The sequence below is a fragment of the Nicotiana sylvestris genome, chromosome 6, assembly GCF_000393655.2.
Source record: "Nicotiana sylvestris chromosome 6, ASM39365v2, whole genome shotgun sequence".
Taxonomy (NCBI): Eukaryota; Viridiplantae; Streptophyta; class Magnoliopsida; order Solanales; family Solanaceae; genus Nicotiana; species Nicotiana sylvestris.
The window spans coordinates 46,340,107-46,412,195 of NC_091062.1; the positions used below are offsets into that span (position 1 = coordinate 46,340,107).

Here is a 72,089-nt window from a genome sequence, read left to right on the forward strand (position 1 = left end):
TTAGGAGCAGGCCCCAGTCCCATCAGCTGAGCAGCAGGAGATCGGGAACCAGTCTGAGGTTCCCGTACATACAGAGGACTTGGGGACCACTGATGATCCCATGCAGACATACCAGGCCTAGGGAGATCCTATATCCTTTATTTTGTTTTGATATTTATTTGATAGTTGGCATTGAGGACAATGCCAGTTTTTATTCATGAGGGTGCGCCCTATTTTTTTCTGGATGACTGTATATATATAGATTCTTAGTTTATTTTTATTGATTTCGTGTTTTTTTTTTACTTTGGGTTGTATATAACTTTACATTTCTGTATATATTCATCCCCCGTTGTATATTCTACTCCCATATTGTACATATTCAATCTATTTTCTATTTTTGTAAAATTTTCATTTTTAGCTTTGTAGTTAGGCTCGTAGCCGCTTGTTTTGGTTTTGGCGTTTCCAATAAGCCCTTGGTTTTCTTAGTGCCACGGTTCTTTCCAAGTGTGGAGTATTGTGCGAACCGGGTGGCTCTTCCCAATGATAGATGGCGTGACAACCTTCTTAAGGGTTTGAGTCTGTTTCTTTGATTTTTCTTTTGTTTTTGATAGTGTAGTTAAAGGCACCTCAAGCAAAGCTTCACTTGGGCCTAGCACATTTGCCTTTGATCCCATGGTCAAAGACATAATGTTGTGAGGTGAAAGTCGTGGCTTTGAGACTCTTGCGTTGACCAAACGATCATCATGTGGTCTTTTTGGACCATTGTGTGTTTAAATCATAACTAAGGTCGTTGTGGGCCCTCGACTCGATGTCTTTAGCAAATCCCTAGCGTGTGTGGTGAGGAATTGATATTTGAGTCCAAGTCCCGAGCCAATGGTCTAGAACTTGCCCTGAATGTCTGTTGAGGCAAAATCTTAGGTGAAATTTGACTTGAGAAATGATTATAGGCTCTCCTTGATCCAAATGCTAAGTTGAACAATTTCATAGTCTTCCAATGAAATAATCCCTAGTTAACCCTTTTGAGCCTTAAACCTTTATCTTTCAAGAACCAATGCTACAAGCCTATACCCGTTCTAAACGATTACCCTCTCTCGGCACCCAAATCTTCCCTTGAGTAATGGCAAAAATCTAAGTTTGGGGGAGAGACAAGAAAGGAAGCAAAGCAGTAAGGTACAAAAGAAAGAAAAGAAGGCAATGAAAAAGCAAGAAAAGAAAAAAGACAAAAAGAAAGTCCCATGTGAACAAAAATAAAAAGGGATTCAAGGAAAACAAAAGTGAAAAAGGTGTGGAGAAAGTAGAAAAAGGAGAAATGTTTTGAATTGTATAAGAAAGAGTGACAATGTGTCTCTCTAACCCCTTGTGAAGAAATAAAATCCTCAAAAAGAGCCAAGAAAGTTGCGCCAAAATGAATCAAAAGAAGTGCTTAAGGGAAGATTGAACCCATGTGAATAAAAATATGTCCTACCCTTGCCTAAAAGCCTTCACAATGACTCCACAAAAGCCCTATTTGATCTCAAGTTGAAGGGAGTTTACATTAGTGGATACTTGCATAAGGGGAAAGCATATGGTACTTAGAGCCGGACTTGTGACCTTCCTTTTTGAGAGAGATGAGTGAAATTTCATTTGCTTCGATTTGTGTGTCAATATTTAAAAGGTGAGTTCGCTTAGGGAGAGTTGAGGATGTGAGAGTTTGGGTTCATCAATGACCAAAGTAAGTGAGAAAAGCTCTTTGATGAAATGTGTCAACTCTTGATGCTCTTGTGTCACACTTGATCCATAGTTTTCAAAAGTTTTAAATGTGTTAATGATGCATTCGTATTGAGGACAATTGTTAGTCCCAATTGATGCTTGTTGAGGCTATTTTAGGATAGCTGGAATTACTTGGATGTTCCTTTAAGGGGTGGGTCTTATTTTGTTTGCTTGAGGACAAGCAAAGGTTTAAGTTTGGGGGAGTTGATAAGTTAGGATTTTAAAGTGTTTATGTCCCTACTTGCTTATGCTTTGAGTATAAATTGATACAAAAACAGTCCCAAAATGCTCACAAGTTGTGCTTGATTGCAGGGTTGATTGACAAAGTGACGAAATATCAAAGATCTGCTAAAAAAGGAGTGAAACCTGCTCAAGTATCAAAGACCAAGAGAAGTGAAGAAAAAGGGGCCAAGTGCGGACCGCGTAACAATGACCGCGGCCGCACTAGGAGGTTCAGAGACTGGACATTTTCAAGCATAAGGTCACGCGGCCGCGGTAGGATTCACGCGGCCCACGGAGAAGCTTTGCAGCCGCACTCCTGCTCTGTGCGGTCCACATTCATAGGGTTCAGCAAAGGGCATTTGTCCTCACGCGGCCCGCTGTCACGTTTGCGCGGACCGCGCCAATTGCCTTCGCGGCCGCGGTACACTCCCACGCGGTCTGCATCCCCCAGTTCAAGTCATCAAACAACTGAAGCCCAAGAGCCAGTACGGCCGCGGTCCGTTTTGTGCGGCCCGCACTGACCCCACAGGGGTATTTTTATCCAATTTTTCCAGCCTAGTATAAATAGAACATTTTACTATTTTTTTGGAGAGGGCGGTCAGATCTAAGAACAGAAGAACAACTGCGCTTGGTGTTGTAGCCATTTTTGGCATATTTGCTTCCCATTAACAATAGATTATTGTAGTTTCTTCTTAGTAATTAATTAATATGTGTAGTTCTTCATTTATTTCTTCAGTTTCTTCTTTAATTATGTGTAGCTAAACCCATTAGCTAGGGTTGTGGCTCAACCCTAGTATGGGTAATTGATGGGTGTTGCCATCTAGGGTTAGATTGACTATGAGTGTTTGTTAATTGGGTTGATTTTATTATTTAATTTAGAATTAGTGGTTGCAAACACTGATTCAAGCTTTGTGGGTTTAACTCTTCTTGAGAAAGAGAGTCTATGACCTTAAAATTAACCCAACAAGGAATTGGGATGGACTCATGAGAAATGATAGTCCCAATTAACGGATTAAATCTCGAGAGAGTAATCACCCTACTTGAACCCTAGTTGCTTGGTCTAATTTTCCAACCTAATTGGTCTCGAGAGAGTCAATTGGGCAAAATCACTCTCTCTACCGAGAGGTGTGAGAGTGGATAAAATTGTGCAACGGTTATAGCATAAGCCCCAAATAAGTCAATCGAACCTATCTACCCGTCAATTAGCCACCAAGGTAATGCCACGACCCTAGTGCTTTTCCTTCCCATTAATTACAACTTAGCAATATTCTCCTAGCATAATCTAGCTTTAATCCGTAGTTTTATAATAGTAGTTATAAATACAAAAACTCAAAAGATGCTTGAAGTGACATTAGAAGCACAACCGCAACTCTAGGCTATACAGAAAATACAACTCCACTACTAGCTCCCTGTGGAAATTCGATCCCGGACCTCTATTCGGGTAAAAGCTATTGCGATCCGCTCTTCCTACCATAGTGTAGTGTCGAGTCGGAAGCGATCATTTGTCTACACTCCAAGCATTTTTCTACATTGTGTTTGGATGATGATATGGAAATACAGTCATTCGAGCCACTTAAGGAGTCAAGGAATAAGGAACAAGATGCCTACATTCTGAAATTCTTTTTGCCAGAAAGTCGGGATTACACATCTAATCAAAAGGCCAAGAAGTGCAGCATACTACATTGTTTTATTGGGCCAGTCAGATTCGTTCCACCACCCCAGAAGCATGATCATAGAGCAGAATCAAAACTTGGAGTCCAATTCATAAGTTCAAGTGGAGGCAAAAAGTGGCTAATGTCATATCGCGACGTTAAATCAAGTGCTTGTTGGGAGGCAACCCAACTTTACTGCTTTCTTTTATTTTTTTTATTTATTTTTTTTAATTGTATTATTTTTGTAGTGTAAATTTTTGATTTTCTAGGAGCATGAAAAGCAAAGCTATTGGAAGGATGCAACAGCAAACCAGATGGTTGGAACTAAGTGTAAGGTACCCGCACGAAAGACCAAGCATGGGAGAAGTCTGAGTACCCCATGAGCTGCTAGTGCTTTGGCCTTTGGCCTACCAGGGAGTTTCTTTTATCCTCTTATTAGTTATGATGTGCATTGGGAACAATGCACAATTTTAAGTGTGGGGTGAGGATATTGTCTGGGTGACTTTCTATGCTACTTTAGTTATGATAGTTTAATTGAATAATGTTTTGTTTTTAAAGGATTGAGCCTTTCCCGACGATGGATCTATCAGACAATTTTCTTGAGGGATTTAAGTCTAAAGAGAAAAAAAAGGATTTTCTTTGTAGGTAGTGTAGTAATTCCCCTTTGGTTTTTCTTTGTGTCGCGGTTCTTTTCCAAGGGTTTTGTTTGAACCGGGTATAGTTAGTTTTATTTTTTTAGGAGTAGGAGCTAGTGTGAGATGAATTGAATTACAGCGATATCTCTTAACTTTGTTATGCCTTGAGAATAGTTAGTACTTTGGTTGTGACACTTAGGTTCAATTTTTGACTCTTGTATAAGTACCTTAAATCGTATGATCTTATATTTGCTTAACTGCTTTGACTAGATTGTCTTGATAAAACCCAATCCTAAATGAGTTATGTGCCATGTGTGTGTAAGTTTTTGTGTTATTTTGTGCATTGCATTTGATGTCTAGAACTTGCCACATGTGTTTGCAAAGCGAAATAGTAGTTTCGTTCAGTCTTGGAAGTGATATAGACATTTTTTTTGTTGAGCCAGATATGTATATTTTACCCACCTAATTGTTATGTATCGTAGTTAACCCCTTTGAGCATGTAATCCTATTTCTTTGGCAATTACATTACAAGCCTTACCCAATTATTTGAATTAATCATCTATTTGAACTTTTTCACCTCTCATGAGCACTTGAATTGTTATGAACTTTGCAAAAGTTAAAGTGTATAGTAGTTGGTTTGGCTTTTGAGTGAAACCAATAAAATAAGGAGAAAGGCGCACTGTGTTGAAAAAAAAGTAAGAGCCACTTTAATTGTAAAAGAAAGAAAAGAAAAGAAAAATAGTTATATTGTTGTGAAGAATATTCCTTGTGGTGGTGCCTTTTGATGTAATTGTGCTTAAAGAAGTATGGAGTTAATATATATTGATGTGAAGGTGGAGTTATGGTTTGACATAAGTATGGGTTTGAATGTTAAAGTATATGTATTAAAGTGCTTAGGGAGGTGTAGTCACTTTTATATCCAAATGTATCCTACCCGACCCGTAGTCTACATTACAATCAAATAAAGTCCTACTTGATCCTACACTGAATGAGCTCGATTAGTAGAGTAGTATTACACTACGGGCAAGCCTATGGTGAATCATTTGTGGCATATGAATGTTGTTTCTAAGAGCGAGTGAATTCTTTCTATCTTGAGTTCCTAATTGTTCTTAAATTTTATTGTGCGTGGAACTACTCTCTTTTGTTGTGTGAGGGCACGTGATTCATGATGGAGAGGTAATGTCATTGACATCTATGTTAGATTAAGTTAGTGAGTGGTGAATAATGCATGGTACTTGCGAGTCAAATCTTGAGGTGGAGATGTTACACCCTTGTGCTTAGTCTATTTTAAAGATTCTTAGTGTGATGAGTTAGCCAGAATTGTTTAAAAAGGTCGTGTCTATAAGTGTAGTTTGATTTCTTGAGAACGAGCAATGTTTAATTGTGGGGTATTGATGTGTGTCTATAATTCCATAGTTTCGTACATTATGTGCCTTGCATTTTACATGCTTTAATGATAAATTACACTTTATTTGCGTATAATGGAGTCTATTTATGTGTAGGTGAATTGGAGATGAAAGTAGAGCAAAAAGGATATTTAAACGTTGAAAGTGTGCTCGAGAACCGTGAAAATGAGAGACCTGGCGAGGCCAGGAAAAGGCCAGCTTAACCAGGTGTTAGCCTAGCGAGGCTAGGCAAACTCCTGGTTACACCAGGCCTGGGGTGTGCACATTCCGAATTTTGAAGACTTATTTCGTCTCCTGGTTTGACTAGGACTTGGCCTACACGTTTAGGTCTTTTCCTACACATATAAATATACCTAAAAACGTCACTTTCAATTTTAGACCTAGGGAGATCACGGAGCCGCCGTGGAGATTGGACAGGGAGACTGATATTAGACCATAGATTCGACTTACGGAGGCAAGAACACACAAGGAGCAAGGCGGGAAATTCTTTTACGAGTTTTTCACTTCCTTCTTCCTATTTCCATTATTGGTTATGAATTCTGGTATTGTATTTATGCATACTATTTTGAATAGCTAATTTATTATCTACGGTTTTGATGAACCTCTTGAAGGATGATTTTCCTATTACGTTAATATAGATTTGCTGTAGCATTTTCTCTAATTATTCAACTATGTTTATATTGTAGTTGGTTGAAGAGCTCTCAATTGATTGTGCCTATTTAGCGTGTATTACTCGGGAGAGAGTGCATATTTAGGTAGTTGTTGAATGACATCACTCCTAACGTATATGAGGGATCAATACGAAGGGTTTAAAGGTGGGATTAGGGATAACAAAACCTTGGTGCGACCGGAGTAAGCCGTACTTAATGCCAGCTAGCGTAATTCGGGAGAATTTTTCTAGTAAATTGTGGTAGTTACTCGGGAGAGAATTACAACACTCGGAGAGCTCATGATCGGTAGAGAAAACTTAGGCAAATTTGGGAGAATATGTAAATTGTGCTAGTTACTCGGGAGAAAATTACAACACTCAGAGCGCTCATGATCGGTAGAGAAAACTTAGGCAAATTTATAGGAAACGTAGCGGAAAGGATTCCGACAATAGGGGAAATCATAACTCTAGACCTCCTTAATCTTGTCTCCAATCCTTATCCTTGTTAATTGAGAGTTTTACTGATTTCTAGTATTTGTTAGTTAATTAGATAAAAATAAACATTATAATCTTTATAATTAGGAAATTGTTTGGACTTGTATTTCTTAGCGATATTGAACAACTGTAGCTAAGCCTTAGTTCTCTGTGGGATCCGACTCCTGACTTGTAAACCATATTCTATTTGCAACGACCGCTTAGTCCTTTTTATAAGGCATAGTTGGGCATGATCATCTACGCGGTGATTTTCATAGCTTAATTACTTGCTTCTCCACCAAAAACATTTCTCCTTTTCTTTTTGGAATAAATAATATGAGCAGATATATAGTTGTGATGACCCAAAAGGTCATCACTGGTTTTAAAATAAAATTCTGCATTCCGAGGCCTTAAAACCCCATTTTAGCATCACCTCGATTTGCATGCGCAGTCCGAGCGCGTAGCCGGAAAGCTATTATGTGAAAATCTGTGAAAAATGATGAATTTTGACTGTAAAATGAATTAAGTTGACTTCGATCAACATTTTGGGTAAACAGGCCCAGACCCGTGATTTGACCGAAGGGTCCGGAAAAAAATATGGGACTTGGGCGTATGCCCGGAATCGAATTCCGAGGTCCCAAGCTCGAGAAATGAATTTTTTTAAAAAAATTGTTTTTTGAAATTATTTATGAGATTTGAAAATAAATTCTGATTAAAATTTGATAGTACCGGGCCCGTATTTTGGTTCCGATGCCCGGTACAGGTCTTATATGTGATTTAAGATGAGTTTGTGAAGTTTGGTAAGGAACGAACTTGAAATGACGTGAATCGTATCATTTTTGAGAAAATTTGAAAGTTTGAAGTTCTTAAGAAAATTTCATGATTTTGAGCTAAATTCATAGTTGTTGATGTTATTTTAGTGATTTGAATGCACGAGCGAGTTCGTATGATGTTTTTAGGTTGGTGTGCATGTTTGGTTTGGAGCCCCGAGGGCTGAGTTTTGGATAGGCCATGGAGTGAAAATTTCAACTTAGGAAATGACCAATGTTTCAGACCTGCAGGCTTTACATTTGCGAAGCCTGTCTCGCAAATGCGAGATGTGTATCGCAAATACGAGAGGTGGTCTGGGCAGCCTTCTTCGCAAATACGAAGTGTTTGTCGCAAATGCGACACCTGCCTGGATCCTCCTTAGTCGCAAAGCGAAACCTCAGTCGCAAATGCGACTTCGCAAATGCGACACTTCTTTCGCAATTCCCAACCTAGCAGAGGTCGGGGTTCGCATTTCCTACATCTGTAACCTGCAACTTTTATACTTAGACGAATTTTTAACCCATTTTCATATCTTCTCAAAACATAAACACTCTAGGGCGATTTTTCAAAGGCTTCTTCTCTCCAAATCAATTGTAAGTCATTTTTAACTAGTTTTCTTCAATCCTTAACATCTTCTAACATGATTTCAACTCAAAATCAATGATTTTCATGGGGAAAATTGGGTGTTTTGGGTAGAACCTAGGTCTTTCAAAAATTGCGGATTTGGACCTTGATTTGAGGTCCGATTTCAAAACAAATTAAATATTTGGGTTCGCGGGGGAATGGGTAATCGGTTTTTGGTTCGAACCTCAGGTTTTGACCATGTGGGCCCGGGGCAATTTTTGACTTTTTGGGTAAAACTTTGGAAGACTCATTTTCATGCATTCGAATTGATTCATTTATTGATGTAATTAAGTAACTTGTAACTAGATATGAGCGAATTGGTGGTGGAATCAAGGGGTAAAGCTATAATTGAAACGTGAATCGTGTTCGTGGCATCGAGGTAAGTATTTAGTCTAACCTTAGCTTGAGGGATTAGGAGTCGAGTCCTATTTGCTATGTGGTAATTGTTGAGTACGACGTATAGGCATGGTGACGAGTATCTATATGTTGGTGTCTAGCATGCCCGTGAGTCTTATATTGTGATTATCATGACTTCGTTGTATCTTTCATACCTTGGTGATGGTCTCTATGTGTTGTGTAAAGTTTGTGGAAGGAATTGTGACTTATGAATATTGAGGAGCGTTGGCTCAAGTTGTATAACGAATTGTGAAGGTATAAGTGATAATTGAACCTTTAGAGCATTGGTTCGAGTTGTGAAATGAATTGCGAAGTAAGAGTGAGAAAGAGAAGAGATCATTATGTTGCCTCCGTGCCGGGCTATTGCTACTTTATTTGTTATCTCTCTTGCCAGGATTTAGTTGTTGTTTTGATGTTGTCCCTTGCAGGGACTTGTTGAATTATTGTTTCCTTGCCGGGATTATTATCGCAATTTCATTTATTTTCCTTGCCCTATTGTTTGTGATTGTTGTTTGGGTGAGGAAGAGAGTTAAAGCACGAAGGGTGATGTCGTGCATTGTTTTTGTGAGGAAAGAGTGTAAAGCACGAAGGGTGATGCCGTGTATGATTTGTGAGGAAAGAGTGTAAAGCACGAAGGGTGATACCGTGCTGCACGATGTACCATTCTGTGCCGATTATATTGATTATATGGTGAGGAAAGAGAGTAAAAGCACGAAGGCTGATGTCGTGCACATTTTCATTACTTGATTGCTTTGGTGAGGACGAGAGTAAAAGCACGAAGGATGATGCCGTGCATTTATTGAATTTATGAATCTTTGTTGATATCTGAGATATATTACTTCTTTCATTTACTTGTTGTATTTTCTATTCAAAATTGATATCTCCCCCGCGTCATGCTCCCCCCCTCCCCCATTTGACTGTTTATTTTTGTACTTCTTTTCCGTTGTATATATTTGAATTGCACAGGTTTATTTGGTAGTCTGGTCCTAGTCTCGTCAATACTTCGCCGAGGTTAGGCTAGACACTTATCAGCACATGGGGTCGGTTGTGCTAATACTACACTTTGCACTATGTGCAGATCCCGGAGCAGCTCTTGGGCCGTAGTTTGGAGGCTACCTTCAGTCCACGCGGAGATCCAAGGTAGACCTGCAGGAGTCTGCGGGCCCCTGGCGTCTCCTCTATCTTTATTTCTTATTTCATCTTTTTGCTTCAGAAACAGTGTGTCTTTTATTCTCAGCCCTTGTATTTAGCAGTCTTAGACCGTCTGTGGTACTGTGACACCAGGTTTTGGGTGAGTAAGGCTTAAGCAGTTGTAATAGATACAGATTTCAGATATTTTATTATTTCCTTCCGCTTAATTTAAAATTTCCGCTGTTTATACGTTATCGCTTTATGTTTGTTAAAAAGAAATAAATGGATAATGAAGTAATTAGTCTAAAAGATTGGCTTGCCTAGCTCACCTTAGTAGACACCATCACGACTCTCGAGGGTGAGAAATCCGGATCGTGACAATAGTCAACAACTCAACTTTGCTTGAGGCTGTTATGGTTTTCCCCTCCTTCCATTCGAAGCTGCTGCTTTGAATATTCCTATTTAAAATTATATCAACTCATAATTCCATACTATATTTCAGTGAAAGGGAACCCCCGCCTCTGAATATCATTCTTTTTGTATTAGTATGTCATTTCATAATTCAACTTCGACAAGTCTTCGATTGTTAATTAAAAGATGACATCAAATACAAATACTATAGAGTATCTTTTATTTGTAGATAAGGTAGAGAAATTTTATAACTTTCAACATGAAGACAATGGCTTACACAGAAAGAATAGTATCTTCATGTCAAATCGGCAACCGCAGTGAAACAAAGCTGAAACTCTTATCAAATTAGCGTAAATTTTAGTTGTGTTTTTAAAAAAAAACGGAAAAGGGTTCAAAATGCCCCTAAACTATTGGAAAAGGTTTAAAAATACCCTTCATCCACCTATTAGGCTAAAAATATCCCTTCATATACCTTTTTGGTTCACTTATGCCCTTTGACCGTTAGGTCAATGCTGAATTAAAAATAATTACTTAAAAAAAATTGCAAAATATTTTATTTTTTTAAACTAATGCACCAATAGTCCACTAATTTAGTAAAGTCTTCTCCTTCTTTTTTTTCAGTTTTTACGAAAAACATTCAGTTTTTACAAAAAAAAATCATTTTTTTCACTTTTTTTAAAGCTTTTTTTTTGGTAAAAACTGAAAAAAAATTGTTTTTAATAAAATATTTTCGCTTTTTAAAAACTGAAAAAATATTTTCAACAAAATATATTCGTTTTTTGAAACATATTTTTTTCAGTTTTTTAAAGCATTTTTTTTTTGTAAAAACTGGAAAAACAAATTTGTAAAAACTGAAAAAAATATTTTCATTTTTAACAAAATATATATTTTTTTTAAAAAACTGAATATGAAAAAAATAATATTTTTTAAAAAACGAAAATATTTTGTTGAAAATATTTTTTTCAGTTTTTAAAAAAACGAAAATATTTTTGTTAAAACAATTTTTTTCTGTTTTTACAATTTTTTTCCAGTTTTTACAAAAAATGCTTTAAAAAACTGAAAAAAATATATATTTTTTTTGTAAAAACTGAATTATTTTTTGTAAAAACTGAAAAAAAGAAGAAGAAGACTTTACTAAATTAGTGGACTACTGGTGCATTAGTTTTAAAAAACAAAAATATTTTGCAAAATATTTTTTTAAGTAATTATATTTAATTCAGCATTGACCTAACGGTCAAAGGGCATAAGTGAAGCAAAAAGGTAAATGGAGGGGTATTTTTAGCCCAGTAGGTGAATGAAGGGTATTTTTAAACTTTTTCCAATAGTTTAGGGATATTTTGAACCCTTTTCCGTAAAAAAAAAATTCAAACTCATTTCTTAATTCAAATGCCGCTGGTTGGGATTCATAGTTCAAGACTGAGCAAAATGTATACTCCTGTACTAAGTTCATACTTCAGGGGTGGAACTAATATATACTCTCTCCATTTCAATTTATATGAATTAATTTGATTCACACAAAGTTAAGTGAAAAACTTTTCGAACTTTTAGTCTTAAACAGCAAACATTAGTATAGCTATAAGACTTTTGAAACTTGTAATATTAAATATGACATAACATTTGTATGATTATAAAAGTTTCTCATTTGATTTTTATTTCTAAATGTGAATCTATATTTGTGGGAGTATGGAAACTTATCCGTGTTTTGTTTATTAAATGCTTTTAAGTGCTATTTGACCTGTAGATGAAATGTTTAAACTATGTTAGTACTTTGACAAATTATCGATCCATAAATAAACTTTGAATGGTTAACTCTTTCCAAGGATTAATAAAGATAGACTTCAAATACAATTATTTTAACTATCAAAATGGAAACTATATGAAGTAAATTTAGTAAAATAAAGGAAGAATATTAACTTCATATCAAATAAACTCTTTATTTTGGTGCTCGTACCAGTATGGCCTGCTGCTCTACTTGCTCCTTCAGCAACGTGTAAAGTGTACACCTTTTGCAAGTTCACACTTTAGGGATGGAACTAAACACCCAGAAAACTATCGAAAATCCGCTCAAAAGATTGCAATGACGAAAACCTCTTCCTAATTAGGTTCTTTGCAGTGGCAGATAGACGAGTATTTTCACGGGCCAGCAAATGGAAAATATTGAACATCATATATGTCGATAATCAAGAGTTAATAAATGCAAATATGAGAATCAGCAATTTTATATGCTCCTACAAAAATACACTAGAAATATTTCATGAACTTTGTACTAAGAAAGAGAGATGCCTTAGGCACCGGGGTGAGCGGGCAAAGGATTTAAGTCCATTTCAACTTGGTTGATGGTCCACTGCATGCTCTCCAATTTCTGCATGGATATGAGCGGAAATTAGCTTTTATCTCCAGAAAACAAAAGTAAAGAAGTACTATAATAATTCAGAAAACTCGCAGGAACTTTTCTTTTTCACCTTTACAATGTCATGGTACTGCCTAGCAATTTCGTCAAAATGAGGATCAACCCCTTGATACTCACGAAGGCGGGCAGCCTAACATATTTCACAGATAAATACATATCAGTCTTGTGGTGCCAAGCACGAATCAGAGCTAGATATTCTACCATCTTAGGAGTCAGCATATTTTAGCTTCCTGTCGTAGATGAACTCTTTTTATTTTTTTAACCTACAGTTTAGCATACAGTAAACAGAGTAAAATATTTCCTAAAAGAAGAGAACTAGATAAATAGATGTTTAGGAGAAAAAGCCATGCCCCAGAACAACCCAAATATCAGATTAATGGATTAGTGAGAGCTATGTTGCTCGGATCCTCCAAAATTGCCGATGGATACGTGTCGTATTATCCAAAAGCTATGCGTTTTTAAAGGATCCAAACACGGATGCCCATTTGGAGGATCCAAGCAATATAAGTGAAAACTACTTTCAAGCCAAAAGTGTAATTCTTCATTGAACACCAAACCTCCCAAATAGAGACATATAGTGATGGCATCTGCTCAAGTATTCAGCTACTTTTGTCAAAAGAAATAGTGAGGACAAACAAAAGACAAGCGAAAATATACAGGAAAGAGCTCCTCATACAGTGAAGTCCAATTTAATTGTCTTCAATTTCCTAAGCAATCACTTTTTTTATCCTCATGCTCCTTCACCACCGATGACATAATTTACATGGAAAATGAAATGAGCACTGCCCATGAACAATCTTAATTGAGGCATTTTTTGGAAAGATGAAAAACATGACACAACCATCTTCCAATTGCATTTTAGTATTGGCTGGCCCTACCGGATAACAGTAGTGCTACAATCTTTGAATGTTCAAATTTCCATGATTTTCTGGATGAGGGGGTAGTCCAGGGAACAAGCGTAAGCAAATCATGGAAATGTAGTAAATTTGAAGATGATCCACCCAACTGAAAAGAAAAATATTAAAATAGTATAAGAAAGTATACCGCTTTCTCATATGCAAGTGATGCTTCTTCTGTTGCTTCAATCAAATACTTCCTGGGATGATGTTAAACTGAGTATACTTTCTTCGGTATCGAAAATCTAATAAAGATTTCTAAAGTCATATTTCTTTACCTTATTTTGTGAAGTGCAGGGATAGTTTCCGGGGTATACGTCTCAAGTAGGAGAATATGTTCCAGAACTCTGTTGAACAATAGGAAGTATTAGAAGCTGTTGAACTTGATGACGATAGCACTAGAATTTCAAAGGCATATATATCAAAGCAAGACATTGTGTGCTTTTACAAAAGAGTAACAGGATGTAAAATGCTAGTTTTAAACTTAATTACAACAGTATTATGCTAGTTAATTTCTGGGGTTTTCACGTTCGAAAAGGAAAACTAAGCTCATAGAACTTAAAACATTACTAAGTGAATCTCTCCAGAAAATTCAACCATCAGGAGGCATAAGTCTGAAGTAGGAGAATATGTTCCAGAAACTCTCATCAGGAAGCATAAGTCTGAAGTAGGAGAATATGTTCCAGAAACTCTGGTGAACAATAGAGAATCTGAGAAGCCATTAAACTTGACAACCATAATATTAGTATTTCAAAGGCATAAGTCTTTGCTCTTTAGTATGAGAATAACACGATGTAAGAAGATCTATTGAAGTTGATGACAACACTATTATGCTAAACAAGTTTCTGAGATTTTCAAATTGAAAAGAATAAAAGACTCATCGGAAGTAATACATTACAATTTTGAGATTTCTCAAGAAATCTAATCGTTTTGGAGGTAAAAGAGAAAACCAATAAGACATACTAGTTTGAATGGATCATTTCACCTAAAGAGTAGCTATCACTGACTTGGAGTTACGTGAATGATAAACAATGTACTCCCTGAAAAGATAAAGAAATAATAAATAAATAAATAAACTGCAACCAGGACTTCAACCACTGAAGTGCCAGATCACTACCTTCATACCAGGCATTAGGCAATTGACATTGGGTCATCATTCTAAGATAGAGGAAGCAATAATTGAACTGAGCTTTTCACCCAATCCCAACCCCACACAATTAATCCTAGATAAGAAAGAGAACCCTTCTTAAAATCAGTAGCCATATGATGCACGAATGAATAGAAGAAGAAGTAATTCGAATCTCCAATTCCTCCCCAAGCCACAAAAATAAGTCAATAGATAGAATAACGAACCAGAAACAAGAATAAGGTAAATCATACCTTAATTTTGCCCTCATTGTCTCACATCTTTTGCACAGCCACGTCTTTTGCAGTTCATCCTATTAATGGATCATTACAAATTATAATCAGAATAAACATCTATTCTAAAGAGCAAAAGACCATCACCAGTGCCCACATCATATCCAAAACTATTATGTGTCAGGCACCATAATCCTTTGGAAGAATCAGAGGATGGTTAATATGAACAAAAGAAACAAGAGCAGAATGGTTAACTTACATATTTATGTTGATGGTCCAACTTTATATCTTTGACAAGCTTAATGAGCACACCAAGGATCTGCTCCAAAACCTTAGATAGGCAAACATATAAAGTCAAATATTTTCTCAAGTAACATTAGCCTTTAGGATCTGTGGAAGTGCAACATAGAATGAAAAGGCTGACAAGACGAAATAGGTAGGCATCAATGATGCATAACGGCATTCTTACATTATAGTATTCTGCAAATTTTCTGTTAGATGAATATAAATCCTCACGCCATGCTGTTTCTTCTCTTTCAATCTCCTCAATGATCAACTTTACCCTGTTATATCATAGATTAGAAGCTCCCACACCTAAATCTAAAAAGCAATCAAGAATAGTATTATGATCATTATTTTAAATATCACTTTTTATAACATGGCGTCCAGGCCAACTTGTGCCTACGCCAACGAATCCACCGGATACCTATTACCTCCCAGCATAGTTACATGTTAACTCTACCCACCAACACTTAGACAGATGGGAAGAGTAGTTCACCTAGAGCCTTCTCTGCTCGATTCAAACTTTGGCTCCTATAGCTATTAATCCAACTCTTCGACACTAGGTCTTCCCCTTGGGGGTGAATTGTAATACAAGATTATTGAATAATGTACAATATGACAAGCCAATCCATTATTCAGAATGTAAATTATCTTTCTGCCAAATGATATTAATTTTAATGTATATCCAAAATAGATTCTATCCTTCCATGGAAATACAATGCTAATAGAGACATGATAATGACAGATTAGCATCAAAAAGAATACTTCATTCAACTTAACAAACTACAAAAAAGATGCACAACCTGTTCTATAAATGATTATATAAATCATAAAATATAAAAAGATTAGTAGAGAGAGAGAGAGACCTTTCTGGAAGCCGGGCAGCTGAACTTTGATTGCCAGCAGATATATCTGTAGAACCAAGGTAGGTTATGTTCTTAACATACATCTTGATATGATAACAAATTCTAAGAGTTCTTTGTTATTTAGATAGCAATAGAACTACTCAACCAATCACCGGAGAATACACTGACATGAGTAAATCCAGAACTTAAGCATATCATCAGTCAATATTTCCTTTTGCACCACAATTTGAAACATTACAGTGATAGATTTCGGGCAATGCAATTGACAATATATATTATAGCCACTAACATAATGATCCGCCCATAGAGGCTAATCATAAAACTGAAGTAGATGACCAGGTCCTACGTATCAATGCTGATTTATTTAAAAGAAAAACAGACAAAAACCCGCCGACCAACACAAAGAAAGGCGAAGGACCAAGAGAAGACGAAGGAAGAGAAATAAGTAACTTAAACGTACCAATGTCATCAATAGCAACTGCATTAGATAACTTATCACATTTAGCATCCAACCGGCTTCCAATCTCACGTGAAAGCAATCTCTGGTATTCTGCCACATCCTATAGCGACAGATGTATAAGCATCTATGGATGTGTAGAACTAACACTTAAATAACCTGACGAATAGTAATTCCATTTATAGATAATTCACGTATAACAAGCAATCAACATATAAGCATATAAAGTAAGAGAGCCATGAAGATTACTGCAACACTTCATTGAAGCATTAATAAAGAAGAGAAAAAATTCCCCATAAGACCACAAGGTTTTCTAAGTCAATCATATAGGTTTTGTACCACTGATGACATCTGATGTAGTTGAGTTTGCCATAAATATGCAGGCGTAACTCCAAGGAATCGATTGGGAACACCACCAACATCTGGTTCTGTTGCATCAGTTGTACCGGTAGTGGAAGCACTGCTTGCTGCAGGAACAGCTCCAATTACAGATGCATTGGTTTGATAAGTTGAGTTTGAGCTCGAGCTTAATGTGATGCTGGTGCTTGTGCTATCACTAGAACATCTCGACAGTACACTCCATTTTTCAATTTCATCCTCGTGAATCTCACCGTCTTTGGAGATAAGTGGAAGCCTCAATCTCTGAGCTGCTTCAGCAACAACCATCCTATGCTCAAGAGCCTCATAAACCTGAAGTCATTCTAGAGTCAAAATCACCCAGAGAATTTAAATTGATTCAATTAAAATGATTTCAAAGAAGAAATTGGCAGAAAAAGGCTATAACCAGGTCCTCAAAATGCACAAAGCATAGCACCTGAAATTTATCATTTTGGGACAAGTATAGACTATGGCAGAAAGGCGGGGGAATCCGGGATCGTTGGTAAACAGAAACTAGCTAATGAGTACCGCGTCTTCCCAGTGAAGTAGAACCGTCTTCATGAGGCCTCAACGATCCCTGTGGCGATGTTCAAAGCGTGACGGCCCCAAATAAATAGGCTTACTTTTCTTCACTTGAATGATTGAATCATAATTACAAGAATCTAGATTTGAGTGAATCAAGATTTGAGTATTGTGTCGTAAGGAAAAAAATGAATCGGAAAAAAAGGGGTTATTAGCTCAATGGTAGAGCGTGCCCCTGATAATTTCGTCTTTGTGCCTGCGCTGTGAGGGCTCGAAGCCACATGGATAATTAATGTGCTCATCGGCACCTGACCCTGAGCATTCTCATCTATTGGTAATCAATTTTGGATTTGTTTACAGGTACATACTCGATATGGGTGTGAGTAAGTATCGAGTAAGTGTACGTGCAAGCTTTTGGTGAATTTTTGTGTATTTTAAGAGTCTGCATAAAGGGGGGCATTGGCGCAAGTTGTGGTGATAGCCTCTTGCATAAATGCAAAATAATGTTGTGTACATAAGCCCCAATGTCGTCGGTCCTTGTCCAAACCCCAAACATAGCGGGAGCTTAATGCACCAGGCTACCCTTTTTTAAAGAGTCCGCATGAAATACTTATACCCAAGTCACACCATCACGTAAGAGAACTAAAGGATCTGTTTACACATAGTTGATAATTAAGCATGTAAAAATGCATCCATAAAGCCATATGAACTGAGACACAATAAGTAAAGGCCAAATAAGTAGAAAAGTGGAACCTGAGGAGGGTTTTTCAAGCCCAATTGAGAGTATAAACCCTGCACATCTCGAATACCACCAAGATTGGCCACAGAAATGGCTTGCTGGTAATCTTCTACCATCGCGGTCGCCTCAATATATACTGCCTACAAGGTTTATCCAAACAAAGGGTATATGCAACAATTAGACTAGACAAATCAGGATATATATTAATTCAATTCGAGTTTAAGTTAGATGCACCATCACTGTAAGGAATATTTACACTATCTGGTCATCTGTATAACATGACTGGTAGTGTAAAAAAAATTTTGCTCTGATAGTGTATAACTTAAATTCAATTCAAAAAAACAAATGTCAATTTCCAAAATAGAAGCCCTACTAAGGATTCCAAATAGCGCTGTCTCTCCTTTGACATTTCTTCTCTCGCCTGCATTTTCAAACAAAAACATCTCATAAAACTAGAGCATTTTAATTTTTCATCAAATAATCAAATGGGGTTTAAGGTAGCATTATAGAGAGAGAGAAGAAAAATACGAGTTGGCGATCGAAGTAAGCGGATTTGGAGACGAGAGATCCATCAGGGGCTAAGCAGTGGCGCTCCAACTGATCGATCAGCTGTGTGACGTCCGCCGGCAGGTTTTGCGAACCCACCCCTCTTACCATTTCCGGTCTACTATAATCCAAAGATGACTCTTTTTCTCCCTTGTGTCGCTTCTCCGGCAATTCAAATTCAAAGTACTTAGTTCCCTTTTGGCGTCACTCTTATCCTTGTACTTGCAGTTTCCCCTTTAGAAAGTTTGCACTTTTAAATCCCTCGAATCAATGTGCATTTCGGATCCCTTTGCTTCTGAATCATAACAAATTTTACAGCTTGTTTGTAAGTTTGTTACTCGTTGTATTGTATTGTATTGTTTCATTAAAATTGGTTGTATTGTATTGTTAAATTTATTATTTTGGAACAATAAAAAGTCACATTTTTTTAAATAACCGATTTAATGTGGTAGGATTATTTCCTATTTTTCTTTCCAATTATATCCTAACTTGTTACTTCATAATTCTTTTTTATCCTTTTTTATTTTAACCCCAAATCTACTACCTATAACCTACTTTGTCTTCATCCCTTTTTTTTCCGAACTGTTGGTTCCAACTCCAACGTAAAATTGCTAATTTTGTTAGAATTTGCATGCATTTAATTGCATAATCTATTTATAAGACATATTTGGTGATAAATTAGTAGAAAGGGGTTTTCTTAAAAAAAAAATTATGCGTAATTCTTGATAAATTTAATATTTTAACAATTAAGGGTATTTTAGTAAACTTATCCGTTATAGTATAGTACGATACAGTCAAACCAAACAACAAAATATTATTTACCAATAGCTAACAATACAATCCATCCAAACGCTGTATTCATAAAACGATATAATACAATACAACACAACTAAGAAATATTTTTCTATGATTAAATTAAAATTTTAAAAAAATAAATTAATTTCTAATATAGGTAATTGTACTAATGATAATTAAAAATTAAATTTGTATCTTAAAGCTAAAAAGAAAAGAAAATTTAACTGCATCTAATACAAAAATAATTATAAGAGAACTCAATATATTTGGAACGTAATAATCAAATAACTTATGTATTAATATTTTAGACTAATTCAAAGTTACAATTTAAAATAAAATATGATATTATTTTGGCTATAGGTAAAATATTAATATAAAAACTATTTAAAATATAGTAGGGAAGAGATGTATAAAAAAAATAAAGGTAGTGTGATTTATACTTTAAATTAATTGAAAAATAAATAAATTAAATAATTAAATTATATTTAAAAATATTACTGATAAATTTAAATGATTAAAAAATTCCGAACAAGAGGATACAAGCATAAAAATATACCAAATTTCAAGAATAAATTATTTATATTTATTAAAGACTATTAAAAAGATAATAAGCAAGATAGTAATTAAATTATTAAGCTAATAAAAAATTATATGACAGTATAATAATACTAAATAATAAATAATACAATAACTATAAGAAAAGAACAAAAATAAAAAAGAATTTGCATAAAATGATGTGATGAATAAGACATATTTGACTTTCAGTCAAAAACAAAGTGATAATAAGAATTTTCTTAAAATGATATGATATAATGTGCTCAAACAACACAGATCACAACATGACATATTTAGTATTTTTTAATATTAACACTGAAACGAAATACAAGTACTAAAATCAAGGGATTAAGTTGCTACAAATAAAATAAAAGTTGTCTACTATGAGATTTGAATAATAATTTCATATCTTGCTTCAAAATTAATATCTAATGTTATATAATTTTTATATGAAAGGTTTATATTTTAAGGTTATTTGCACATAATTCTAACAACTTAGATTACAATTTGACATAATTTGTATTCGCGCATCGCGCGGGTACTAATACTAGTAAGAATTAATCAATAACAACGGAATCAAAAATGCTATATTCCTTTTTTCTAATAATAATCTCGGTTGTCTCAAAGGAAAGTCAGTTTTTCAAATGAATGTTGAAGTATTTATTTGAAGCTGGAATTGCAAAAACAAATTATTTGTACCTGACGTAAATTTGTAGAAGTTTGTAGAAAAATGTTTATAGAAGTAAATTTATATTTTGAACGGTTTTAAATTTTTGAAGAAAAAAAATTGTGAAAGCTAAATTTACTATTTTGTTTATATCAAAAGGTTTCATTCTCAGTTTCATAAACGAATCATAATTTACAAATTGAAGCAACATTATTTGCAAACGCGACCTACAAATAAACGCATGCTTATTTTGCATGATAAATGTGGATTTTTAATTTTTTTAAAATCAAAATATACGTATTTAAAAAATAAATAATAGTATTCTAAGTTATCCCGAGTGAGTATTTAACGATCCGACATAGGCTCTTGGTTATGGACTTAGAGATCAAGAGAAAGAGGAAAAAGAGGGTGGTGTACAGTCAATCTAACATCAAGAGGGGAGCCTTGACTAAAAATAAAGTTTAGGAGTTGGGGGAAAAAGTTACTGGCTATGGGGAGTTGGAGGAGTAGTGAGGACCCGAGTAGTATATGGACCACGACAGCAAACTGCATTAGGGAAGCTGCTAGAGAAGTGTTAGGGATCACGAAGGGATACCCCGGTGGACACAAAGGGGACTGGTGCTGGAATGGGGAGGTCCAGGGAAAAGTGAAAGCAAAAAAAGCAGCATATTTGAAGTTAGTGGAGAGCGTAGATGAGGAGGAGAAGAAGACATATAGTGAGTGTTATAAGAAGGCAAAAAAGAGGCAAATTAGCGGTTCGATTAAGACTGCAGCGTTCAGACGCTTGTATGAGGTACTTGGGGCAATGGCAGGGTAGCCAAGATAAGAGAGAGGAAGGCATGTGACCTGGACCAAATGAAGTGCATCAAAAACGAGGAGGGCAATGTATTGCAGTATTGGTGGAAGAGGCATGTATTAGACGTATACGACAGACATACTTCCATAGACTCTTGAACGAAGAAGGGGACAGAAACATTATACTTGCTGAGTTGGAGTCCGATAGTAAGCGAGATTTTGGATTTTTTAGGTGCATTAAGGTTGCGGGGGTTGAGGGGGCATTGCGAAAGATGAGCAGGGGTAAGGTGACTGGGCCAAACGAGATCCCGACAAAATTTTAGTAGGACGCGAGTCGGGCTAGATTTGAGTGGCTTACTGGGTTATTTAATATTATTTTTAGGACGAAGAAGATGCTCGAAGACTAGAGGTGGATTTTGATGATATTGTTGTACAAGAACAAGGGCGATATTTAAAATTACAACAATTGTAGGGATATTAAGCTGTTGAGTCTCTCTGTGAAAGTTCGAGAAAGGGTAGTGGAGGGAAGGGTGAGGAGAAGTGTGTCTATTTTCGAGAATTAATTCGGATTTATATCGGGGCGATCGACTACAGAAGTCATTCATCTTGTGAAGAGATTAGTGGAGCAGTATAGGGAGAGTGTGAAGGACTTGCATATGATATTTATTGACCTGGAAAAAGCTTACGATAAAGTCCCGAGGGAGGTTCTATGAAGATGTTTGGAGGTTAGCGGTATTCCAGTAGCGTACACTAGGGTGATTAAGGATATGTATGATGGTGCTAAGACGCGGGCGAGGATTTTTGGAGGAGACTCGAAATATTTTCTAGTGCAACGGGGTTATACCAGGGATCAACTCTTGGCCTGTTTCTATTTTCCCTAGTGTTGACACATTCAAGGGGAAGTGCCATGTGGTATATTATTTGCAGATGACATAGTACTAATTGACGAAACGCAAGGTGAGAATAACGCTAGGCTGGAGGTTTAAAGATAGACCGTGGGTCTAAAAGTTTCAAGTTGAGTAGGACCAAAATAGAGTACTTGGAGTGCAAGTTTAGTGAAGGGACTCATAAAGCAGAAGTGAACGTGAAGCTTGATAGCCAAGTCATCACCATAAGAGACAGTTTCAAGTATCTTGGGTCTGCAATCCAAGGTAATAGAGAGATTGACGAGGATATTACACATCGTATTGGAGCAGGATGGATGAAATGGGAGCTCGCATATAGTATTTTGTGTGATAAGAATGTACTACCAAGACTTAAGAGCAAATTCTATAGAGTGATGGTTAAACCGACTATGTTGTATGAGGCTGAATGTTAGTCAGTTAAAAAATCTCATCTTAGACAGATGAAAGTAGCAGATTCCCTTATGTGTCATGCTCTCAGTCGTCCAATGTTGTATCTAGAAGGTTCCTATGTGTGTGGAGTAAATGTCTAGAAGAGGTTATTTAGTTAATTTTGTTGATTTACACATAGGAGAGTCAGTTATCAATTAGTTATAGTTCTAGTATGTATATAGCAAATACTTGTACGTACATGATCGGCGGGCAGTAGGTTGGTTGGGGGAGGAGGGTGGAGCTGATTAAAGAAGGGGTTGTTCTATTCTTTTCTTTTTTAATTTTAACATATTATACTTCTTTTTTCTTTTGATAAATTACAACAGGCAGAATGACTTAAATGACATCTATATTTGTGCCACTTTGTCATGTCGGTTTCCAAATTTAACAATTTGCCAATTGAACACTTACAATCCTTCAAACCGTATATAATAAACGCTTATGACATGAGGCTGTCAGTGCGTGTAATACAATCTCCTACACGTAGGACGCCACGTCAAGAAAATTAAACCACGTATGCTCCAGGTCATTTATTATGGTCACATAGGAAAATAAAACGGGAAATGATTATTAAACCCTCCCTCCCCAAAACCCAAATTTTCCCGTCATTTTACACTTACCTCCTTAGTTTAGGGCTTAGAAAGTATCGGACCACTTATGTCTCTCCTCTCTTCTCCGTCATCATTGCCGAAATTTTCATCATCGCAATTGTTATCGAAGTTTATGGAGTAAGTTTCTTCATCCGTTCTTCATCTTTTGTCGTTATTGATCTTCATTTCACCTTAATATATGGGGCTTTTACTTTTTAAGTTTTAAGGGGAAGACTGGGTTAGGTCGTAATTGCTCTTTAATTTTCCTCAATATATGGGGCTTTTGCTCTGTTTGTTACATTTTGAAGTAAAAACTCTTTTTAATGTAGTATCATGCATGTAATGGCATATTTAGTTATTTTATTTAGTTTTTGTTTTTTTTTTCAAATCAGAATTTCATCTTAGATTTATGCATTTTTTTGTGAAGTTTGTTGGGTCTCGTTCTTGTTTGTGGTCCATTAGATATTTCTGAATATTATACGGTATTGTGGGGACGAAAAAAGAATTTTGGAAGTTTTTTTACTTTAAAAAATTTGTCTTTTTTGTTGGTTTGTTTATGGAGTTGTGTAATGAAGAATCCCAGCAAAGAAATTTTATTTTTCACTGTTGAAGCTAACACGAAAAAGAAGACATCAGATTTGAATAGAAATCAGCTTCTATAATGTTCAACAATAAGAATAAGGTAGAAAGAAGAAGATGACTATTAAATAGGCCACATTATTACCATTAGGGCTTTTTCAAGTGCCTTCACGCCCCTTAGAGACGTGCGAATCACACACTAAAGTCAAATATGACAAATAGGATCAGCCTCGTATCATAAGCGTTTATTATACACGATTTGAAGGAGCGTAATTGTTCAATTGACAAATTATAAAGTTTGGGGACCGACATGATAAAGTGGCTCAAGTATAAGTGCCATTTAGGCTATTCTACCATTACAATATACAAGTAAATTTTTTATTTTTTCTAAAATCACACGTGTAATTATTTTATTTGTCCATTTGACGTATGAGCTGAGAGTGTATGTCACACAAGTGTTAGGTGTCCAGGAGACATATTCTCGCCAAAAAGTGAGTGATTTTATTACTCTAGTTGTGTGAGGCCTCTTTTTATCTCACATATTTGTGGACCCATATCTTACACATCCAGGTCCATAAAAATTGAGGGACCATACAGTTGTGAGATAAAAAAGAGGTCTATTTTTTTTAAAAACGTGTCAATCTGATCACTAATTAAGTTGAAGTATCTAACTTACGGTCGGTATCAATTTTGAGGGGTCGTTTGGTATGAGGTATAAGAAGGTATATTATTGGTATAAAAATTTAATACTACCTTAATACTTCGTTTGGTTAGCAAACCAGGTATAAGTTATCCCATGATTAAAATTAACACCGTATTTATATCTTATAAAGGATGAGGTAATTAGCACCGGTATAACTTATACATTCTTCTTACAAATTATGCAATTGTTATATTTAATACAACATATCAAACAGTGAATAAATAAAACAATCCAAACATCTTATACAAGTATAATTTATCCCGGCATAAACGGTATTCAAACCAAACGACCCCACCATTTTTTGCACAACACCACCATTTTGGCAGTCTCGGGGTGAAATTGCCAACAGAGGTACAAACCGAGGAAAATACGCCGGCAAAGCTCCTATTCGGAACCAACAACGACACTCAATTGTCCGCTATTCTTTCCACCTCAGCTCAGCCTATACAAAACTCCTTTCTGAGAAACAGAAAAAAGCAAAACCTCAAAACCCAAAAACCACAAACCTCAGCTATTTCATTATTCCCATCTAAAACCCTTTCGCATACAATAAGCAAATCCAATGGCTCCTTCAATATGGATTTCCTCAAAAAATCCAATCTTTGACTCTTCTTCACTCTCTTTCACTTCTCAACTCATCAAATTCCCCATTCCCAATACTAACCTAACAAACACAAATTCCCCTTACCAATTCTTGAAACTGCCCTCAATTCACTGCGGTAATATTCGTGGACTACGAGAAAGAATCGAGACTGTTAAAAACACCCAGAAAGTAACAGAAGCAATGAAACTAGTGGCAGCAGCCAAGATTCGCAGAGCCCAAGAAGCAGTCATTAGTAGCAGACCCTTTACTGAAACACTCGTTGATATGTTGTACAACATAACCCAACAGGTTCAATTTGAAAATGATGTTGAAATTCCCTTAATGAATATTAGGCCTGTAAAGAAAGTTGCACTTGTTGTTATTACTGGTGAAAGAGGCCTTTGTGGGGGTTTTAATAATGGAATATTAAAAAAAGCAGAGACCCGTATTCAAGAATTGAAGAATCTTGGTATCGAGTGTAGTGTGATTAGTGTTGGTAAAAAGGGTAATGCTTATTTTCGTCGAAGGAGGGATAAGTTTTTTGTTGATAGGTTTGTTGAAGGAGAGAGTTTTCCTACAACAAAAGAGGCTCAGGTTATAGCTGATGATGTTTTTTCATTGTTTGTTAGTGAAGAAGTTGATAAAGTAGAGCTTTTGTATACTAAATTTGTTTCATTGATTAAATCTGATCCAGTAATACATACTTTGCTTCCAATTTCGTCGAAAGGAGAGGTTCTTGATGTGAATGGGAAAAGTGTTGATGTAGATGAAGATGAGTTCTTTAGGTTGACTACTAAGGAAGGGAAATTGATAGTTGAGAGGGATCATTTGAGGGTGAAACGAGGTAGTTATTTGTGTAATTTAGAGTTTGAGCAAGATCCTGCTCAGATTCTTGATGCATTGATGCCGCTCTATTTGAATAGCCAGATTTTGAGGGCACTTCAAGAGTCATTTGCAAGTGAGCTTGCTGCAAGAATGAATGCAATGAGTAATGCCACGGATAATGCAGTTGACTTAAAGAGGAACCTTTCGATTGCTTATAATCGGGAAAGGCAGGCGAAGATCACTGGCGAGATATTGGAGATTGTTGCTGGAGCAGATGCACTTGCGTAGCTGCACTGAATCTGGTATCTGGATTTCTCATTGTTTCGTAATTTGGATATCCTTATTTCATTTTCATCGACTCCTTTTATGAAGAGAACAAGCTCGTTAGAGGCTGATGGTATGAAAAGTGTCACACTAAGGATTCTCTTGAACCATAAATGAGATGAATCTCTTCTTTCATGAATGATTAAACTCTTTGACTCCCGTTTTCGCTCTGAATGACTCCTTTCTCAATTGACTGGAACAAGATTCTTCACTAGCAACAAGTAATTCTCTCTTTTTCCCCTTTTCCAAGTTTTCTACTGTTTACTTAGGGTGGTTTAGGCAAGCTTGTAAGTGTAGACATGAAGGTCACAGAAGTTAGCATATGAGTTCCCAAGAGGGGTAAACTTTTACTGGCTGTAGAAAAAGATGCAGAAATTTCTTTGTGCAAGGACTCGGTGCTCAAGTTTTGTCGGGGAGATAGTTTGCTAAGGCTTTGTCCTCTGTCAGAGTTTCGCACGTGATTTGGTGGATTGGGATATTTAGAATTAAGAACATTCAGCTTACGCTATTGTTGGTGGAACTGTATCTCATTGCTTTGAGTCTGGAGCACTTTAGATTGATAGTCCCACTTTCTGTGATGTAGAAAACAATGTTTTTAACAGTTGCCTTATCGGATCCCATTCCCTTTTGATTTAAACCTTTCCACGCTGTCTTAAAGAAGAGTAGATGCTGCAACTTTATTTATTCATCTCTTTCTATGCATTTCTACAAACTGAGTCTGCTTACGGCTAATGCTTATATATTTGTTAGTGAAAAGGAAATTATCATGAAGATGAATCCTTTTTGGCATAGGATCTGCACTGTCCTTGTTTGCTCCTCCTCTGTACTTGAAGTATCAGTTTTTTAGGGCACTGCTACTTATATCGAGGTTAATCAGCTGACTGCGCAGTTCATTTGCAAGCAACAAACTGTTTTCTGTTTCTGAGTCATCTACAATCTACTTAGGATTATCTTTGCGACTTCGCGATCTTTATAATTGTAGTCTGTAGAGAGATGATGGTCAGAGAGATGAGCATTGGAGTCTCTGGGAGTAGTATATTTGGTATTGATACTAAGAAAATGCAGCTTTTATTGTTAGCTGTGGAATTATATTCATTGCCTTAAGTCTGGAGCAGTTTAGGTTAATAATCCTACTTTTGTGATGATGAAAACAATGTGTCAAGCTGTTACCTTATTGGTTATAGTTATACTGAATCCCGGTCTTGATTTGCTTAAATTATTTCCAGTATCAGTATTTGGATGTCCTGTTGGAACTATCTTTATTTCAACATTTGGAATTGGATGCACTATTTCATTTTTTATGCTCACAGCTTTTATCAATAGTGAGTAATGGTAGAGATTGTAACTGAGCAATTAATTATGTACAGAGATATTCATTCAATATGATTTACTGTCCTCAAAATTTTTGGCAGATGTTTTTACTTTGTCTCCTCAAGACTGACATTTACTAGTTGAATTCACTTAATTATAAACTGTGGGGCAGCAAAGGCATTAATCATATGCATATTTCATTCACTTAATTATCAACGGTGTGGTTTAGTGGTCAATAAAGTGACTTGAGAATTATGAGGTATTAGGTTCAAATCTTAGTAGGCATTTGGTCATAAAAATTGTAATTTTTTTAAAAAAGTAGCATTTGGAGTTAAGTTGAAAAATGATATTTGAAATTTGAAATTATGTTTGGACGTGCATTTTATTTGAAAAATATTACAGTTTTGTGAGTGGGAAAAACAAAAAGTTATGATTTTTTTTGAAAAAGTGGTCACTTTTTGGTTTTTGAACAACTCTTTTCCGAAGTTTTTTCAACAACTTGCAAAAATTTATAGACAAATACGTTTTTGAAAGAAAAAAAGCAAAAAAAGGAAAAAATATTTATGGACAAAAGGGTGCTTAGTAAAAACACGCCTTAGTGGACAAAGATATGCTGTAACCACTTCCACGTAACTCAAACCTTAAATTTATGGACGCGAGTTGGAGGTAAAAATTGCATGGGGCGCCCTATTTGGTCACCCCCATTTAATCTATACCCATTTTTTTTAAAACTTTTAACTTGTACCCACTTTTTAAACAATTTCAGCCCTCTTTCTCCTCTTCCTTCTCCTCCTCAAAGTTATATCCGTCTCTTCTTTCTCAAACTTTTCCTTCTCCCTTTTCTACAAGAAATCTGTTACGACTATGTATATAACCTGTGAATGCAAGTTCCTTGGTGGTTGTCTGAGATTGTACAGTGTGGTGGAGCTACTGAATCTTTTGAATATGTCATCTTAGGAATCATTACTGTTCTTGGTAGTCTGAGTCTTTGTTGTTTTCATTTCAAAGTGGAATGCTTTTTCTGTGTTGCTTCTCTTTTACTGCATTACACGCTATTACCCTTAATCGTTGTCATTCTCTTATTTTAAAGCTGTAACTGAACCTATAAGCCAGACTTCGACTCCAACATATCATAAAGATAAATCCTCATAAGGATTTCCTAATTGTTTTGTATTTTCGAATATAAGTTGCTTAGCAATAAAAATGGCTGAGCAAAGCTGAGTGTGAGTTAGACGAAATGAGGTTGCTGCATTTAAAGCAGACGATAACATAAAAAGCTTATTTTTTCAGAAAAAATTTCAGCTCTAGAGCTGAAGTTTGCCAGTTATAAACAAAAACTTCAGCTCTTTGACAGTTACAAAACAAAAACTTCAGCTCTAGAGCTGAAGTTCGATAGTTAAAAAACAAAAACTTCAGCTCTAGAGCTGAAGCTTACAAAACAAAAACTTCAGTGAAAGGGGGTTCCCGTCTTTTTGTTCTAGCCAGGTAACACGCGCACACTCTCAAATTCCATACTTATATATAAATTTTACGTTGTGTATTTGTATAGATAAAGTGAACTACTGTTGATGTTCATTTTATTAGGAATTGCTACTTGTTACTCGAAATTTACATATCTAGTTTATGTATATTGTATATCGTGAAATTATTTTTTTAATTCCTCCCGCTACCTGCTGCATTGTGTATATGTGTAAATAAACTGAACTACTGTTAATGTTCATTTTATTAGGTGTTGCTACTTGTTATTCGGAATTTACATTACTAGATTACGTATATTGTGGATCGTGAAGTTGCTATTTAGTTCCACCGACTACCAGCTCTAGAGCTGAAGTTTACAAACAAAAACTTTAGCTCTAGAGCTGAAGTTCGATAGTTAAAAAACAAAAACTTCAGCTCTAAAGTTGAAGCTTACAAAACAAAAACTTCAGCTCTAGAGCTGAAGCTTACAAACAAAAACTTCAGCTCTTCGATAGTTAAAAAATAAAAACTTCAGCTCTAGAGCTGAAGCTTACAAAACAAAAACTTCAGCTCTTCGCCAGTTACAAACAAAAACTTCAGCTCTAGAGCTGAAGTTCGACAGTTACAAAACAAAAACTTCAGCTCTAGAGCTGAACTTTAGGCTCGGCTACTAGAATGCTGAAGTTTTGCGCGATTGCCTTTGCTACTTCAGCCCCATATGCTGAAGTTATACGAAAAAGCGGGTACGCTTGTAATATTTTTGCAAAGCGGGCACAAGTTAAAATGTGACACAAAAAGCGGGTATAGATGCAAATGCCCCGAGTTGGAGATGCCCAGCCATTGTGGACAAAATATCCCTTCTTCTTTTTTTCCCTTCCTGAAAGAGCATTTTCCTTTTCACTCCTGTTTTTTTTTTCCTTTAATTTTTTTTGGAAGAAATTCATAAATAGTACTCCCTTCGTTCATTTTGATTTTGTACTTCCTTTAAGAAATAAATAAATAAAATATATATTTTACATTTTTACCTAGAATAATGATAGTATTTTCAAAATTTTTGGGAATGAATAATTAATGATAAAGGTAAAATATGAAAAAAAAAAAAGAATTTTCTTTCTCTTGATTTAGTATAGTGGACAAGTAAAGTAAAAAATATATTTTTAGTATAGTGGATAAATAAAAGTAAATGGAGAGAGTACTAAAAAAAATAAAATGATAGATAAACATGAGTTCTTGATGGGATTGGAAAACTTATATCCAAGTGATGCTGATGCATAGGATTGATTAAAAGATTCCGCTTCCAGTCTTTACTCCCCCCCCCCCCCCCCGCGTATAACATGTTTTTAGGTTCGTTACTGTTGCTTTTCAGCTTCATCTTTGGTAGCAAATCATGTTGGAGCAGAGAGAGAAAGGCAGCAAGGCGAGTTGTGACCATCTAACCACTTTGGACATGGTGACCCCAACCCATTAAATAAACTACTCATACACTCCTGCAATAAGGAAAGTGTCATTTGAGTTTTAAAAACAGCTTTGTTTTAATTGTTCTCTTTCTTTTTTCTTGGGAAAATGTCCAAATATACAATTGAACTGTGCGAAATAAGCATTTATCCTTACTCGATTAAAATCAGACGATTTTGTGGTGCTAATCATTTTCCATTAGGAAAAAAAGACCCGGTATAGGTCAGTTTGGTAACGACATAGGCAATTTTAACCCCAACTATTAACCGGAAAGCCGGGGGGGGGGGGACAAATTAGACAATTTCTCATAGTTCAATGGCAAATTTGACATTTGCTATGGAGAAAATAGTAAAAATAATATAATTGAAAAGAGAACGACTTATTATCTTCTCCAGCCTAAGTAACACATCTGGTGTCCCTTACACAATCCCTTGCGCCAGGATTTTGATTTGGTTAGGTACCTTTGCCAACCTAACACATCCCTTTTCACACTCCCTCGTGGTATTCTCTATTTTTAAATGTCGTACTACCACGTATATACCAGTAGAAGAAAGCCATTCATATTGTAATCATCTGTTAGAAAATAATTTAAAATAAGGTACAAGATCTTAGTCATGTTGGAGTATAATTTTCACATAAAAGACTTCACATTAATATGTGGGAGTGAAATTCATAAATTATAATTCTTATATCTTATTATATTAGTCTCTACACAAGATATCCTCAACTTTAATCACTACAAAAGTTTAATTCTGGTTATAAGAGAATATATCCACACAGAATGCTATAAGGCTGTTGCAGTATTCTCGCAACAAGTGCAACCGTACTTATAATCCTTCCATCCCATTTTATATGAAAGTGTTCGGCTTACTATAGAATTTAAGAAATAACAGAAACTTTTGGCACATAAGCTTAGTATATGCTAAGTCTTTTCATTTTTTATCTCCTAGTAAAAAAAATAAACGTTTATATTAAAGAATCCAGACAAGTCATGTCATTAGGGTGAATTGAGATGCTAATTAGAGAAAGATGTTACTGGAACATATTAAAAAAAAGAATGTTTTCACATAAAATAAGATAGAAAAATAATTTATAATTAAATTATATATGAGTTTTGTTAACCTACTACAATAACTGTAGTAGGTTAGCATTGTATGCACTTTTCCTTTCCCTTAAATGTCCTTAATGATACATTAACAACACATTAGTGAAAATGGATATTTTGGTTTTTGTCCTCTCAAGAACTAAATACACCTCCTATTTCCCCTTTCCCTTCCTTTCACCCATGTCTCCTCTAATCTGCAGTCACCTTCCACAACATGCATCTTCTTCCACCATCGATTCAAGCTGCTATAAATAATAGGTTCTCTTTACATTTGTGATGCAAGGCTCATTTGAAGTTTTTGTATTGGAAAAATACGGTCTCACCACGTGGCTTGTTAGTATAGTGACACGTAGCAAAAATGGTTCGGCACCTAAAAGCATGAAAGTCAAAGCCAAGAGAGTTGAAGAATAGCGAACGAGGTCATCCATTCGAATCTGGAACGAGAGTGACCGAATGGGATCCACCAAGTATGCATCTAGAACAGACCGGGCATCTTTTGTGCCGAACTTTGATATGCCCGAGATTTCCGAGATCACGAACTCCATCCGTTACGCCATCATGGTTATGGCCAGCAAGAATGTCGCCATCTGTTAACCATGTATGCAACGTGTAGGCTGAAAACTTGAAACGGTCACGTCCTACTTAGGTTATAAATACTTTACTTAGTTAATTTGTAGCAAACACACTGGATTACTCATACTAGACTATACTGTTTGAAATAAAAGTTGTGTAGAAAAATAAAACTTTAATCACAAACAATTATAAAGAAAAAAAGATTTATTTGATAAACGTTGCAGGTTATAATTCTGCTTATTCCTTGATTCTTCCCTCCGATTTGTTATCCGTAATTCGAGGGTTGGAGCAGCATTTTTCTTGACCATAGGATGATGCGGACTTCCTTGGATTTATTTGATATCCATGAAGTATGTTGTGGATTTTCTTGAAGTAGGTTATCAAGAATTATCCGGCCACATCTTGATCTTTTTGTGAATAACCTATGAGTTTATGGAATCCGAGATGATCTCAATATTCGAAATGCTTTTAAGGGAATATGTAACCCTTTTTATAGAAGTGACATAGGGTTAGGGTAGAGTATCCTCCAAGTTAAGGTTTTAGTTGAATAGCCTCCAGTCTAACTCTAATAGACCTCTAATATTTCAAGAGTCGTTTTATAGTGTCTTAAATTTAGGATTTAGCCCAAATTTTGTATGGGCTTGATCTGTTAAAATTTCGGTGTCTATAAATGTCCAGTACCTCAGGGTTTTTCGGAGTGTAGGTTTGCCGAAACTTGAAGACGATGCTTGAAGTACTCGATCACCGCAACTGAGGATTTTAAACATATAGTTTTTTATTTGCAAGAGGAAGAGATAAATGGCAGAACTTGTCCTACTAGGCGTGCCAGTTTCTTAGCAATAAATTTGTGCAGAAAAATAAAACTGCAATCATAAATAACTATAAAGTAAAAAAGATTTTATTTGATAAACATTGCGGGTTGCAACGCTATTTATCCCGTGATTCTTTCCTTCAATTTGTTATCCATAATTCGATGATTGGAGCAGTATATTTCTCGAACATAGGATGGTGCGAACTTCCTCGGATTTATTATATATCCATGAAGTATGTTATGGATTTTCTTGAAGTATTTGGTTATCAAGAATTATCCGGCCACATCTTGATCTTTTTGTGAATAACCTATGAGTTTATGGAATTCGAGATGATCTCAATTTTCGAGATGCTTTTAACGGAATATATAACCCTTTTTATAGAAGTGACCTAGGGTTAGGATAAATAGACTCCAAGTTAGGATTTTGGTAGAGTAGCCTCTAGTCAACCCTAATAGACCTCTAGTATTTCAAGAGTCATTTTGTAGTGTCTTGAATTTAGGATTCAGCCCAAATTTCGTATAGGCCTAATCCATTGAATTTTCGGTGTCTACATATACATAATGTTCTTTAAAATCATTTTCTCAGAGATATCCCCGAAGTGTAGCCACATTGAAGGCCAACGTTCAATAAGAATCTCTTTATTATACATTTTAGTTTTGTCTTGATTATCAATATTATTTCTTGTTTTCATAAAAATCACTTTGGATAAATCTATTTGTTAGTGGAATTAAAATATAAATTCATTCGTTTATACTAAAATTAATTTTTGAGTTAAACAGTTTAACGCCCACCATGGGCCCTAGCAACCGAGCATTTGATTCATAGTCTTGTTGTTTTTCCTCAACTTTTCTATTATTCTCATTTGGTAACTATCCATTAGGAAACACCATGCCTGGAGTCAATAACCAACCACTAGACCGAAAAGCTTAATTGATGGAGCAAACTAGAGGAACACGAACTCTAAATGACTAATCTCCTGGAAACTCTCCATCCCGCTCAAGAGAGAATTCTCCAGCAAGATCCATAAGCATGGGTGATGAAAGACTTGGATATGTGGAGACGGTGAAAGATTTTATGACTCAGCAACAATAATTAAACGCTTAGATCGGAGAGGTATTAAGGGCTCTGACGAGTGGTGCAACAGCCGCAACACCAACTTTGCCTCCAAAGGTACATATCAACATAGAAACCTCTAACTCTATACTAAGGAATACGAGGACAGGGGGACTACCAAATAACACTGAAGTTGGAGGATCAAGTACGAACAGAAACTCTGAGTTACAAATTTGATTCTCACCTTACAAAAATAGGTCAAGGAACAAAATAAGCGGATCGAACAGATCTTAGGAGTTCCACCCATCATCAAGTAATTGACATAAATAAGTACTCTAAAGAATTGTGGAAGCCAAGTGCTGTCCTAATACCAATTCCGAAGAAGTTTAAGATGTCGGATTCTCCTAAATATGATGTAACTACAGATCCGCACGACCACGTCATGGCTTAGACGATCGGAATCAAGGGGAACAATCTCAGAAAGGAAGAAACCAAATTTGTACTAATTAAGAAATTGTAGAAACCCTAACCAAATAAGCTTTAACTCGATACTTTTATTTACATAAATATTCTATTAGTTTATTTGCTGAACTTGTAGATGTATTTATCAAAGCACACTTTGGAGCATAGAAGGTGGAAAAACGAATGGAGAATATTTTTAAAATTAAACACGGGAGCAAAAAATTACTTTGCTCCCTGCCGTACTGGATAATTGGGAGGCTATGGCATTCATAAGGAATCGAACAAAAATAATTTGTAAGTTACAAGAAGACTGAAGGACAGTCTTCGGGAGATCCCGCCCAAGTCGTGGACGATGTATATCATAGGTATAACACTAAACTTTGGATAAAAGAAAACATTTTAACACCCCCCGGATTCAAAAGCAAAGCAACGATAGGGTACAATCACTAATCAGAGACATCTCGTAGATGAGAAGATTCCAGGCATAGAGAGTCTAGGTCCGGTATTAAACTTATTCTAGGCCCCTGCGTTGAAAAAAAGATAGGAGACAAAGGCTACACCGGAATGACAAAAATTCTGAACTGAGGAACAATGCAATGCCACATCAAGTAGGGAAGGAATTCGAAACATCAAAGGTTAGTAGTTGTCATTTCAAGCAAAGTCTTGTCAACTAAAACTTCAGCATCGATGTATCTGAGTTAGTAGTGGTACTCAAGGATATGGAAAACAAAATAAGATGGCCAAAAGAAATGAGAACCAATCCGAGCAAGCAGAGCTAGGAATTCTAATGCGAGTTCCACAATGATCATGACCACAAGACCACTGGATGTAGAGTTATTCAAAACAAGGTTGATCGTTTTCTCAAACAAGAATATCGAACTGAACTCTTCACTGAGAAAGGCAAGCAAAATTATACGAAGAACAGAAGTAAGAAATAGTCGCCCCAGGTCCCGTCACCAAAATGATTAGTCAATGTTATAATTGGAAGAGGAGAAGTAAATGGGATTACTTTCACAGCAACAAAGAAGTTTGCAAAATCTCATATTGAAAAAAGTATCCGACAGATGCTATTTGGATTACTTTCATCGACGAGGATGAAGATAGCCTGACCATGTGTCACGACCGAAAAATCCCTGGTCGTGATGGCATCTAACTAAACCCGCTAGGTAAGCCAACTAACATACAATATAACTCAACAGAGATTTTAAGAAAATAAAAAATGTATAACTAAACGTTTACAATTCACCCAAGACCTGAAAGTACGACTCATGAGCTTCTAAGACTTGAAATTTACAAAGTTGGTACGAATATATATACGTTCTATTTGAATGATACATAAATAGAATAGTAAAATCTTAACTACCAAGGACAAGAGTCAGCTATACTCGGAATGCGCGAACATCTTCCGAATCAGCACCCGACATCACCAGCAGCTCTGCTCCAGAAGTCTATACACATCGTACAGAAGTGCAGTATCAGTACAACTGACCCCATATACTGGTAAGTATTTTGTCTAACCTCATCGAAGTAGTGACGAAGCTTTTAGTTAAAAGAAGCTTATTGTTATAACCTGTACATTAGATTAACAGTAAAAACAGTTCAAAGCATAACAGATAAAAGTACCATATATAACTCTACGAGACAATCAACAATTACTAAAAGGAATCACAGTAGAAGATTTACAGTCTTTCCTGGTATGAGAAGTATATCAAAGATATCAAGTCAAACGGCACGGTAATACTCTTCGTGCTTCTATATCCGCCTCACCATATATAAAATGATTTTTGTGATAAATCAATTAGCATGGCAACACCCTTCGTACGTTCAACTCATCCTCCCAAATGTATGAGTAACAGAACCAACCAAATGATAGAAATATTGATAACATGAATTACAGAGTAGGAAATACGCAAGTATCAATAATGGACAAGGATACACATGCGGGCACAGTAAAAGACTAAGCGGAAAACACGTGAATAATAACAACATTGGGAACAAGGAATATCAACTTCAATTAACCAGCATATTGGAGGCCTAAGTACAGATATAACAAATAAGAAGGGAACACATAATCTTTACAAGTTGACAAATAAGAGCATGAATGGCTAGCATGGTGGAAGACTTATACTAAAGTGCAACAGAATAGATACGACATGAGCATAATTATAAAAGCAGGAAGTAGACATGGTATTTATATTCAAGCGAGTAGAAGGTATGAGTAGCACAACAATAATTGAGATAGAGATCAATGATAGGATAATAGTAACAGGTCACATCAGATCTATAATTATAACAATAACAGTTCAAGGTAAAGACATGAACGTATACATAGAAGACTAATATAACAAATAATGCATGTCCCTCATCCTCGCCTGCACGGAAACACCCATTGTGCCATGACCTCACGATAACATACAAGCATAACAATATAAATGAAATAACACAGCATCACCCTTCGTGCTTTTACTCTCAAATGATATGGCACGACATCACCCTTCGTGCTTTTACTCTCAAATGATATGGCACGGCATCAACCTTCGTGCTTTTACTCTTAATAATGTGTCATGGCATCACCTTTCGTGCTTTACACTCTTCCTTACATGATAATATATATAAAATGGCATGACATCACCCTTCGTACTTTACACTCTTCCTCACATGATAATATATATAAAATGGCATGACATCACCCTTCGTGCTTTACACTCTTCCTTACCAAGCATATGAATATCAATAAAATGACAAGGCAGGAAGTATAAATAACATCGAGGAGAGTGTTTTAATGGATATTCCAAATAAATTCCAAATCACAACTTTCCGAGTTAATAACGATTCAACAACCTTTAAGAACCGTATTATTCAAATACTTCCACAAATCTCACAAATGATCCATTACACAAGTATAGACTCTAGTATTTCAAGAATATCGGTTGTAGTAATGTAATAATGATTTCGCATAGAGATGACCGAATTAGACATATCAATATATTCTCAGAATTTCCGTCAAGTTTGATCAAGTTATAATAATCTAAGTCTTGATTTTTATTATCTAATATTATGTTCTTAGTATTTAAGAGTCAAGTAAGGCATGAAGCAGCAAGGTCACGAAGTTTTACAAATACAAATGTAACATAATCGACCCCCGAGCATGATTAACCCCGGCACAAACATATACGCTCGTCACCTCATATATGTATTACCCTCGCATGTAGAAAACAATGTCAAATAGGAGGAAAAATTCCTTCAATAAATTTAGGCAATACACTTACCTCGAACAAGCCAATTACAATACCGAGCAAGCCAAACGATGCTCCAAAAATGCCATCACGTGCATAGTTGTGACGACCCGGCTAGTCGTCTCATTAATTTCCGCTCCGTTTACCCCATTTCTACTTCATTATGCTTCATTATCTGTGTTTTATGTGAACGAGTTGAGTAGTTTGCGTTCGGAGTGGATTTGGTAAGAAATGAAACACTTAGTCTCTTTTAAGAAGGTTTAAATTGGAAAAGTCAATCAGATGTTGACTTATGAGTTAGAGGGCTCGGATATGAGTTCCGATGGTTCGTTTAGCTTCGGGAGGTGATTTATGACTTAGGAGTATGATCAGAATTGGTTTTGGAGGTCCGGTGTAGAATTAGGCTTGAATTGGCGAAAGTTAGTGTTTTGGCAATTTCCGGTTGGTAGGTGAGATTTTGATCTGAGGGTTGGAATGGAATTCCGAGAGTTGCAGTAGCTTCGTGGTGTCATTTGGGATGTTTGTGCAAAATTTCAGGGCATTCGGACGTGGTTTGGTTGGGTTTTTGATCGAAAGCGTATTTCGGAAGATTTCTCAAAAACTAGGCCTAAATCCAACGTGTTTCGGGTAATTTGATGTTGTTTGAGGTGCTTTGATCATTGGAACAAGTTTGAATAAGGTATTGGGTCATGTTGGTATTTTTGGTTGAGGTCCCGGGGGCTGCGGGATAAATTCGGATGGTTAACGGGAAGATTTTTGGACTTAAGAAATCTCAAAAGTTGTTGCTTCTGGTATTTTCGCACCTGCGGATTGGGGACCGCAGGTGCGGTGCCGCACATGCGGAAAAAGAGCCGCAGAAGCGGTTTGGGAAGGATAGCCAGGGACCGCAAATACGACATATGGACCGCACCTGCGGAGTCGCAGATGCGGCTCGTGGACCGCAGATGCGGAACCTGGTCCCCTAAGTGATTTTCGCAGATGCGGAGGAATTACCGCAGAAGCGGTACCGCAGGAGCGGTGATAGGATTGCAGATGCGAAAACCCCTGGGCAGAAAGTTTATAATTCATTTTATCCGCGATTTTGAGCTATTTTTCCTCCATAGCTGAGTATTTTGAGAGCTTTTTGAAGGTGACTAAAGAGGGATTCAAGGAGAATTGATTGGAGGTAAGATTTTTGAACCTAAAGCTCGAATCTATTGTGAAATTAACCTAGAAATTCCTTGAACTTAAGCTATAAATGGAAGAACTAGGTCTTGGGATTTTGAACTTTTGAATTGGGATTTGAAGGACCATTTGAGGTCGGAATTGAAAACTTTTGGTATGTATGAACTCGTGGGGTGATAAGGAATCTAATGATGTGAAAATTTCTGAGTTTTGAGAAGTGGTCCCGAGGCTCGAGTTTTGCTAATTTCGGGATTTTTGATATTTTTCGATTGTTTTCGCTTGGGTTTTGTTCCCTTAGAATATTGTGATGTATTCGTTTTGATTTTTGATAGATTTGACGTGCGTGGAGGCCGAATCGAGGGGCAAAGGCGTCACGAGCTAGAGTTGTAGCCGGTTCGAGGTGAGTAATGATTGTAAATGATGTCCTGAGGGTTTGAAACCCCGAATTGCACATCGTAGTGCTATATTGAGGTGTGACACACGCTGGATGATGATCTTGGGATCTTTTACTACTGGGGATTGCGACTTGGTCCGTCCCGATCGATGATTTTTACCGCGTATTTGACTGAAACTTATTTGTTATCATAATGATTTGGGCTGATTGCCATATTTGGGCTTCATGCCAATTATTTGAATCCTTCGGGAATTTTTATCACTGTTTCCTCACTGTTTTGACTTATTATTTGAACTCAGTCTTGTTGGTATCTACTATTTTATGAACTCAGCCACTTTTACTCAGATTTGAAACTTAAATGATATTTTTAAATGATGTTTTGGGCTGAGAACTACTGTTTTACGAATGCCCGAGGGGCTTGTGATGATTTTCGGACTGAGTGAGGTCGAATACCATATGTGAGGATATGCTGAGTGATATGAGGCCGAGGGCCTGAGATACTTTATATGCCACGAGGTGGCTTGAGTGATGTGAGGCCGAGTGCCGAGTGATGTGAGGCCGAGTGCCGAGAGATGATGCCATGAGGTAGCTTGATATAGCGCTTGGGCTGTAAGGGGCCCCTCCGGAGTCTGCACACCCACAGTGAGCGCGGGTACCCATTATGATCTGAGAGTGAGCCCGAGGGGCTGATACTGTTTTGAGTGATTGATACTATGCCCGAGGGGCGGATTTCTACTTGTTATTTACCTGTTAAATTACCTGTTTTACTTGTTTTAAAAGGAATTTCATTTGATTTCTTCACTGTTTTACTGCCTTAAGTGATTTTACTACTTGATATGGAATTGCTTTGTGCCTTTACGTGTTTTCATACTTTCAGCCATTATTTATAATTATTACTCACTGGGTCGGAGTACCCATATTACTCCCTGAACTATGTGTGCAGATTCAGGCATCGTAGAGTCCGCTCCTGAGTGCTGATCCTCCTAGTCCAGCCAGTGATTCGGAGACTACGAGGTAGCTGTTGGCGTCCGCAACCCCGTGCCTCCCTTATCTTATCATTTTTCATGTTCCTAGAGCTATTGTATCGGATTTAGTATTTAGTAGACTTGTATTCGGGTTTCTTAGTTGCTCATGACTTGTGACACCCCGGTTTGGGTTGTATCGGAATGGTTTCTATTATTGTTATCGTTATTTCCGCAAATTATTTATGGCTATTATATCATATTTTAGAACTATTTATGGTATTTAATTGTTTAAATGAGGTGTTCTCTTTTGGTCTGGTTGGCCTTGTCTTCACGAGAAGTGCCATCACGACCGGGTTCGGGGTAAGGGTCATGACAAGTTGGTATCAGAGCCTAGGTTACTTAGGTCTCACGAGTCATGAGCAGGTTTAGTAGAATCTCGCGGATTGGTACGAAGATATCTGTATTTATCCTCGAGAGGTTGCAGAACCCTTAGGAAAAACTTCATAATCTTGAAATTCTTGTCGTGCGAACTTGTTGGTCCGAGTACTAAACTTCTGATATTCCATTCTCTTATAGATGGTGAGGATGCGAGCTACCGGACGAGGTGGTCGACCACCAGTGCCACCAGCTGAGCCCACTAGAGGCCGTGGACGCGGTCGTGGTCGTGGTAGAGGCAGAGCAGCGAGGGCAGCACCTGTAAATCCACCAGCTGCCCTAGCTTCGGATTAGGCTCCAGTTATGGATGCTCCAACAGCACCAGTTCAGGCACCAGCTGTGCCCATCGTGATTCCGGGTCTTCAGGAGGCCTTGGCACAGATCTTATCAATTTGCACTAGCCTGGCTCAGGTAGTTTCAGCCACTACAACAGCAACTACTTCACAGGCCAGGGGAGGCAATCAGACCCCCGCTGCTCGCACACCTGAGTAGGAGTGCAGGGACTTCAAACGCCCGGGGCACCTCTAGCCCAGCCGGTTGCACCAGCTCAGGAGTTTGTTGTGCCAGTTATGCCGGATGATGAGTAGCGTCGTCTTGAGAGATTTGGTAGACTCCAGCCTCCGTCATTCAATGGTGCTGAGGACGAGGATGCCCAGGGTTTTCTGGATAAGTGTCAGCGGATGCTCCGTACAACAGGGATTCTTGAGTCTAGTGGTGTGGCATTTACTATTTTTCAGTTTTCTGGGGCCGCCTTCACTTGGTGGGAGGCATATAAGAGGCGTAGGCCTGTGGGAACAGTGCCCCTCACTTGGCAAGAGTTCTCCACTCTCTTCTTAGAGAAGTATGTACTGCAGTCTCATAGAGAGGAGCTGCGTAGACAGCTTGAGTGGTTACGACAGGGGGATATGACTGTGTCACAATATGAGTCGAGGTTTTCTGAGTTGGCTCGTCATGCCGTTTGGATGGTTCCGACAGATCGTGAGAGGATCAGGAGATTTGTTGATGGCCTTAACTATCATTTCCGTATTCTTTTGACCCGAGAGATGGTGTTGGGTTCTACGTTCGAGGAGGTGGTTGATATCGCTCACGAGATTGAGACAGTTTGCCGTTAGGATCGAGAGGAGAGGGAGGCCAAGAGGCCTCGAGGATTGGGCAGTTATGGTGGTGCTCTTTCGAGGGGCCAGTTCCAGCATGGTAGAGGTCGTTCTTTCCGGCCTGCTCAGTCGGCCCGTCCAGAGTATCGCGGGGCTTCTTCAGGTCGTGGTTATCATGGGTCTCAGCAGGGCCAGTCTTCACTCAGCGCCCTCCCAACTTAGAGTTTATCTCGTGCCCCGTCGGCTTAGGGTTCTTCTATGCTGAGTGCATTAGCTAGTCACTCCGGTGCGAGGGGTTCCCTTCAGTCACCTTCTCCAGCACATGGGAGTTGTTTTGAGTGTGGAGAGTTTGGGCATGTGTGGAGGCAGTGTCCTCGTCGTGTTGCTAGTTCATCCCAGCAGAGGGGTCAACCCTTGACTTCTGCTCCAGTTACTTCACCACCCGCCTAGCTAGCTAGGGGTGAAGGTCAGGTAGCCAGGGGTCGCCCCAGAGGGGGAGGTCGATCCGGCGGTGGCCAGGCTCGTTTCTATGCACTTTCATCTAGACCCGATGCTATTGCTTCAGATGCTGTCATTACAGGTATTGTCTCAGTTTGCCACAGAGATGCCTCTGTATTATTTGATCCCGGTTCCACCTTTTCCTATGTGTCATCATACTTTGCTCGTTATTTGGGTGCGCCCCATGAGTTTCTTGCTTTACCTGTTCATGTATCTACCCCGGTGGGCGATACTGTTATTGTAGACCGTATGTACCGGTCATGTGTGGTGACTATTGGGGGTATGGAGACCTGAGTGGATCTATTGCTATTGAGCATGGTGGATTTTGATGTCATTTTGGGCATGGATTGGTTATCTCCGTGTCGTGCTATTCTGGACTGTCATGCTAAGACAGTCACCTTGGCTATGCCGGGTGTACCGCGGATCGAGTGGCATGGTGTGACTGATTATGTTCCTAGTAGAGTGATATCTTTTGTAGACATGTGATTTTTGACCCTCCCCAAGATTTTTTATATTTTAGCATGTAAATATTTAATTTAGGCCTAATATAGCTATTTCAACTATTTTTGACTTCTTTACTTTATTTTCGTCATAAAAATGAAAAATTACAAAAAATATTTTAGCTTACGTATATTTCATAAATTTAAATAAAAAATATACAAAAATAGTACCTTATTTTTATCTTTACATGATCTTGAAAATACAAAAAAAATATATAATAATTTCATGTTAGCTTTTGCATTATGTAGTATTTTTAACTTATTTTAAAAGGAGTCAATTAAGATATTGGATCATAATTTTAAGAGTTTTAGAACCCAGTTCTTGGCCCAATTCGGATTAGTACATTAAGCCTAGGGACCTTTCTAGACTCTTTTTTGAAATAAAAACAAACAAAAAAGACCCTAAGGACCTAATACACAAAAGACCTAGGGACTAATGGGAAAAATACACAAAAAAACACCTAAACCTAGACTCTACCTATAAAGTAATGCTAAAAAAAATAAATCTAAAAGGGGCTAGAGCCTAAGACCCCCAAGGTCTTCTTCTCACTTACGCGCAGCAGCCAAGAACGGACAGCAACTCAACGTCACCATCGCACACCCCCCGTCGACGACCACCCTTCAGCTCACCATCATCGCTGGACCTCCTCGCGACCTCCCAGCAACACACCTCAGCCCTAGAAGTCAGTCGCCGAGCTCCACCCCAATTCCGCCGTAACACAATAACGACTCCGACCCTCACGTCGTTCTTTCTTCTCCACATCCCAACCAGACCTGAACGACACCCAATAGCTGAACCCAACGGCCATTCCAGTCGCTGCTGCTTCATCTCCTCACCTCGCAAACAACCACCCTACAAACACCAGGTCGTCGCCTCTGTTTCTCCATCCCAGAAAACCCGCCTGAACTCTTTCTTCTTCTTCAAAGATTCATAAGATTTTGACCCCTCTCTTTAAGCTCTGTAAGTTGTAGTCATCAAAGTTTCTGGCGAGTCCCGAGTTTTCCGATTGAGTATCGACGATCGTTGCTACTAGTTTTTGGTCGAAGCCCGTTCGAGGTTTGTCGTCTCGAAGTCTCCGTTGCTGGCTCTGTCGTTGGGCTGGTATGTGCCTTTGGTTAGTCTTTGTGCCTTTGTGTCATGTTCAAAAATACTGTTATTCATATTTGATGAATCGCTTGGTTAATACTCTTGTTTGTATTATCTAGTTTATCTGCTTCAGTTTAATGATAATCTAAGTTTAATGTTTTATTTCTTTGCTATGGATTGTCCTAATAGTATTTGGTGTATCAAAAGTGGGTTTGCTCACATATCGTTTGATTTAGTTCAAATTTGTTGTGGATAAGTTTTGATAGTTAAAAGTGAGTGAAATATCGTTCTGTAGGCGTGAAATATGAATTGCAAGTTATCTAGCTAGAGGACAGTGACATATTGTCATTTCTTGTTTAGCATTGATTCAGTCATAAACTTCAAGCAAACATTTCTTTCCATTGATCGTTTCTCCACTATATATATATATATATATATAGAAAGAGAGAGAGAGAGTAAGGAAGTAGTAAGTATAATGTGAATATGGCCCTCGCTTAATTATTTTTAATCCTTAGAAATCGAGACGTGCCATTTAGCGAATTTCCATGGCCCTCGCAAAGTTGTTAACACGTAGTTGCTTTAGGCGCGTCATTTAATAATATTACCTTCCTAAATTCGGGTGTGCATTTTATGTGACCCAAATCAAAATCTTAAAATGTTGACTAAAATGTGTTTAGGATTGCGGGTACATTTCATGTGGCGCGATCCAAAGGCACGTTTTAAATGACGTTCAATCTTCTTAAAAATTGAATAAAAGTGGTTAAAAGTTAAAATTTGCACATAGGTTCATAATTGTTTAAAATCAGATAATTAAGCTGAATATAACTGTGAAGCGACTATGCTAGAACCACGGAACTCGGGAATGCCTAACACCTTCTCCCGGGTTAACAGAATTCCTTACTCGGATTTCTGGTTCGCGGACTGTTAAACAGAGTCAAGCTTTTCCTCGATTCGGGATTCAACCGGTGACTTAGGACACCATAAATCTCCCAAGTGGCGACTCTGAATCTTTTAACAATAAATCCCGTTTCGATTGTCCTTTAATTGGAAAAATTCCTTTATACTCCCTTCCGGGGGTGTAGAAAAAGGAGGTGTGACGGCTCTGGCGACTCTGCTGGGGACTCGAACCCAGAATCTCAAATTCAGGGTTCAAGAATTCGAGCTTAGAATAATTGTTATAGTTGGCTTTATCCATTATCTGATTTTGTTACATGATTTGGGCCGAATGTGCTAATTGATTGCTTTTACCGCTTTGATATTCCGTGAACTGTATATAAACTGTTGTGAAATCCCTCTTCTCTCTGAGTCTTCTAAATCATGAAGAAGTGTGCACTTCGTGTGACTTCTTTTCTGTTAGAGTCATATTCCAAATTTAGAACGAGGTTCGGACAAGTTGCAAAGCCGGTGAAGCTTCTGTATTCCCAGTACGCTGCCCCTCTCGGCTCGAGCTGTCCGCTCGGGTAAGCCAGGTCTAGAACAAATAAACCCAGGTTTTTAAACCTAGAATAACCCAGCCTCATGCCGGATCCCTAATAGGAACGTTTGTTTACATCATGTGCACTTGACTTAGGGGACTCAATACAGGGGTTGGGTCCGTCTAGGACAGGTGTACCCAAAATAACAGACCATCTTGATGCATCCTATGTGCTACATGTTGCATTTCTTCAAGGGTAAAAGGGTCATTTGGCGGACCAATGATAATTGAGGGCGAATGAAAAAAAAGAGGAAAATAAAGAGAAAAAAAGAGAGGCTGAAGTGTGAGGATGAAGCGAGTAGCGCCCAATTATATTTTTGTTACATTTTATTAAGAAAAAAAGAGCATGGAAACTTCAAAAAGATTTTGCACTTCTTATCATTTTCAAAATCAAAAAAATCGAAAAAAAGAAAAGAAAATCCAAAAAGATTTTATATGTTTCGTCATTTTTCGAAAAAAAAATGTGTTTTCTATATGTAGTTGTTTTTTTTTTATTATTCTCGCCCGTATCCAACTTGCCCGAACTACGCATACCTGATTCTCGTCTTTCGGGGCGTGATACGTAGGCAACCCACATAGGGTCCGGTCTTCCTAGTAAATCTTAGGTTCTTGGCTTTGCTGGGTCATAGCCAAATTTTGCACTTCTAGCCACTTTTTGGCCAAATAAGCCAGTTTGCAAAAATAGCCTCAACCATGTCTTCCATGTGTCCAGTAGGGAGTGTTATTGTCTCACATAGTGTTGATTTAAAGTTTTCTCATACAGGTGTGGATTTATTTACCGAAGTTTGAGTATGACAGACACCCCGTGACCGTCCGGTCAGGATCGCTCAGTCAGGAGTTGCTTAAGGAGATTTATTTTATTTTTATATTTTGAGTCTGCTCTTCATTTTATGTCGTCTTTTACTTTCTAGTTTTGTACAGTAATGTCAAGCTTTTTGTTATTGTATTTTCTGCTTTATATTTGAAAAATATGCTGGAACTCAAAAATCCGAAAAAAAAAGATGTTGCATTTTATATTTCGTTATAAATTTTCTTTAGAATACTAATTCTAGAAATGAAAAAAAATGTTGAGGTTGTTTTTCCTTTAGGTTATTAATATCTAGGACTTAAAATAAATTGTTTTTATGTTTCCTTTAGCATATTAGGACCAAAATTCAAAAAACGAGAATTTTCTTTTAGTACTTCTTTCAAAGCTTTCTTTAAGGTGTTAATTCCAAAATCCAAAAAGATTTTCTTTTGAGGTGTTTCTTTGAGAAATTAGTGAAAAATGAATTTTTTTTTCATTAGAACTTTAGGATATTGTACATAGAAAAAAATACTTTATCTTTTGTTTAACATTAGAATTTCTTTTTAGGTAATCAAAATTGAAATCCAAAACATTTTGTTTTATCTTTTTCATTGCTCATTTCGAAATATCGTGTCAGGATATCAAATGAAAAATTCAAAATATGTTTCTGTGGTTTATTATTTAGATTTTCTCCTTAAAAAAAAACGAATCAATTTTTTTTTCTCTTCTAGGGTTTTCTTTAATAATTTCCCAAGGAGTATTTGTCTTGAAAAAAAATATATGAATGTTAAGCTTGAGTTTATAATAGGTTATAGAACATTAAGTCTAGAAAATTCAAAAAAAAAAAAAAAGATTTGTTTCTTTTATTTCCCTTTTCTCGTCAGAGTAGTCATTAAGGTAAAAAGAAAAAGAATGTTAGTTTGTTTCCTTTATTCCCGATATTCCAGAACTACGCAAAGGTCTGATTCATGCGGCGTCATGATACGTAGGCAACCTACATAGGGTTCGATCGAATCATTTTTTTTATTATTATTAAAAGAAAAAAAGGGGAAAAAAGTAAATAAAAAAGAAAAAGAAAAAAAAGAGGTGAAATTGTGGGATGTGAGATATGAGAGAAAGAAAGAGTGATGATTAAAAAAAGAGAAATGAAGGAAAATGGGCAAGCCAGCAAGTGCTAGAAAAGCCAAAAAAAAAAAAAAGAGAGAGGTTGAAATGAACAAATCGGGATGATGCCAACTGACCTTTGTTCCCTCGAAGTCATTTTAGAATCGATAATTGTGGCTAGGTGCATTGCACATAAAGTGAGATTATCTTATGTTAAATGCCCTAACGCTAACATGATGGCTTCATTTTGTTATATTTATAGCAGAGGGGTGGTTGGTTTGTGGTTTTAAAGTGGTAACTCTTCTCTGCAACATAAAGTCAAAAAGGCAATGGTAGACAACAACAGAACTGAGTTGGTTGATACCAGCGCTCGAAAGCAGTTGGTTGAACAGGACAATGGGTTGGTTGAAGAGGTAAAGATGTTAAAACAACACATGGCTGACATGTATCAGGCGTGGATGACTGGGAAGGCACCACCCCCGCCACCACCTAGCTTCCTAGATGCTGCCCTTACCCAAAATCCGGACACAATGCCAGATGAACCTCCATATTCTCCAGACCCACCCGCTTATCTCCAAGCTCATGATGCCCAATATTACCCCTCAGAGGTTGCCCACAAGGTTCCCTACTCATAAAACAGGGCCCAAGGGATAAGCCTCATGTTGAAAATGAAAAATTCACAGGAAGAAAAGGGAAAGATGGGGAACCCAGGAGGCTGAAAAGCATATAACAGTCCTTAAGGAACAAGCAAGGAATGGGAGACTAGGGAAGCATGGCTTACAAAGAACTGTCCGTGTCCCCTGATGTTCACCTACCCGCGGGGTTTAAAGTGCCAAAATGTAACTTGTATGATGAGTGTGGAGATCCGGTAGCCCACCTGAGGGTTTATTGTAGTGAAATGAGAAGTTTTGGATAGAAAGATGACTCGTTGATGACATATTTCAGTAAGATCTTGACTGGGGCAGCTTTGGAATGGCATAATCGTCAAGATGTCGGTAAATGGCCTACATTGGGTGACATGGCTCAAGTATTTGTGTGACACTTTCAGTGCAATATAGACATTAACCCAGACCACTCCTCCCTATCTCAGATGGAAAAGAAACCCAAGGAAAGTTTTAGGGACTTTTGGCTTAGATGGAACGAACAAGTTGCTCGGGATGGTCCTCCCATTAATAGAAAAGATATCGCTGAGCCCAGCCGATGACAGGGTCCAGTGGTCGTTCTTGCCAAACGTCCTCAACCCCAATTCCAACCCCAAACCTATCCTCGAGCCCCACATAATCCACCTCAGCATTATCCTCCGAACACTGACCGGTCATATGTTCAACCACTAGGTCATTCCCTCCGCCAACGACAGGGTCTAGTGGTCGTTCTTGCTAAATGCTTTCAGCCTCAATGTCGACCCCATGGATATCCTTGTAATCCTCCCCACTTCTACTTCTCTCCACAAAACCCCCAAAATCGTACATCACTTTCCCGATACCCCATCCACAATGCACCACCATATGCTCCACATCCCCAAGGCCCGCGATGGCCCGCGCCACTTCCACAAATGTCTCACCCATCCCCTCAGGCATATCAACCACCTGCCCGCAAAAGGTTCCAACCGAGGCCAGAGTATAAAATGAAAATACTACTGAAAAAAGAAAATGCTTTCACGCCCATCGGAGAATCCTATACAAGCTTGTTTGAAAAGTTAAAGCACTCTGGCCTGATTGAGCTGCTCCTCGGCTATACTCCAGACCCATATGCAAAAGGCTTTGATCCTGCTGTACGATGTAAGTACCACTCTAATGTCCAGGGGCATAGCATTGAAGATTGTCTCTCTTTGAAAAGGGAAATAGAAAGAATGATTCAAGAAGGGGTAATTGTGATCAATGATAGTGACAGGGAGCATGCAAATCCTCTTGGGAACTTGTTGACTAAAGTTGATAATGTTGAAGTTGGTAATGGTCTTGGCAATATCGATGCGGAACTCAGTGGCTAAGATGCCGAGCTTGGTAATTGGAAAGACGCTCCTTTCTTGGCTAGCCAGGGAGGAGTCTTGGTGGTTTATTTTGTTGTCATTTCTGTTGTCCGGGTGATTTCAGGGTTGTAATCCGGATATTGTCTTGTGACTCAAACCCTTTTATCCTTTTATTTTGCCTGGTTTGTTTAGTCGTAGTAACTCATTAGGTGTTGTCTAGGTTTGTTCCAGGTTGTAACCCCAGTTTAGTTTGCTTGTTTTGTTGTCCAAACCCTTTCACCATCTGTCTAATGCAATTTTCTGTTTTCTGTAATTTCTAGTTATTTTCGTTTAGTTCTCTTTTCTTTTCATAATTCTTTTCCTGTTAACTCTAGTGACATGACATGCACGCGTAATTCTCAGCCTGATTTTAAAAGTCAGTTTATTCACGAAGCAATGAAACAATGTTGAAGATGTAGGGACATTGGAGGGAAATAAGTGAAGGCATTTTGAGATCACTTCAAGCCCGAATTGTGTGAAACTGAGGCAGGTAGAACATAAAAATACACTATTGAAATGCATCATGCTGCATCGGGTGAAGAAAATGGCAAGTTTGCCCCAAATTTGTAGGGGGCCGTTCGTGGTAATGAGAGTGAGAGTGTTGTCCAATGGGGCTTGGTAATTAAAAGATGTAAAAGGCGAATGTGTGGATATGGTTATCAAGTCTAGTACAATCAAAAGATTTTACACATGTTTTCCTTGGTTTGTTTAATTGTGTAGTTTGCACTTGGCATGTTTTGGAGATTGGAATGACGAAGGCATTTTGTTCTGCTATCTAAACACTTTATCCTTCGTTACCTCTTTGAGACTTATTTATTTTCTTTCATACCCCTTTTTCGGAATCAATAGCAAAGATCAGAAACGCAAACGTGAAAGATGAGTAAAGGAAAAAGAGAAGAGAAAAAGAATGAAAAGAGAGAGAAGAAAAAGAAGAAGAAAGAGAAAATAAAAAGAAAAAAAAACAAGAAAAGAGAAAAAGAAGAAAAGAAAAAAAGAGAAGAAAAACAACAACAAAAAGAAAAAGAAGGAAAGAAGAGAAAAGAAAAAGAAAAGAAAAATCACAACAAACAAAGTAATTCCTATCACATGAACTACGTTCGACCTGATTCCTTTTAAGGATACGTAGGAGCTTCACGGTTCGGTCTTATCGAAATAAAAATCCAAAATTCCTAAGCAAGAAACTGGGGCAGAAGTTGTGGTTGTTGTAAGAAATCTGATTCCAAAAGTTGTAATTTTTACCCATTTGAATTGTTTTGAGCCTTTTATACCATTTCTTTCTAACCCTGTCCAAAAGTCCACGTTACGGTCCAAAGACCTTCTGATCAGTCTTCGAGAAATGCCGAGTCAAGCAGGTAGAGGGGAATCATATCAAGGGCAACACTCTGGTCCAAGCAGGAAAAATTGAAAATGAGAGAGTCTTAGTAGTGAAACCTTCACGGGCACTGTAAGGCGATGGAAAACTGAGAGAAATAAAAAAATGAGAGAGTCTTATTGGTGAAAACCTTCGCGGGCTCCTTGAGGCGGCGATAAGTTGAGAGAAAGAACAAATAAGAGAGGCTTGATCGTGAAAACTCTCCGGGCACTACAAGTCGAATAAGGGCTGTGAATCAGATTGGATAATCGGAGCATTGAAGCCTAGTTTCACGATTTAAAGGTACAACAAGAGTCGAACATCAGGCTTACTTGACAGAATAGGCCACAGGTGCATGTCATGGTCATTAGAGTTGGTATCTACAACTGATAGGTTTCTACTTTGTAGTTTTCTCGTTAGGAATCATCTTTTTCCATTGCCCTTCACTCTGTTCTTTTGTATTGTTCACTTCCTCTTCGTGAGTCTGTGCGGTTAGAACAAGTGAGAAATGACTTCAAAATTTGTCACCTGCTATCCAATTGCACAAAACGGGGTCTGGCTAACACATCAAAATGCCATAAGTCAGAAAAGAACAACAAGCGCATTGAGTTGGTAATAATCAACATGCTTTGGGATCCTTGTGAAATATAAAGGCTTGGTACATATCAATTCATGAACAATGCAACGAGATGGAGGGTGTTAGGTGAACGAATCCAAAGGTACTTTCGGTGAAACACAAAGGTTTAGTACATATCAATTCATGGACAATATAACAGATGGAGGGTGTTAGGTGAATAGATTAAGGGTATTTTCTGTGATAAGATTGACAGAGAAAGTGTTTAACCAATAACAAGCAAGGTCTTCCAAGTGGAAATCAAAGTTATCATGGCAAGTGAAGGAGCAATAGACCTCAAGGCCAATGCTAGTGGGTTAAGTCAAGAAAGAACAACATGCACATTGAGTGGACGGTAATTGACGTGCTTTGGGATTCATGGGAGACACAAAGGTTGGTAAATGTCAGTTCATGAGTAATGCAATAGATAGAGGGTATTGGGTCTGAACGGAGAAGAGGTATTTTCTGTGATAAAGATGACAGAGAAAGTGATTAGTCAAGGAACAAGCAAGGTCTTCGAGTGGAAATCGGTTATCATGAGAAGTGAAGTAGCAACCGCCCTCAAAGTCAAGGCCACAAACCAACCACCATATTTTAAACTGACAAGATTTTCCTTTGATTTGAAATAGGGGCAGGAAATTTCATTTGTTTCGGAGAAACCCACCGCAAGGAAAGGAAATCACCAGACAAGTTTGACCGTAAACTCTCAGGACCCGCCTGGATAATGAGATTTAATTTAAAAGTTCTCAGGACCCTCCTGGAAAATGGGACCTAGTTAACATTTAAAACAATCACGAGTAGCAAAATCTAGCATAAATGTACCCCAAGGAATATAAGTTTGTTTCAAAGTTTGCATGTTTAAGATATGATTCAATTAAGAGTTGTCAGGACCCTCCTGAATAATGAGACTTAGCTTTAAGATTTCGATTAGATAATGACATTTACCGTACGTTCTAGTGTAGGGTAATATAATTTAGCCGCAAGATTGTCACTTTTAAGATAATACTTGATTTTTGATTCTCAGGACCCTCCTGGATAACAGGACTTAGCTTTAAGATTTCAATAAGATAACAACATTCAGCGTAAGTTCTGCTGTAGGGTAGTCTAATTCAGCCGTAAAAGTCATCACTCTTAAGATAGGACTTGATGTTTGATTTTCAGGACCCTCCTGGATAATGGGATGTAGTTTTAAGACCTTCTTAGATAACAAGATTTAGCGGAAGTCCCCCCTTTAGAAGATATAATTTAGATTTTAAAACCATCGTTTAACTAGGAGTTTCAGGACCCTCATGGATAATGAGATTTAGCTTTCAAATTCATAGAGATATTTGGTAACATGATTCAATTAACACTCACAGATGCACCCAGCACCAAACTGGGGCAGAAGTTTTCTTTGTTTTTGTTTATTTTATGGTAATCAGGTGCCCACCTGGAGAATAAGGGAATACATTTCAAGTTCAGCAAATCAGGCACCCACCTGAAGAACAAGGGAATACATTTCAAGTTGCAGAAGTTTTCTTTGTATTTGTCTATTTTGTGGAAATCAGACGCCCACCTGGAGAACGAGGGAATACATTTTTTAAATTTGGCGATCAGGCGCCCACCTGGAGAACAAGGGAATATAGTTCGAGTTTTTAGCAATCAGGCACCCACCTGGAGAACAAGGGAACACATTTCAAGTTTCAGCAATCAGGCGCCCACCTGAAGAACAAGGGAATACATTTTCAAATTTCAGCAATCAGGCGCCCACCTAGAAAACAAGGGAGTATAGTCCAAGTTTCAGGCTTCAAGTTCTTAGCGATATTTGGTAACATGTCAAACTCGGGTAGAAGTTTTCTTTGTTTTTGTCTATTTTGTGGTAATCAGGCGCACACCTGGAGAACAAGGGAATACATTTCAAGTTCAGCAATCAGGCGCCCACCTGGAGAACGAGGGAATACATTTTTTTAAATTCGGCGATCAGGCGCCCACCTGGAGAACAAGGGAATATAGTTTGAGTCTTTAGAAATCAGGCACCCACCTGGAGAACAAGGGAACACATTTCAAGTTTCAGCAATCAGGCGCCCACCTGAAGAACAAGGGAATACATTTCAAGTTCAGCAATCAGGCGCCCACCTGGAGAACAAGGGAATACATTTCAAGTTTTGGTAATCAGGCGCCCACCTGGAGAACAAGGGAATACATTTCAAGTTCAACAATCAGGCGCCCACCTGGAGAACAAGGGAATACATTTCAAGTTCAGCAATCAGGCGTCCACCTGGAGAACAAGGGAGTACAATTCAAGTTTTAGCTTTCAAGTTCCTACTGATATGTGGTAACATGATTTAGTTTACAATCATAGATGTGCCCAGCCACCAAATTGGGGCAGAAAAGTTTCTTTGTTTTTGTCTATTTTTGTTGAAATCAGGCGCCCACCTGGAGAACAAGGGAATACATTTCAAGTTTTGGCAATCAGGTGCCCACCTGGAGAACAAGGGAATTTCAAGTTTTGGTAATCAGGCACCCACCTGGAGAACAAGGGAATACATTTCAAGTTTAGTAATCAGGCGCCCACCTAGAGAACTAGGGAATACATTGTTCAAAGTTCAGTAATCAGGCGCCCACCTAGAGAACAAGGGAATACATTTTCCATTTCAACAATCAGGAGCCCACCTGGAGAACAAGGGAATACATTTTCAAATTCAGCAATCAGGCGCCCACTAGGAGAACAAGGGAGTATAGTTCAAGTTTCAGTTTTCAAGTTCTTACTGATATTTGGTAACATGCCAAACTGGGGCAGAAGTTTTCTTTAATTTTTGTCTATTTTGTGGAAATCAAGCGCCCACCTGAAGAACAAGGGAATACATTTCAAGTTCAGCAATCAGGCGCCCACTTGAAGAACAAGGGAATATATTTCAAGTTTCAAGGGAAAGTAGTTCCGAAGGAAGACAGTTCAAGATTTGGCAACCAAGCACCCACCTGGAAAACAAGGGAATTCACTTCAGAATGCAATTCAAGTCATCAACAAAAGAAGCTCGTGGCAAGAATGCAAGTCAACAGTCCGAGGTGATCAATAGAAGATAGTCACAATAAAGAAAGAAAAAAAAGAGAAAGGCAAGAAGTTAATCTAGATGCAGAAGTCGATGAAAGATGTGGGCGGCTCAAGACGTGGCCGAGGTCACAAGCACTGCATGCCCTGTTTTGATCTGAAAAGCTGAAGAAGACTGAGCTAGCACCTGCAACTAGCAAGCGTCAAGGTTCAAATCCAAAGTCTGCATGAAGAACCATTCAAGACTCAAGATCAAGCTTCAGAAGACTTATAGATAGGAATCTTGTAACTCGTAGTTGATAGGCTTAGCTAGTATTTTTCATGTTTTGATTTTTTATGTAACATTAGGACCGCAGACTGGAACCTCGGCGGAATGACACCTTGACCGGCTCTCCACCTCGGCATACTCCATCATCTCACTCACCTCTAAATTACACGTGGGCTGATTCCTTTATAGCCAAGGATATATAGGCAACTCAGATACCAGGGCTCGGTCACATTCCGTTTCCTCCTAGTTTTAGTCTTTCCAAATAAGGGTCAGGTCAAAAACCTGTCTAGTCGTTCTTTGTCTGAAAACTCTTCGCGTTTCTAGTCAAAGAGGGGCAGCTGTAGACATGTGATTTTTGACCCTCCCCAAGAATTTTTATATTTTAGCATGTAAATATTTAATTTAGGCCTAATATAGCTATTTCAACTATTTTTGACTTCTTTACTTTATTTTCGTCATAAAAATGGAAAATTACAAAAAATATTTTAGCTTACGTATCTTTCATAAATTTAAATAAAAAAATACAAAATAGTACCTTATTTTTATCTTTACATGATCTTGAAAATACGAAAAAAATATATAATAGTTTCATGTTAGCTTTTACATTATGTAGTATTTTTATCTTATTTTAAAAGGAGTCGATTAATGTGTTGGATCATAATTTTAAGAGTTTTAGAAACCAATTCTTGGCCCAATTCGGATTAGTTCATTAAGCCTAGAGACCTTTCTAGACTCTTTTTTAAAATAAAAACAAACAAAAAAAGACCCTAAGGACCTAATACACAAAAGACCTAAGGACTAATGGGCAAAATACACAAAAATACACCTAAACCTAGACTCTACCTATAAAGTAATGCTAAAATAAAAAATCTAAAAGGGGTTAGAGCCTAAGACCCCCAAGTTCTTCTTCTCACTTACGCGCAGTAGCCAAAAACAGACAGCAACTCAGCGTCACCATCGCACACCCCCCGTTGACGACCACCCTTCAGCTCACCATCGTCGCTGGACCTCCTCGCGACCTCCCAACGACGCACCTCAGCCCTAGAAGTCAGTCGCCGAGCTCCACCCCAATTTCGCCGTAACACAATAACGACCCCGACCCTCACGTCGTTCTTTCTTTTCCACATCCCAACCAGACATGAACGACACCCAGCAGCTGAACCCAATGGCCATTCCAGTCGCTGCAGCTTCATCTCCTCATCTCGCAAACGACTACCCTACAAACACTAGGTCGTCGCCTCTGTTTCTCCATCCCAGAAAACCCGCTTGAACTGTTTCTTCTTCTTCAAAGCTTCATAAGACTTTTACCCCTCTCTTTAAGCTCTGTAAGTTGTAGTCATCAAAGTTTCTGGCGAGTCCCGAGTTTTCCGATTGAGTATCGACGATCGTTGCTACTGGTTTTTGGTCGAAGCCCGTTCGAGGTTTGTCGTGTCGAAGTCTCCGTTGCTGGCTCTGTCGTTGGGCTGGTATGTGCCTTTGGTTAGTTTTTGTGCCTTTGTGTCATGTTCAAAAATACTGTTATTCATATTTGATGAATCGCTTGGTTAATACTCTTGTTTGGATTAGCTAGTTTATCTGCTTCAGTTTAATGATAATCTAAGTTTAATGTTTTATTTCTTTGCTATGGATTGTCCTAATAGTATTTGGTGTATCAAAAGTGGGTTTGCTCACATATCGTTTGTTTTAGTTCAAATTTGTTGTGGATAAGTTTTGATAGTTAAAAGTGAGTGAAATATCGTTCTGTAGGCGTGAAATATGAATTGCAAGTTATCTAGCTAGTGGCCAGTGACATATTGTCATTTCTTGTTTAGCATTGATTCAGTCATAAACTTCAAGCAAACATCTCTTTCCATTGATCGTTTCTCCACTATATATATATAGAAAGGAGAGAGAGTAAGGAAGTAGTAAGTATAATGTGAATATGGCCCTCGCTTTATTAATTTTAATCCTTAGAAATCAAGGCGTGCTATTTAGCGAATTTCCATGGCCCTCGCAAAGTTGTTAACACGTAGTTGCTTTAGGCGCGTCATTTAATAATATTACCTTCCTAAATTCGGGTGTGCATTTCATGTGACCCAAATCAAAATCTTACAATGTTGACTAAAATGTGTTTAGGATTGCGGGTACATTTCATGTGGCGTGATCCAAAGACACGTTTTAAATGACGTTCAATCTTCTTAAAAATTTAATAAAAGTGGTTAAAAGTTAAAATTTGCACATAGGTTCATAATTGTTTAAAATCAGATAATTAAGCTGAATATAACAATGAAGCGACCGTGCTAGAACCACGGAACTCGGGAATGCCTAACACCTTCTCCCGGGTTAACAGAATTCCTTACTCGGATTTCTGGTTCGCGGACTGTTAAACAGAGTCAAGCTTTTCCTCGATTCGGGATTCAACCGGTGACTTTGGACACCATAAATCTCCCAAGTGGCGACTCTGAATCTTTTAACAATAAATCCCATTTCGATTGTCCTTTAATTGGAAAAACTCCTTTATACTCCCTTCCGGGGCTGTAGAAAAAGGAGGTGTGACATCTTTCTTGAAGGCCCAACGTATGGTTGGGAAGGGTTATCTTTCATATCTAGCATTTGTGAGGGATGTCGGAACTAAGACTCCAAGTATTGATTCTGTTCCAGTTATGAGGGATTTTCCCGATGTGTTTCCTACAGACCTACCGGGCATGCCACCGGATAGGGATATTGATTTTGGTATTGACCTGGTGCCGGGCACTCAGCCCATTTCTATTCCGCCATATCGTATGGCACCAGCGGAGTTGAAGGAATTGAAAGAACAACTTCAGGAACTCCTAGATAAGGGGTTCATTCGGCCTAGTGTGTCACCTTGGGTGCGCCAGTCCTGTTTGTGAGGAAAAAGGATGGCACCATGAGAATGTTCATTGATTATAGGCAATTGAACAAGGTAACAATTAAGAACAAGTATCCTTTACCTCACATTGATGATTTATTTGACCAGCTTCAGGGAGCGAGGGTGTTCTCCAAGATTAATCTCCGTTCGGGTTATCACCAGTTGAAGATCAGAGATTTAGATATTCTTAAGACTGCTTTCAGGACCAGATATGGTCATTATGAGTTCCTTGTGATGTCTTTCGGGAGAACCAATTCCCTAGCAGCGTTCACGCATTTAATGAACAGAGTGTTCCGGCCTTATCTTGATTCGTTCTTTATAGTCTTAATTGATGATATTCTGGTGTACTCTCATAGCCAGGAGAAGCAGGCGGAGCATTTGAGAGTTGTGTTGCAGAGATTAAGAGAGAAGAAGCTTTATGCAAAGTTCTCCATGTGTGAGTTTTGGCTCAGTTAAGTGGCTTTCTTAGGGCATGTGGTGTCCAGCGAGGGTATTCAGGTTGATCCAAAGAAGATAGAGGCAGTTCAGAGTTGGCCTAGACCGTCCTCAGCTACAGAGATTCATAGCATTCTTGGTTTGGCATGCTATTATCGTCGGTTTATTCAGGGATTCTCATCTATCGCATCGCCCTTGACCAAGCTGACTCAGAAGGGTATTTCATTTGTATGGTCAGACGAGTGTAAGGAGAGCTTTCAGAAGCTCAAGACAGCTTTCACCACAGCTCCAATGTTGGTTTTGCCATCAGCTTCAGGTTCATATACCGTGTATTGTAATGCTTCGAGAGTTGGGATTGGTTGTGTATTGATGCAGAAGGGTAGAGTTATTGCTTATACTTCTCGTCAGTTGAAGCCCTATGAGAAGAACGATCCCGTTCATGATTTGGAGTTGGCTGCCATAGTTCATGCATTGAAGATTTAAAGGCATTATTTGTATGGTGTATCTTGTGAGGTATTCACCGATCATCGTAGTCTTCAGCATTTGTTCAAGCAAAATGATCTTAATTTGAGGCAGCGAAGGTGGTTGGAGTTGCTTAAGGATTATGATATCACTATATTGTACCATCCAGGAAAGGCCAACGTGGTGGTCGATGCTTTGAGCCAAAAGGCAGTGAGTATGGGGAGTTTGGCATACATCCCAGTTGGGGAGAGACCTCTTGTAGTTGATATTCAGGCCTTGGCCAATCGGTTTGTGAGGCTGGGTATTTCGGAGCCTAGTCGGGTGTTGGCATGTGTGGTTTCTCGGTCTTCCTTATTTGATCGCATCAGAGAGCGCTAGTATGATGACCCGCATTTGCTTGTCCTTAAGGACAGAGTTCAGCATGATGATGCTAGATATGTGACCATTGGTGATGATGGGGTGTTGAGGATGCAGGGCCGGATTTGTGTGCCCAATGTGGATGGGCTTCGGGAGTTTATTCTGGAAGAGGCCCATAGCTCGCGGTATTCCATTTATCTGGGTGCCGCGAAGATGTATCAGGATTTGAGGCAACACTATTGGTGGAGAAGAATGAAGAAAGATATTGTGGGATTTGTAGCTAGGTGTCGCAATTGTCAGCAGGTGAAATATGAGCATCAGAGACCGGGTGGCTTGCTTTAGCAGATGGTCATTCCTGAGTGGAAGTGGGAGAGGATCACTATGGACTTTGTTGTTGGACTTCCACGAACTTTGAAGAAGTTTGATGCTATTTGGGTGATTGTGGATCGGCTGACCAAGTCCGCGCACTTCATTCCTATGGGTACTACCTATTCTTCAGAGCGATTAGCAGAGTTATATATCTGAGAGATTGTTCGGCCGCATGGTGTTCCGGTTTCTATCATTTTAGATCGGGGTACTTAGTTTACTTCCCAGTTTTGGAAGTTTGTTCAACGAGAGTTGGGTACTCAGGTGGAGTTGAGCATAGCTTTTCACCTTCAGACAAACAGGCAGTCCGAGCGTACTATTCAGATATTAGAGGACATGTTGCGTGCTTGTGTTATCGATTTCGGAGGTTTATGGGATAAGTTTCTACCGCTTGCAGAGTTTGCTTATAACAACAACTACCAGTCGAGTATTCAGATGGCTCCATATGAGGCTTTGTATGGGAGGCGGTCTAGATCTCCAGTTGGTTGGTTCAAGACCGGCGAGGCTAGGCTATTGGGGACAGATTTGGTTCAGGATGCCTTAGAGAAGGTGAAGGTGATTCAGGAAAGGCTTCGTACAGCTCAGTCAAGGCAAAAGAGTTATGCTGATAGGAAGGTTCGAGATGTGTCCTACTTGGTTGGCGAGAAGGTTCTGCTGAAGGTTTCACCTATGAAGGGTGTTATGAGATTTGGGAAGAAAGGGAAATTGAGTCCTCGGTTCATTGGACCTTTTGAGGTGCTTCAGAGGATTGGGGAGGTGGCTTATGAGCTTGCTTTGCCACCCAGCATGTCGAGTGTGCATCCGAAATTTCATGTTTCTATGCTCCGGAAGTATATTGGGGATCCGTCTCACGTATTGGACTTCAGCACGGTTCAGTTGGGTGATGATTTTACCTTTGATGTGGAGCCAGTAGCTATTCTGGGTCGTCAGGTTCGGAAGTTGAGGTCAAAGGATATAGCTTCAGTGAAAGTGTAGTGGAGAGGTTGGACCATGGAGGAGGCTACCTGGGAGACCGAGCGGGAGATGCGGAGCAGATATCCTCACCTATTTGAGGCTTCAGGTATGTTTCTTGACTCATTCGAGGATGAACATTTGTTTGAGTTGGGGAGGATATGACGACCCGACCAGTCATCTCATGAGTTTCCGCTCCATTTCACCCATTTATGCTTCATTATGATTCGTTATCCATATTTTATGTGAACGAGTTGAGTAGTTTGCGTTCGGAGTGGATTTGGTAAGAAATGAGACACTTAATCTCTTTTAGGAAGGTTTAAATTTGAAAAGTCAACAGGATGTTGACTTATAAGTTAGAGGGCTCGGATGTGAGTTTCGATGGTTCGTTTAGCTTCGGGAGGTGATTTATGACATAGGAGTGTGATCGAAATTGGTTTTGGAGGTCCGGTGTAGAATTAGGCTTGAATTGGCGAAGTTAGTATTTTGACGATTTCCGGTTGGTAGGTGAGATTTTGATCCGAGAGTCGGAATGGAATTCCGAGAGTTGCAGTAGCTTCATGGTGTCATTTGGGATGTGTGTGCAAAATTTCAGGGCATTCAGACGTGGTTTGGTTGGGTTTTTGATCGAAAATGTATTTCAGGAGATTTCTCAAAAACTAGGCTTGAATCCGACGTGTTTCGGGTAATTTGATGTTGTTTGAGGTTCTTTGATCATTGGAACAAGTTTGAATAAGGTATTGGGTCATGTTTGTGCTTTTGGTTGATGTCCCGGGGGCCTCGGGTTGAATTCAGATGGTTAACAGGAAGATTTTTGGACTTAAGAGATCTCAGAAGTTGCTGATTCTGGTATTTCCGCACCTACGGATTGGGGATCGCAGGTGCGGTGCTGCACATGCGGAAAAAGAGCCGCAAAAGCGGTTTGGGAAGGATAACCAGGGACCCAAGATACAGCATATGGACCGCAACTACGGAGTCGCAGATGCAGCTCGTGGACCGCAGATGCGGAACCTGGTCCCCTAAGTGATTTTCACAGATGCGGAGGAATTACCGCAGTAGCGGTACCGCAGGAGCGGTGGTAGGATTACAGATGCGAAAACCCCTGGGCAGAAAGTTTATAAGTCATTTTATTCGCGATTTTGAACCATTTTTCCTCCATAGCTGAGTATTTTGAGAGCTTTTTGAAGGTGACTAAAGAGGGATTCAAGGAGAATTGATTGGAGGTAAGATTTTCAAACCTAAAACTCAAATCTATTGTGAAATTAACCTAGAAATTCTTGGAACTTAAGCTAAAAATGGAAGAACTAGGGCTTGGGATTTTGAACTTTTGAATTGGGATTTGAAGGACCATTTGAGGTCGGAATTGAGAACTTTTGGTATGTATGAACTCGTGGGGTGATAAGGAATCTAATGACGTAATTTTTTTGAGTTTCGAGAAGTGGGCCTGAGGCTCGGGCTTTGCTAATTTCTGGATTTTTGATATTTTTCGATTATTTTTGCTTGGGTTTTGTTCCCTTAGTATATTGTGATGTATTCGTTCTGATTTTGGATGGATTTGACGTGCGTGGAGGCCGATTCAAGGGGCAGAGGCGTCGCGAGCTAGAGTTGTAGCCGGTTCGAGGTGAGTAATGATTGTAAATGATGTCCTGAGGTTTTGAAACCCCGGATTGCACATCGTAGTGCTATATTGAGGTGAGACACGCGTTGGATGATGAGCGTGGGGTCTTTTACTACTGGGGATTGCAACTTGGTCCATCCCGATCGATGATTTTTACCACGTATTTGACTGAAACTTATTTGTTATCATCATGATTTGGGCTGATTGCCATATTTGGGCTTCGAGCCAATTATTTGAATCCTTCGGAGATTTTTATTACTATTTTCTCACTATTTTGGCTTATTATTTGAACTCAGTCCTATTGGTATCTACTATTTTACGAACTCAGCCACTTTTACTCAGATTTGAAACTTAAATGATATTTCTAAATGATGTTTTGGGCTGAGAACTACTATTTTACGAATGCCCGAGGGGCTTGTGATGATTTTCGGGATGAGTGAGGCCGAGGGCCATATGTGAGGATATGCTGAGTGATATGAGGCCAAGGGCCTGAGATACTTTATGCCACGAGGTGGCTTGAGTGATGTGAGGCCGGGTGCCGAGTGATGTGAGGCCGAGTGCCGAGAGATGATGCCACGAGGTGGCTTGATATAGCGCTTGGGCCGTAAGGGGCCCCTCCGGAGTCTGCGCACCCACAGTGAGTGCGGGTACCCATTATGATCTGAGAGTGAGCCCGAGGGGCTGATATTGTTCTGAGTGATTGATACTGTGCCCGAGAGGCGAATTTCTACTTGTGATTTACTTGTTAAATTACATGTTTTACTTGTTTTAAAAGGGATTTCATTTGATTTCTTCATTGTTTTACTGCCTTAAGTGATTTTACTGCTTGATATGGAATTGCTTTGTGCCTTTACGTGTTTTCATACTTTCAGCCTTTATTTATAATTATTACTCACTGGGTCGGAGTACCCACATTACTCCCTGCACCATGTGTGCAGATTCAGGCATCGCAAAGTCCGCTCCTGAGTGCTGATCCTCCCAGTCCAGCTAGTGATTCGGAGGCTACGAGGTAGCTGTTGGCGTCCACAGCCCCGTGCCTCCCTTATCTTATCATTTTTCATGTTCTTAGAACTATTGTATCAGATTTAGTGTTCAGTAGACTTGTATCCGAATCTCTTAGTTGCTCATGACTTGTGACACCCCAATTTGGGCTGTGTTGGGATGGTTTCTACTGTTGTTATCGTTATTTTTGCAAATTTTGGTCTGGCTGGCCTTGTCTTCACGAGAGGCGCTATCATGACCGTGTTCGGGGTAAGGGTCGTGACAGTAGTGACCTCCGAACGGCTCAAAACTAGCCAAAAGTAACTCAAATACATCAAATAAATCCCAAGGAAAAAATTCCAAATGATAAAGATCAAATCCTAAATCAAATCCCAAATCCGGCCAAAACTCACACCAGGGCCCATGCCTTGGAACCCGACAAAACTCCTAAAATCCGACAATCCATTCAATTACGAGTCCAACCATACTAGTTTCACTCAATTCCGACTCCAAATCGATGTTCAAAACTTAAAAATTCATATTATGAAACTTTAGGCCAAAACCCCCAATTTTCTCTTCAAAATTCATCAACCAAAAGCTAAAATCAAAGATAGATTCATGGAGTATAACCAAAACCGAGTAGAGAACACTTACCCTAATTCATATGGTAAAAATCGCCTAAAAAATTGCCCAATTCCGAGTTCCCAACTCAAAATATGTTAAATGAACAAAACCCTTGTTTTAATACTGTTCTACCTCATTTTTTGTGCCAAATAATCTCGAAACTCGCTTTTGATGCCTCCAGTGGTTTCCTTGTGAAGTTCTAGTCAAGTTAGGTGATGACGTCCAAATCCGCTACTAAAAAGTAAATGGACACGGTCGCACGCAATATAATTTACCCAACTATGAGTCGGGGTCAAATCCCACATGGAACAATATATAGGCGATTAGGAATGTAAGACAATTATCACTTATCGTGCAATGCCAAACACTTAGAATTGATTTGAGAAAATATTTCCACCTAAATGTGGAAATGTAAACTAACCTAGAAAGCAAGTAAAATGATCAATGACTACAAGTATGGATGCATCGGGAATTACACTCAAGTAACGATCCAATGTATTTCACGATTTTACAAATATGAGCGAGTTTATGTTAATTAGCCACGGATAATAATTCTTAATTAGCTTCTTCCGAAGACTAACAAGACTTCTTAATTGAATTATTCCTAACCCAATTAAGAGACTAAGCACACCCGAAATGGCTACAAGTAGTTCAATCCTATCCTAGGTAGAATCTATAAAATGAGGGTTAAAACTTCAAGTTTTTGTTAATTAATCTTTTCCAACCCCAAATTATCTTTTCCAAAATTAATTCGGAGTTAATAGGCGAGTCCTAGGATTAGCTAATCCCTTTGGAAACATTAAAAAACAAGAATAATTAAAGTAACAATAACTCACTTCATAAAAAGATAAAAATCATTCAATACATAAGCACAACAAGGTATTTAATCCACACTTTAACTATGAATATTTCCATAAACAAGATTCAAGTGTTGGAAATAAATACTACACACTTAAATATTCAATACAAAGCAAGGAAATAAACATAAATGGCTAAGAAATCCTTAACCACAAGCTTCAAATCTTCAAAACCCAAGTGTGTGTGCAAAACCCTAGCTTCAAGACTTATTCTCTCTAGTCTCTTGGAACTGAAAATAAGCCAAAGATGCTCAAAATATCTGCTAGGTCGAGTATTTGTGGGTTTGGAAATGAGAACATGTGAAATGCCTAAATTGCCCAGGTCTGATGCCCGTTGACCGCACCTGCGGATGAATTCTCGCAGATGCGGTTCCGCAGATGCGGATATCTTATCGCAGAAGCGGGACGTTGAAGTATGTCTGACACCGCAGATGAGGACTCCCAAAGCCCAGATGCGCTACTGCAGAAGCGGAAAATTACTCGCAGATGCGATTCCTGGCAAAAGGCCCAAATCCACAGATGCTTTTCCACTCTCGCAGATGCGGGGTTGCTTCTGCGACCACTCTTCCGCAGATGCAGAATCACTGGAGAGTTTTGCATTGTTTTCACCCTTTTTTGCTCAATTCCACTTAAATTCAATTCAAATCACTTCATAGCATCATTTACGTGAAAATCTAACAATACACATCATAAACGACCTCATATTATAGTTAAAAGACATAAAAGCTAAAAAAAAAATAGAATGAGTGGTAAAATCACCACTCATCAACACCCCCAACTAAAAGCTTTTGCTTGTCCTCAAGCAAATCAAAACCAACACTTCAATGAGGCTTTACCATTTAAAACACAAGTAGTATTGCTATTATTTACAAATCACATTCCCCAATTAAGCACCATACTTATGGATTTGGTCGGTACTAACAATTAGGCTCAAGTATGTGCATCTTACCCGAGTAACTCCCTCATTTAAAAACAACTTCAAGAAATTCAAGGGAGTTTCAAAATAATCAAGTGACAAGAATAAGCCTCAAGAAGTGACTCAAAAGCACTAGTCCACCACATATGCTCAACTTACTCAATTTCACTAATCCTTCCTAATTCATGTGCCCTCACAAGAAAGAAAGTCCCAAAATCACTATATTTACAATACAATATAAGGGACAAATTTACAAAGACACTCCCTTTCACAAAGAATTTCAAGTGTTACAACATCTCATACCATAAGCTTGCCCTTATTTTAATTCATCGCATATTCAAGAACATTCGGTTGGAGGTCCCATAAGGACTTTTTAAGCTGGTAATGTAGGTTTAGGGAAGGGTCGGATAAGCATTTGGATACAAGTGACTTCACCCTCCTTGAACACTACTCACATTTGTCTTTCTTTTTGCACTTTGTTTCTTTTCAAATAACATAGCCTCATTGGCATCTAGTCACCAACATAGAACCACCTTAAATACCTCTCTAATTTTCTTCAAGGCTCCATATTTATATACATACATATATTTCTCTCTTTTTTTTATTTTTTATTATAGACATATTTTTCTTTTGGATCTTGAACAATTTAATATGAACATTTTGAGGTATATGTTCCTACACTCAATGTACAACCTTACCAATTTCCACTTTGACATCACACCCCCAACTTAGGCTTTTAGCCTCATTCTCAATATTCAAGGAGGGACGGGTTCAAAAGAGGGAATTATTTTACAAAAGGAGAAAGGTTTGTAATGAGGTGGCCAAAGAAATGGTTAAAGACTCAAATAGGGTACTAATGATAGTATTTAGGCAATGGTAGGCTTGAAAGGCTAAAGATGTGTTACAAATATCACAAAGAATACCTAAGATCATCCCTCCAACCAAACATATTATCATTAGCGTTGAAAGACCAATCGGGCAAGTTCTAGATGATAGAAGTAAACACAAGATTTATTTGTACAAACACTAACACACATGCCACATGAATTAATCAAGACGAATCAATTTTATTTTCTAATAAGAGCATCTAGAGCAATATTATTCAAACTAGTTGGCAAAGAGTCACTAAAAGAGCAAAAAATTTATCACAAAAATTATTCTTCACCATGCAACTTACTTGTTTTAATCCAAAACCAAAATTAGGAGGGGTATTTTTAATTAACATTTCACATACAAGAGACTAATTTTGTTAGTACCAAATAATCCATAAGTCTCCTCCTATCAAAACAAGACTAATTCCCTTAAGAAAGTTGTCACGCCATCTATCATAGGGAAAAGTCACCCGGTTCTCCAAAAATGTTCCTTGGGAAAGAACCATAGCATGAAGAAAACCCAAGGAAATACTACTAAGGAAATAAAAATAAAAGAACAAAACTACTAAAGAGGATACTAAAATAAAAGAGACTAATACTAATAACAACAAGCTACTAAAGAAAATAAATAACGAAAGAAAGATAAAAATAGACTAATCACACCAAGCTCAACAAGAGCACCTGATACAACAAAATATCCCGGCAAGGGCACACAATATCCAAAACGATAAAATAATCCTCGCAAGGGCACAAAATATCCATAACAACAAAATAATCCCGGCAAGGGCACATAATATCATAGTATAAATACAGTATACTCCTACAGCCACCCCCAACTAAAAACATTCCAGTGTCCTCACTGCACAATATAAAAAATAAAGCATAAATAGTTTGAGGGTCTCCCTGAGGTCTGCATCAGACTAGCAGACTGTGGGATGAAGGCTGATCAATGCTGTGCTGAACTCGTAGACTCATCATCATCAGTCTCCTCCTCCTCCTCATCATCACCACCACCACCAGCGTCTATCATGAAGGAGTACTCCTCGCTATCATCTTTATCCCCCACTGGTATCTTCCTACCTGGCTGCCCCCATTTGAAGATGGCCTTTATGTCTCTCCACATCTTGATCATGTATTTGCTCTTCTTCTTCTTGTTGTTGTTGTTCTTCTTCTTCTCATTCTCTAAGTCTGACTGGAGATCTGCATACGCCGTAGCCAAAGTGGTGTAGGCTGTCTCGAGTTTGCTAATTGAGGATGCCATCTTCTCCTGAGGCTCTTTCTAACTCTTCTGTGCATCTAAGTAACTCCTCATTTCTTCCCTGGAGAAGTACGCGGGCCAGGTTGGGAGGATGAAGGCCCACTCAGAAGCTATGACACTAACTCCCAGATGGATGCAAGCTCGGAGTTTAGCACCCCAAATGGTCCCTCAGGAGCAGCTGCCTATGATGAAGACTCAGGACCGGTAACAAAAGTGGTGACCTTCCGTTTCTTGCTTTTGACTGCACTACCCTCTCCTGTCACTCTCAGTGGGTGAAAAGGTTTATCAGCCGACAACCAATGATCGATGACCTTAACCTCTGCTCTCGTCCATAGCTCTGTGATCAACGAAGAGAACATCAACCCTACGTCCTTGTCCCGCAAATACTCCCTCAGCTCCCGCATGATATAATAACCGACATTCACAGGAATACCGTCCAGGATGCATGTAATGATCAATGCCCTGGTGTAGGAGACATCTGAGACGTTTCCATAAGGAGACACCCTGTTGCATAGGATGTACAACCACATTTTTGCTTCAGCTGTGAAGTCAATTGACCTCAAACCTTTTCTCCTGTTTCCCCATTTGGCTATCATACTTGGAGGGTAGAGTTTGGAGACAAGCCATTCCCCGTTGTCACACTGATCTTTCTCTTGCACCAGCTCAATTGTATAGTTATGAATCCCAAGGGTATCATTTATTTGTTCTACCCCAAAGCTTACCAATTTTCCTCTAATGATGAGTTGTGGGTTGGCAAAGTTTGTGCGCTTAAGATTGGCATAGAATTCACGAACCCACTCCTCATTAGCTTTGCATGGAGTGGGAATGAAACATTACCATCCGGAGGCATGGAGACGGGCATAGAAATCTGGGAGCCGTTCAGCCAATTTCTCCTCGTGGATCCCCTTTTCAAGCACTAGCTTTTTGGTGACGAGGTTTTCATAATATCTGCGCTGACAGTCAGCCGACATGAAGCGTGAGTCATCAAATGGTTCCTCAACCTCCTCCTCAATTTCATGTTGTTGTGGAGCATTTTCGTTCATGTTCTGGTCCATTTTAGATCAAAGTACCTGAGTCTCGTGCGAGTGCAGTAGAATTCACGAGCAGTGGAGGTTTTGGTGTATGTGAGAGTTGGGGGAGTTAGGGCTAGGAGTACAAATGCAGAATATACTTGAGGGAAATGAGGAAATTAGAACATTAAGACTCCTCGATTTCTGCACCTGCGGACATTCAAGCGCTTCTACGGCGCCGCTTATGCGGCCAAGGACACACTTCTGCGAAATAGGCCGCTTCTGCGGTAGAAAAACCGCCTCTGCGATAAAAATTCCACAAATGCGGTTACACCAGATAACTGGTGCCCAGAATTGCAGCTACTATTTTGTGCCCTTCCGACGTCCCAAGCTCATTAATTCAACTCCAAAAAATCTGAAACTTGGCAGATTAGTCAAAAATAATATACTAAGCTATTCTACAAAAGAAAATTTTAAAAATGACTAAAAGTTTTGGAAAATGATGGGTTGCCTCCCACCAAGCGCCGCATTTAACGTCGTGGCATGACGCAAATCGACTTTGCCACTTTTCTTGCCACTTGGACGATATAAATTGGACACCCAACTTGGAATCAAGCTTGTAACCACGAGCGGTAGGGGGTGGTAAGTTGATGATCAAGCCAACCCTCAATTTCTTCATTTTGCATTTCTTGGATTTCATATGAGGAATGTCATTTTGCCTTGTTGTTCCCTCAAATTGTAAAATGTATGGTATGAGTTTTTCCTCCTCGCAATCCTCCATTGATTCGTGTAGTTCAACTTTCATATCGCCACACAATTCCAATGTTGAAAAATGTTTGGAATGTAACTTCAAACCTCCAATTTTCAAATTTTCTCGGCTTTTGACATCCTCTTTTCCCCCCGAACTAGAGTCAATTTCAACCAAATTTTCATTTACACCGGATAACTCTAATTCCATATTTTTCTCGGCATCATTAACACTCATGGAGTTGGTTGGCGGATGTTCAATTCTTGATTCCTCAAAGTAGAGATCGTTTTCTTCCTCAAAATCGGACTCTTCTTGACTTCCTTCCACACTCTCAAGTTGGTGGGCATAGTGAGCCTCAACTAATATTTTCATTTGCTCTTCCAAAGTGTGGATATTTTCATCATTGTGAGCCAAGCCTTGTTTCAAGTCCTCGAGTGCAAAGTTATGCTTCTCCTCATTTTCAAGAATGGTCTCCAACATGAGCATCATCTTCTCATTTTGAGCATTTGAGAGTTCTTCTTGGTTTTGATCAAGTGCCAAGGAAGGATTTCTGGCTTCCACATATAAGGAAAATTCTTGGCTCTCATTAACTTCCGATGCTTTTCGGACCTCTAAAGCTTCAAGAATTTGTCCCATTTGTGAGTGCAACCTTTCAAGTGCCAAGTCATTTTGGAGACTATTTTCCAAAAGCTCCTCCAAGGCACTTTGTTCTTTGTTCAATATTGGAGGTGCTTGATAAGTGGGGATTTTGACTACTTAGTAGCACCTTTTTGCTTTTGTTTTAGTTCAAAAGCATTGATTTATGTTCCCGAAACTAATGAAAGTGTGAAAATTGCAGGAATGTTGGAAGTTTGGTCTCCCATGATGAATTCTGACTCAAAAAGGAGTGTCCCGAATCACAAGGTAAAATGGGCGCAGAACTAAAGAAGTGCGGTCCGCAGAAGAAAGTGCAGACCACAGAATTCCATCTGCGGCTGTAGATCAAGTCAAAGAAGCCAACATAAATTTGGAAAATGTGCGGCCACAGAACAAGGTCTACACTTACAAATGATTCAAAGTTTAGAGAGTGTGCAAAAGACCAAGCCCTGAAGCCTTGCTGAAGTGCAGACTGCACAAGAATTGTGCGGCCGCAGAAGATGCTTTGCAGCCACAATCTAGAATTATGCACCTGCGGAATCTAAGATCTCGCAACTGAAGAAATCTACAAACCGCACATGGAATTGTGCAGCCGCAGAACCGCCCGAGAGGCATTTTTGTCAGTGAATTTTTGGCCACTATAAATAGACGAGTTTCCCATTTTAGGTCAAATTTTGAAGTTTGAGCTGCTGTAGCCGTTACATTTTTCTATTTTAGGAACTTTGTGACTATTTTAGTGTTTAAACATTATATTTTATCATTTTATTCTAAGATTATGAATTTTAATTAGCATTTCTTCTTTGTTTTATTTAATTTCCGCTATGAGTAGCTAGATTTTTACTAGGGTTATAACCCAGCCCTAGTGTGAAAACCGTATGAGTACTTAATTTAATGCTTGTTTATGATTGGGTGTTGATTATTTAGCTTATTTTATGCTTCAATTTTAGAATTAATGGTTGCAAATATTGATTCATTCCTTTTTGAGTTAGTCTCTACTTGAGAAAGGGGGACTTAGTCTAGGATAACTAGGCTAACAAGGAATTGGGCTAATTGAGGGTTTGATTAGCCTAATTAAAGGGTTCAAACTAGAGATAGTGAGAACCCGACTTGATATCATATTAACTATTTTGTTTGATACCCATTTGGACTTGAGAAAGCCAAATTGGGCAAAATTACTCTTTGACCGAGAGGTATTGAGAGGGTAACATAGAGTTGAGAGCTACAATACACCCCAATAAACAAAACAAGTATTAACGTATTTTACCTATTAGGAGAACACCTAGGTTATGGTCACATCTCTAGACTTTTTAACTATTTGGAAAAATACCAAACACAATCATTCGCGTCAAGTTTCTTTTCTTAGCTTATAATTGCTAGAGTAAAATTAGAATTAGAAATCGAAGCCTTTTGTGGAAGTGTAATTTAGCTATTCTTTTCTCTTTCGTCAAGTGTATACTCCTAACACCCCTAGTAACTCCCTGTGGAGATCGACCCTGACTCTTGTTGGATACTATCCTTTCAACGACCGTTTCCACTCACTATCGAGTGAGGATTGGACGTGGATCAATTTTTGGCGTCATTTCTTGTGAGTTAAAATGGTGTTAGCTATATATTCGGGTTTGTTTTTGGAATATCTTCTTTTCCTTCCATGTCACTAACTTGTGTGAGAAATCCTAGGTACAACCATGGCGAACAATGAGCTCGTAAATTTGCCTTTGGGTATTTGGCTGCGGAGGATGAGCAAGTAGATGAGGTACATCATGAGCCACAAGCTAATCGGAGAGTCCGAGTACCTCATGACAATGTGCCCGTTCCACCCCTACCTCCATCACGAGCGGTTCTACACTGAATATTGCCCGATGCAGGTTATGTTAGTGCAATAGTCCCTCCCCGTATTAGGGCGAGTAACTTCCTAATTACCAATGTGATGCTCACTTTGCTTGAGCAATGTAACAGGTGCTCCAATACAAAATGCTTATAAAAGTCTGAATGGGTTTGTGGACACTTGTTGGGGGAGCAAGAAAACAAATGTTTTCGAGGATGTATTGAGGCTAAGTATTTTTCCCTTCTCTCTCGGGGGAAAGATTTAGATTAGCTGGAACGATTGCCGAACCATTCAATTCACACTTGTGATATGTTGGCGGAAAAGTTCATTGATAAGTTCTTCCCTCCCGGACACATAGCTACACTTCGAGATGAGATCTTAGCATTCAAGAAAGAGCCAAATGAACCACCACACGAGATATGGTAATGATATAGAACTATGGTCAAGGGATGTCCCAACAACGATATGATGGAAAATATGATTCAACAAACCTTCTATCATAGAATTAACACGACCAACCAATGTGTAGTGAATCTACTAGAGATGAAAACTTTATGACTACGCCTTACACGGAGGCGTATGAGATCTTAGATGAGATGGCAGACAAGTCGTTGGATTGGCAATCCCAGTACAATGTTCCACAAGGTGACCCGAATATGATCCACCTTCACAAAGAATTGCAAGGCCATGGGCAAGCCATTGCCGAATTGACAACTACCATGACTTAAC

General features: G+C 38.4%; 3 protein-coding genes across 4 annotated transcripts; 2 read left to right on the forward strand and 1 right to left on the reverse strand.

The window, feature by feature from the left end:
• Positions 1 to 12,286: 12,286 nt before the first annotated feature.
• Positions 12,287 to 18,897, reverse strand: LOC104243609 (AUGMIN subunit 4). Of its 2 annotated transcripts, XM_009798824.2 has the most exons (13): positions 18,576 to 18,897; positions 18,421 to 18,468; positions 18,062 to 18,187; positions 16,748 to 17,098; positions 16,412 to 16,511; positions 15,952 to 15,997; positions 15,273 to 15,366; positions 15,063 to 15,134; positions 14,825 to 14,883; positions 13,723 to 13,791; positions 13,593 to 13,644; positions 12,601 to 12,678; positions 12,287 to 12,500 (listed from the first exon to the last, which is right to left on the reverse strand). In XM_009798824.2, exons 1-13 carry the CDS (start codon positions 18,702 to 18,704, stop codon positions 12,423 to 12,425), a joined length of 1,302 nt encoding a protein of 433 aa, XP_009797126.1. In that variant the 5' UTR covers positions 18,705 to 18,897; the 3' UTR covers positions 12,287 to 12,422. The 2 variants fall into 2 exon arrangements, with proteins under 2 accessions (XP_009797126.1, XP_070006145.1); XM_070150044.1 differs by lacking the exons at positions 12,287 to 12,500; positions 12,601 to 12,678; positions 13,593 to 13,644 and adding an exon at positions 13,357 to 13,553.
• Positions 18,898 to 21,100: 2,203 nt separating this feature from the next.
• On the forward strand, positions 21,101 to 22,723 carry LOC138870558 (uncharacterized). The gene is made up of 2 exons (XM_070148377.1): positions 21,101 to 21,403; positions 22,379 to 22,723. Exons 1-2 carry the CDS (start codon positions 21,101 to 21,103, stop codon positions 22,721 to 22,723), a joined length of 648 nt encoding a protein of 215 aa, XP_070004478.1.
• Positions 22,724 to 24,913: 2,190 nt separating this feature from the next.
• Positions 24,914 to 27,027, forward strand: LOC104243608 (ATP synthase gamma chain, chloroplastic-like). Its single transcript, XM_009798823.2, has one exon. The coding sequence runs from the start codon at positions 25,174 to 25,176 to the stop codon at positions 26,305 to 26,307; it is 1,134 nt and encodes a 377-aa protein (XP_009797125.1). The 5' UTR covers positions 24,914 to 25,173; the 3' UTR covers positions 26,308 to 27,027.
• The last annotated feature ends 45,062 nt before the right edge of the window (positions 27,028 to 72,089 follow it).

Excerpts from the sequence above, each read along its gene's own strand:
- LOC138870558 (XM_070148377.1), top strand. The coding sequence starts at position 21,101 with ATGGGGAGTTGGAGGAGTAGTGAGGACCCGAGTAGTATATGGACCACG. Across the intron at positions 21,404-22,378 it reads CGTTCAGACGCTTGTATGAG|GCTGGAGGTTTAAAGATAGA; the intron begins GTACTTGGGGCA and ends GAATAACGCTAG.
- LOC104243608 (XM_009798823.2), top strand. The coding sequence starts at position 25,174 with ATGGCTCCTTCAATATGGATTTCCTCAAAAAATCCAATCTTTGACTCT.
- LOC104243609 (XM_009798824.2), bottom strand. The coding sequence starts at position 18,704 with ATGGTAAGAGGGGTGGGTTCGCAAAACCTGCCGGCGGACGTCACACAG. Across the intron at positions 13,792-14,824 it reads ACAATGAGGGCAAAATTAAG|AGTTCTGGAACATATTCTCC; the intron begins GTATGATTTACC and ends ATTGTTCAACAG. Across the intron at positions 13,645-13,722 it reads CCTGCACTTCACAAAATAAG|GAAGTATTTGATTGAAGCAA; the intron begins GTAAAGAAATAT and ends ACATCATCCCAG.